Here is a 71236-nt window from a genome sequence, read left to right as displayed (position 1 = left end):
CTCAACTCATAAATTCATTGTCTCTGCTGGGCCAGCACGAGGAAGGCAAAGGCCTTGGGTGACCTTTGGAAAAGCAATTACCTCTGGCCTTAGCTGTAAATCTAGCAGACCAGGCATGTCTCCACAAGCCCTCCCTGTTTCAAAAGTCTGGATGTTTTGGGCCAGGAGCAGTGGCTCATGCCTGTAATCCCAGCGCCTTGGGAGCCTAAGGAAGGAGTGTCACCTGAGCCCAGGAGTTAGAGGCTGCAGTGAGCTATTGACCATGCCACTGCACTTCAGCATGGGCAACAGAGCAATACCCTGTCTCAAAAAAAAAAAGGTCTGAGGATTTTGGCACTTGTAATTGTATACTAGAGAATTAAATTCAACTCAATTAGTTTTCAATATGTCAAATAACAAATCCTACCACAATAGGGTTCTGCTGTAATTCAAAAAAATCAAATCTCAAAACATTAGATTATTTGTGTTTAGTTCTAGCTGAATTTTCTGCCCCCTGAAATTGTAAAGAAAGAAGAATCACGGAATTTTGATGCTATTTTTCTTAAAGAAGAGTTATTGGAAAATAAATCATAAAAATTGAAAAAAGTTTCTGTGTAAATATGGTTAGGAAATCTGCACTCTGGTTAGAATTATGTAACAATTTCCAAAGCAGCTCTGTTTCATAAAAGCAAAGATGCCCAGCTGGGTCATAATGTAAATGTGGTTTGTTGAAGCTATTTCCCCCTTGGATTGGTAAACTATCTGTAGCTTTATTTTCTTTCCTTTCCTCCTTTATGGTGTGTTTAAAAGAAGAAAGTAGTAAAATAAGATCCACTCAGTCACTAAGAAAGCAAGGACAAAGGTTCTCAAACTATAATCAAGGAAATGAAAAAATCTACATTTCTCACGGCTTTGCTGTCGTTTGAGACGTCAGCTGGCTGTGGCCGCCGAGGCTCCTGCATCAGCCCCAGTCCTACAGATGAAGCAGTGGTCTCCTGGCATTGATTTCCAGGGTGTCTCATTCCCTCACAACAAAGCCCCATTCCTGACAGAAAATCGGCATCCAGGACAATTGCGTGGGCTTGGAAGGGAACATAATCTTTGGAGGCAGTTGTGAGTTTCTGTATGCTGGCCTCATGTTTTAAAATAACTGGGCTTATTTGCTGTGTGAGAAATGTGCTCAGTAGAACTGGTCTACGTGGGCAGAGTTGCTGCAGTGGTGCCAGGCAGAGCATTCTGCACGTGGCAAATTCAACCAGCATCAGCTGAACTGAATTAACTCAATGCCACCCAATGGGCTCTGCCCTTCATCATGCCCTGATGGACTTACCCTGACTTTTTTAAAGGCAAGTCCAAAAAATTCATTTGACAGATTTATAAACATATTCAATCATTCATTCATGTACTCAACAAATGTTTACTAAGTACCAACCTAGTACCTGTGCCAGGTACTAGGCTAAGTGTTAAGAATACAAAAGACTTCACATGTTAAAACTTAACCTATATTGCCAAGTAAGAGGGCTATGCTGTTCATTCATTTTCTCATTTATACATTCATTCACCAGGCAGTGGGGGTATAAAATGAGTAAGACTCTTGAGCAGAAAGTGTCAGTCCTCAAAGAATTTCTAATGGAATAAGGAAATGGAATTGTCATGGTAAGGACAGTTACAGAGGGCTGCCTTTAATTAATGTATTTTTTATTTCTTCTCTGGAGAGCCTGGTTTTTCTAAGATGCCTATACCAGCTGTCCCTTTGGAATAGATCTATGTTCAAGTGTTGTCAAGCACTTAAAAAGAGCCAGGCACTGTGGTTCACACCTGTAATCCCAGCACTTTGGGAGGCCAAGGTGGGCTGATCACCTGAGGTCAGGAGTTTGAGACCAGCCTGGCCAACATGGTGAAACTTCATCTCTCCACTAAAAACACAAAAATTCGCTGGGCATGGTGGCGGGCGCCTATAATGCCAGCCGCTCTGGATACTGAGGCAAGAGAATCACTTGAACCAGGAGGCAGAGGTTGCAGTGAGCCGAGATCACACCATTGCACTCCAGCCTAGGTGACAAGAGCAAAACTCCATATCAAAAAAAGAATCTCATGGCTATACCCTTTCCTCCACCCTGAGTCCCAGGAGGGGTTTGTGCCCAAGGTGCCCCTTTAGTGCAAACCATACATCTCTCCCTTGCAGAGGCTTGGGAAGCAGTCATCAAAGCAAGGGGAGTCCTGAACGGGAATGAGACCCAGGGCTCCTTCTCACAGGATGCCTGCCTTCTGGGGTAGTCACCAAAGCGTTAAGGGGGTCTGATTGCAGGTGTGGTCTTTATACTTCAATAGAGTGTGGTTTTGTCTTGTTTTCACAGACTTTGTGCATTATTTATATAATCAGAAAAAGAGACAGAAGGCTGTTTACATTGTGGATTTTTTAAAAAAGGAAAAAAAGAAAAGAAGGGGAGGCGGAATGTGGTAGAGGCAGCCATGGAAACCAAGCCCCCTCTGCCTCTCACACCTCACAGGACTCTGGCTTCAATCCACCCACCACAGGCTCCCTTAAGCATTTCTTTCTTTCTTCATCATGCGAGAACATCTTTTTTCTCTAGTCTCACTCTTTTAATAAACCAGGCAACATAATGCATGTTGAAGAGCATTTGGAAGTTAAGAGCAAACAAGGGAAATGAAGTAAGACATGTTTATATCACTTTTTTAAAAAGACTGTGAAGCTTAAAGTAAACAACATTGGGAATTATTTTTAATAGGCACAAGGTGATACAGGAAATTCACAGCAGAAGAAATTGCAACAGCCAATGAAACATAAAAAGATATTCAACCTTATTGCCAACCAAAGTCTACATAAATAAAAATAACATGGTGGCTTACGCCTGTAATTTCAGCACTTTGGGAGGCCAAGGAGGGTGGATCGCCTGAGTCCAGAAGGTATACCTGGCCAACATGGCAAAAAAATTAGCCAAGCGTGGTGGCACGAGCCTGTAGTCCCAGCTACTCTGGAGGCTAAGGTGGGAGGATCACTTGGGCCCAAGAGTCTGAGGTTGCAGTGAGCTGAGATCACGCCACTGCACTCTAGCCTGGGGGACAGAGCAAGACACTGTCCCCCCCACCAAAAAAAAAAGAATTGAGGGAAGGAGACACTGCAAATGCCCCCCATCCAAAAACCACACCCTGAGGATGTTTGTCTAAAAAAATCTTAAAAAAGAAAACACACACACTAAAACTGATAATACAGCCCAGGCACGGTGGCTCACACCTGTAATCCCACCACTTTGGGAGGCCAAGGTGGGAGGATTGCCTGAGGCCAGGAGATTGAGAAAAACCCAGGCAACAAAGTAAGACCTCGTCTCTAGAGTAAAAGGAAAAAACTAGCTGGGCATGATAGTGTGCGCCTGTAGTCCCAGTTACTCAGGAACCTGGGGCCAGAGAATCACTTGAGTCCAGGAATTTGAGGCTGCAGTGAGCTATGACTGCACCACTGCATTCAGCCTAGGTGACAGACGGAGACCTTGTCTCTAAAAAATAAATAAATAAATAAATAATTGACAATACGACAATATTAAGTATCAGTTGTGGAACACTAGCTCTCATATGTTGCTCTTGAAAATGTGACTTGATACAACCATCTTGGAAAACTCTGGCGGAATCTACCAAAGCTAAACATATGCAAACCCTATGACTTGGTAATCCCACTCCCAAGTAAACATCTAACCGAAACTAACATGAAGGAGAACCAAAAGGTATATACCTTCAAGTGGATAGCAAAAAAACTTGAAATGGCCCCCAAAAAAATAAAAACAGCCCAAACCTCCATCAACAAAAGGATGGAAAGTAAACTGATATCTGGTCACCCAATGAAATAGTACATAGCGACAAGAATGAACAAACTGCACCCACTCGAAACCATGTGGGTGACCCTCACATTCATAATGTTGAGCAAAAGCAGTCAAGTACACAAGATCACATAGTGTATAATTCCACTTATAAAAAGCTCAAAATCAAAACTATAGCAATAGAAGTCAGAACTGTGGCTGGTGGGAGGTAATTGCTGGGGAAGAGCTGGAAGTGTTCTACACCCTGACCTGGCTTGTGGTCATACAGGTGAATCCATCAGTAAAAACTTCATCAGACTGTACACTCCAGGTACACACATGTCACTGTACATTATTCTTCAAAAACATCATTACAAATAAAATTAGAAAATCAATTGGACACGGTGGCTCATGCCTATAATATCAGCACTTTGAGAGGCCAAGGTGGGTGGATCACTTGAGCCAAGGAGGTCAAGACCAACTGGGCAACATGGCGAAACCCCATCTCTACAAAAAATACAAAAATTAGTCCCAGCTACTTGGGGAGCTGAGGCGGGAGGATTGCTTGAGTCCTCGAGGTCAAAGCTGCAGTGAGCCACGATGGCACTACTGCACTCCAGGCTGAGCGACAAAGTGAGAACCTGTCTCAAAAAAATAAAGTAGGCCGGGCGTAGTGGCATGCACCTGTAATTCCAGCTGCTCAGGAGGCTGAGGCAGAAGAATTGCTTGAATGTGGGAGATGGAGGTTGCAGTGAGCCGAGATCACACCGCTGCACTCCAGCCTGGGTGACAGAGTGAGATTCTGTCTAAATAAAAAGAAATAAAATAAAATAAAATAAAAGCAGAAAATCATTTACTTCTCAAAATTTAAAGGATTGTGCATTTCCCCATATGTTCACAGCTGTGGATATTATTTGTCTCACACCTATAATCCCAAATGTGTTGCTGGTGGATGTATAAATGGGTATAGCCTTTCCAAAGGGCAATTTGTCAGAATCTCTTAAGATTTTAAATGTACACACCTCATCGGCAACCCAGCTTCTAGGAATCCATCTCAAAGAAATCATAGCAAAGGTGTACAAAGAGAAATGTAGAAGGGTGAAAATGACAGCATTATTTTTCACTTTTGTGTGTGTGTGTGACAGAGTCTCGCTCTGTCACCCAGGCTGGAGTGTAGTGACATGATCTCAGCTCACTGCAACCTCCACCTCCCAGGTTCAAGCAATTCTCCTGCCTCAGCCTCTAGAGTAGTTGGGACTACAGGGATGGGCCACTATGCCTGGCTAATTTTTGTATTTTTAGTAGAGACGGGGCTTCACCATATTGGCCAGGCTGGTCTCGAACTCTTGATCTCAGGTGATCTGCCCACCTCAGCTTCCCAAAGTGCTGGAATTACAGGTGTGAGTCACTGTGCCTGGCCTATTTTTCACATTTTTTAAGACAAAAAAAAGAAAACCTAAACAACCTAATTTTTTTTAAAGCCAAGTAACTTAATGGGAAGATAGACTGAGCACATGTCATTAACACCCCTCCTGTCCCAAATCCCATGAAGTCAGTGAAGAAATATCTTAAAATAAACTAATGTATCCATAATAGTACAGGAAAAGCATACAGCAAAGTGTGTCATCAGTGCTTTTGGATCACTTCCTATTCGCCCCATTGATGGAGGAGGGATCTCCCGCCCTCAATAGGATGTGATGGCCGAAGACATGGTACCTGACACTGGACAGAAGAGGCTGGTAGCAGCTTATTGCTCAGAGTCTGGAGGAGTTGTCAAGATTGATCAGGAGTAGAACCCTGCAGGGCTACATAGGGGCTGCCATGGGGAGCAGAGTGAGCCAGCAGGGACTGTGGGAGGCAGGCTTTGTAGTGACGAGACGGTGGGGTGACCTTTGGAGCCCACATGAGGATGCCATTGGCATGTTTGAATCTTTTGCCCAGCTGGCAAAAGGTGAAATCCATTAAGTTGGGGTCTAGGTGGGTAGGGTGCAGCAGATCCAGTTGATTGGGGAACTAGCTGGTGGGGAGCCTTTCCTGCTGGGTGGGGAAATATCTAGTTAGTGCCTGGGAACTCATGTTAGGCCCTGTGAGGCCCAAAGATGGAATCACAGGCCTCCCAATCAGAAGTGGACCTATATATCAGGAAGCCCTGCAGGATGGACAGCACACAGGATTAGGTGTATGTGGGAGACTTCCAGATAGCAGCCAAGGAGGGGCCTGCTGCAGAGCCAGGAGTGAGTAAGGAAACTGCAAACCCAGGCAAGGAGGAGGGCGTCCTGGCATTTGTCAAGGTGGTGTGGGCACAGCCAGTGTGGGGATGAGGGAGGCTCTATGGCTCCAGGCTGCTACTGACCCCTGGGGAAGATGGAACTCCCACAGCCAGAGACAACCCACTGGCACCCCCACCACAGGGGCACACACCCACCCGCACCTCCCCACACGCAAAGTCACCAGACATAGCTGTGGAAAGAAAGCAGGAGATGGGTATCAACATTGTCTCAAATACACAAATGAGCAGATAAGCAAGAACTGAATGGTTGAAAACCATCAACACTGTGAAAGACACCTACAATAAACACAGTGAGCTTGGATTCAGTGTTATGGTGACTGGTGATGGCGTCCTTCCTCCCCCACACCTCATTTTCAAATAGGAGCAAGATAAATCGTATCTTGCGATAAGCGGATAAGGGAGGAGAGCATGGAGGAGAGCACATCCAGGTAGGGAAATAGCACATGACCCTCTTCAGAAGTGGGAGGAAGTGGTACGGTCCTTGTTGTCCCAAAGATTCTCCAGATCGACTCTCCCTGGAACAGGCCACAAACAGAAGAGATTCCTGAAAATACTGCTGTTCTCTGTAAGTTCCAGGAAGCCACAAGACCCCAAACTGAACCCATCAATATGTAAGCCAGCGTGGACAATTTTTACCAGGGAGTATCAAACCACAGCCATGACCAGGATGAATTTGGACCCACAGCCACATCCTGAGAACCTGCTACAGTTGGAGGCTCAGAGCAATCCTCTCACTAACCTCACAATTACACAGCCCCACATCTTACCATTTGTGTTTTGAAACAGCACATTATGGAAGGGTCTTACTATGCTAAACTCAGCAGAACTGACAAACCTGAAGATTAAAGACACATCATTAAGAGAGCAATAACTTCTAGACTATGTTGCATTCATTAAATATCAGCTCAAGATACTGGAAAGTAAAACATGTAATGGCTAAAATTTGTTAATCTAATGAAAGATGGACACAGTAGAAGCTTTCGTCAGTGACCTGAGAAACTGAGCTGAGACAGTCTCTCACTAACTTGCAAAAAGTTAGAGATAAACAGAATGCTATGAAATTGGGAGAGTATTTCTAAAACTGGAGCAAAGCAAATAGTCAAATCAATGATAGAAAAAAAAAAGTGTCCACACATCTGAAGATCTGATTTTTTGGATTGCAAGGGCCATTTAGTCCTGAGGAAGAAGAATAATGTAAGACACAACTGTGGCAGACACTGCTAGCTGTCCATGGAATTCTGTCCCTGCCTTCTTCCCAGACATAGGCTAGCCTGCACTCCCATCTTCCTTGTCTCTAGGTGTGAAATAGGAGCCCAGCTCCTCTGTGCAACTTCTGCCTCACCTGCTTAATAGGAAATCCCTGGAGTGGGGCTTTAGACATCCCCCACCACCACCACACACACACACACACACACACACACACACACCCAGCAGTCAGAATTGTGTCTCTCTTCTTTCTTTCTTTTTTTTTCTTTTTGAGACAGAGTCTTGGTCTGTCGACTAGGCTGGAGTGCAGTGGCGCAATCTCGGCTCACTGCAACCTCTGCCTCCCAGGATCAAGGCATTCTCCTGCCTCAGCTTCCTGAGTAACTAGGATTATAGGCGTGCACCACCATGTCCAGCTAATTTTTTTGTATTTTTAGTAGAGACAGGGTTTCACCATGTTGGTCAGGCTGGTCTCAAACTCCTGACCTTGTGATCTGCCCTCCTCAGCCTCCCAAAGTGCTGGGATTACAGGCGCAAGCCACCGCCTCTTCTTTCTACTCCTGATCAATCTTGACAAAATATAAAACCAAACCAAAACAAATCAACTTTGTAAAAGAAAAATAAAGTTGGAGGTCTCACACTTTCTGATTTCAAAACTTACTATGATGTGGTATTGGTATAAAGACAAACATATAGACCAATGAAACAGAATAGAGAGCCCAAAAATAAACCCTCGACATCTACAGTTAAAGATTTCAACAAGGGTGCCAAGATCATTCAGTGGGAAAAGGACAGTCTTTTCCACAGATGGTGGATCTCCACATGCAAAAGAATGAAATTGGACCCTTACCTTACACCAAATGTTTGTTGTGCATTTATTTACTTTGTGTGTGTGTGTGGAGACAGGGACATGCTATGCTGTCTAGGCTGATCTAGAACTCCTGGGCCCAAGTGATCCTCCTGCTTCCTCCTCCCAAAGTGTTGGGATTAGACGTGAGCCACTCCGCCCAACCTAAAAACTTTTTTTCTTTCTTTCTTTCTTTCTTTTTCTTTCTTTCTTTCTTTCTTTCTTTCTTTCTTTCTTTCCTTCCTTCCTTCCTTCCTTCCTTCCTTCTTTCTTTCTTTCTTTCTTTTTTCTTTCTTTCCTTTCCTTCTCTCTCTCTCTCTTTCTTTCTTTCTTTCTCTCTCTCTGTCTCTCTCCCTCCCTCCTTCCCTCACTCCCTCTCTCTCTCTCTCTTTCTTTCTTTCTTTTTTCTTTCTTTCTTTTTTCTTTCTTTCTTTCTTTGGAGAAAGACAAGCACTTGTACTGTTGCCCAGGCTGAAGTACAGTGGCTCCATTATAGCTTACTGCACCCTCAAACTCCTGGGCTCAAGTCATCCTCCTGCATCGGCCTCCCAAGTAGCTGGGACTACAGGTGTGAGCTACCACACCTGGCTAAATTTTATCTTTATTTTTTGTAGAGACGGAGTCTCACTATGTTGCCTGGATTGGTCTCAAACTCTTGGCCTCAAACAATCTCCTACCTCAGCCTCCCAAAGTGCTGGGATTATAGGCACGAGCCACCACACCTGGCTCCAAATGTTTTCTTAATACAAAAATTAACTAAAAAGTAATGAATGCAAGGGCATGTGCCTGTAGTCCCAGATACTCAGGAGGCTGAAGCAGGAGGATTGCTTGAGCCTAGGAGTTTGAGTCTACAGAGAACTATGATCGCACCTGTGGATAACCACTGCACGCCAGCCTGGGAAACATAGAGAGACCACGTCTCTCTAAAAAAATAAAAATAAACAAAAAGGAATAAGAAAAAGAAAAAGAATTAACTCAAAATGGATCAAAGTTTTAAATGTAAGAGATGGTGAATTATATGTTATGTGCATTTTACTAAAATTAAACTACATTTTTAGAAGCAACTTTTAATCTTTTATATTTTACTTCATTTCTTAATTTCAGTGATATCTGCTCTTATTTATATTATTTCTGTTCTTATACTTTCTTTGGGTTAATGCTATTGTTTCTTATAACTTCATTTTATTTTTGAGATGGAGCCTTGCTCTGTCGCCCAGGCTGGAGTGTGGTGTTGTGATCTCAGCTCACTGCAGCCTCCACCTCCCAGGTTCAAGTGATTCTCTTGCCTCAGCCTCCCCAGTAGCTGGAATTACAGGCATGCGCCACCATGCCCAGCTAATTTTTTTTATTATTATTTTTAGTAGAGATGGGATTTTGCCATGCTGGCCAGGCTGGTCTTGAACTCCTGACCTCAGGTGATCTACCTGCCTCGGCCTTTCAGTGTGCTGGGATTACACGCGTGAGCCACCTTGCCCAACCTGTTTCTTATAACTTCTTAGCTATGGACATTAGCTCGCTCATTTTGAGGCTTTCTTCTTTTCTAATGTAAGTATTTAAGACTGCTAATTGACCTTAAAGGACCAATTTTGCTGCGTCCCACAAGTTTGAAACAAAATGTTTGTTTTGTTGTTGTTCAGTTCTAGGCACTTAAGTTTTTTAAATTAGCTCTTTATGTAAAAGAAGCATCATTTTTAAAGACATCAGAGTAAAATTCACTACAATAAAATAGACAGATCTTAAGTGTTCAGTTTGGTGACTCTTAAAAACTGTAAAACCCAAGTTATCACAATCCAAAACAAGATATAGAACATTTCCATTGCCCCAAAAAGTTACCACATGCCCTTTCCTATAGAAAGTCTTTCCTTCCACCCCCAAATACTGTCTGGATTCTATCACTAGAGTCGTACAGTATTAATGTTTTATATTTGGCTGCTTTTACTCAACATAATGTTTGCAATATCTGTCCATGTTGCAGCATATAAGTAGTTCATTCCTTTCTATTGTTGAGGTGTAGTCCATTATGAGACTACACTGCAGTGTGCTTATCCATTATCCTTTTGATGAATATTTGGGTTGTTTCAAGTGTTTGGCTATCATAAATGAAATTGCTATGATTCGTTACAGTATTGTTTTTTGTTGTTGTTGTTGTTGTTGTTTCTGTTTTTGTTTTTTTTTTTGAGACAGAGTCTCACTCTGTCACCCAAGTTGGAGTGGAGTGCCGTGATCTTGGTTCACTGCAACCTCTGTTTCCTGGGTTCAAGTGATTTTCCTGTCTTAGCTTCCCAAGTAGCTGGGATTACAGGCACCTGCCACCACACCCAGGTAATTTTTGTATTTTTAGTAGAGACAGGGTTTCACCATGTTGGCCAGGATGGTCTTCATCTCCTGACCTCAAGATCCACCCACCTCAGCCTCCCAAAGTGCTGGATTACAGACATGAGCCACCTCGCCCGGCAATTTTCTCTTTATCTTTGAAATTCTTGTAATACTGTATAATGAGTCTGTGAGTGGGTTTTTCCTTTTCTTTTCTGTCTGAATTTTTTTGGCCCTTTCAACCGAAGGTCTTTCTCTTTTTAAAAAAAAAAAAAATTTCGAGAAATGTGTCTCAATTATTTCTTGAAGTATTTCCTTCTCTCCATTAATATTTTTCTCTTTTTAGTATTCCTATTATTCAGATGTTAGTATTTTTATTTCTGCCCTCAAGTGGGTAGGTAACAATGCCAATATCCAAAATAATGAGTACTGGAAAATGATTGTGGTTATGGAGAAACAGGAAGAGTTCACTGTCTTTATTTTAATAACCAAATGTTAGTCATGCATTACTTAAGTACAAGTAACTTTATTTGTAATTAAAGTACTGATGGAAAACAATAATCTTTGTCAAAAACAAACAAAAGCACCATATGCATATAAAATCTGAAGAATGCAACCAAAGCAGAAGTCTGGATAAAGAATATAGCCTTAAATACACATATTAGAAAAAAATAAATAAAAATAAGTGACAACTCAGAAATGGAGGCATAGGTGGATAATGAAATAGAACTTTCATCTTTTATTCTGTATACTTTTGTATGATCTAAATCAGCTCATCCCAAAGAAATATAATACAAAACACATATGTAATTTATAATTTTCTATTAGCCACATTTAAAAAGTAAAAAGAAATAGGTAAAATTGGCTGGGTGCAGTGGCTCATGCTTGTAATCCCAGCACTTTGGGAGGCCTAGGCAGGCAGATCACTTGAGATCAGGAGTTCAAGACCAGCTTGGCCAATATGGTGAAACCCAGTCTCTACTAAAAATATAATAATTAGCCGGGTGTGATGGCACGCGTCTGTAGACCCAGCTACTCAGGAGGCTGAGGCAAGAGAATGACTTAAACCTGGGAGCCAGAGGTTGCAGTGAGCCAAGATCATGCCACTGCACTGTAGCCTGGGCAACAGAGTGAGACTCTGTCTTGAAAGAAAGAAAGAAAGAAAGAAAGAAGAAAGAAAGAAAGGAGGAAAGGAGGAAAGGAGGAAAGGAGGAAAGGAGGAAAGGAGGAAGGAGGAAGGAGGAAAGGAGGAAAGGAGGAAGGAGGAAAGGAGGAAAGGAGGAAAGGAGGAAAGGAGGAAGGGAGGAGGGAGGAAGGGAGGAAGGGAGGAAGGGAGGAAGGAGGAAGGGAGGGAGGGAGGGAGGGAGGGAGGGAGGGAAGAGGTAAAAATAAGCTTAATAATATATTTTAATCCAGTATTTCCAAAATATTATCATTTCAACATGCAATCAATATAAACAAATTACTAATGAGATTTGTATTTCTTCTTTTCATACTAAGTTTTCAAAATCCAATGTGCATTTGACTTACAGCACATCTCCAGTCAAACTAGACACATTTCCAGTGCTCAATAGTCACATGTGGCTAGTGGCTACTGTATCAGACAACACAGATCGAAATGTATAAAAAGGATGTATTTGTATATCACTTGTGAAATATGAAAACTCAGTCTAGATGAAACAAATAGAAGTAATGTTATCATCCCTCCAAACAAACCATCAAACCAATACAAGTATGGTTCATCTATATCACGAATTGGCATGTAGTTGTTAAAAAGAATGAAGTGTCCAGTATGCTGACAGGAATAGATAGGTATCTCTGAGATGCTAAAGAAAAAAACTCAAGGTACAATATGTACACAGTGTGATCTCAAATTTTGTACATGTGCATGTGTGTGTGTAGAGAGAGAGAAGGAATCCAGCAGAAGAGAAGCCAAACTATAAACAGGGAAAAGTGATGACTTCCAGGGTATGCGGATGGGGAGGGATTGAGGGGAAGGAAAGTTTTCACTTATGCCTGTGTTCTTTAAATTTTTGTTTGTTTGTTTACTTTTATCCAAGGGAACCCACAGGAAGGTTCAGTCTCTCTATCTCTGTCTCTCTCACACATGCGCACCCCAGGACAGCAGTATTTGAGCTCAAGGAGTTCCATGAGGGCCCTCTGGGCAGGGGGGGTCCCAAGAGACAGCGAGCCTGTGAGGTCATATTTCCTTGCTCCTGTTCAGCCCCTCTTCCACCCACCATACCAGGAACTGAGGTTTCTTTTGGGGCAATAGACACTGGGAGCCACAGACAACTACAAAATTCAGAGAAAATTGAGGATGCTTGAAAAACAGGGATTTAATTAAATACACATTTTTTGAGGGTCAAGGAAATGTCAGGCATCAAGAGAAAAAAAAAAAAATGAGTAAATAGGCCAGGCGCGGTGGCTCACACCTGTAATCCCAGCACTTTGGGAGGCTGAGGCAGGCAGACCACCTAAGGTCGGGAGTTCAAGACCAGCCTGACCAACATGGAGAAACCCCGTCTCTACTAAAAATACAAAAATTAGCCAGGCGTTGTGGCGCATGCCTGTAATCTCAGCTATTCAGGAGGCTGAGGCAGGAGACTCACTTGAACCCAGGAGGCAGAGGTTGTGTTGAGCTGAGATCATACCATTACACTCCAGCCTGGGCAACAAGAGCAAAACTCCATCTCAAAAAAAAAAAAAAAAGATTGAGTAAACATGGTTTCTGCCAAGGAAGAGGGGCCAGCTCTGGATGCAGCTGACTGCAGTGCAAGGAAGTTGCCAAGGAGGCAGCCAGGCTTTCAGCCCAGAGAATGAGGAGCAGAGTAAGAGATCGACTTAGAGAGAGGCTCTGCAAACAGGGAAAGGCAGAGGCTCAGCTCTCACCCTGACTTCACTGCTGGATGGCTTTGTGCATGTCAGTGTATCTCTGCCTGTCTCCATTTTCTTAACTGAAAATGAAAACAGCTCCCAGAAAAGTTGCCCAGGCTGGTCTCAAACTCCTGGGCTCCCAGAAAAGTAACTTGAAAAGTGAAGGCACAGAGCACGGAGATTGATTCTGTCCTAGTGAGGTAGAGGAAGGACTCTACTCCAGAGGCGGGGCTTGGACACTAGACCAAGTTGAGAACTAGCTAAAACAGGGAGTGGGTGGAAGCGGCTTTCCATAGGACACATCCACCAGGGTGCCATGTCCATTTACCATCGCCATGGCAACACTGGGAAATTACTGCCCCTCTCCATAGCAATGACCTGACCACCCAGAAGTTACCACCATCTTCCTAGAAATTTCTGCATAATCTGCTCCTTAATTTGCATGTAATTAAAAGTGGATATAAATATGACTGCAGAGCTGCCTCTGAATTGCTACTATGGGCACACTGCCTAATGAGTAGCCCTCCCTCACACAAGGAGCAGTCCCTCTGCTGTTGCTGTACACTGCTGCTTCAATAAAAGTTGCTATCTCACAGCATCAGCTTGCCATTGATTTCTTTCCTGGGCAAAGCCAAAAACCCTCCCAGGCTAAGCCCCAATTTTGGCCTCGCCTGCCCTGCATCACTGAGTGGAGAGGAAGGAGAAGATAGCTGCCATGCTCTGAGACAGCACAGACCACATGGAGAGGCCACAGGCAGGTGTTTTAGTGGCAGACTCAGCTGAGGTCCTTGCCAGTTTCAACCACCAAAGGAAGCCTTTGAGATTACTCCAGCCCCAGCCACCTGTGACTGCAGCCACCTGAGACCCTGAGTAAGATACACTTCACTGAGCCTGGTCAACCCACAGAAACATGACTTCATTTGGAAGGTTTATTCTGCAGCAATAGATAACTACAGCAGGGAAGTAGCAAGAAGTTGGAGGACAGTAACCACTGACTACCCCCCTTTAAATAAGCATCCCATTTAGCTCCAACCAATTGTTGGTAAGAATGCAGAAGCCCATTGTTCCCACATTTGAAGGTTTTTCAAGTAAAAACAGAAACCTAGACTTTTAAGAGAAAAATTCTGATTTTAGAACACTGACAAATAATTCAAAAAAAAATTAAAACCTGTTCTAGACAATGCTATGGGGTGAATTTGGCCTTCAGTCCACCAGCTGTCTGTCTCTGATTATGCAAAGCAGAGTGGCTACTGTCTGGCTAGCCCCTTCTTTCTTCCATCACCCACATCCCCATCTACATGGTTGTCTTTCATGAAGCCCCATGTTCTCATATGGCTGTACCACTTGGCCGCTGTTGATTGGACCAGGTATGAGCATCTCATCCATATTGATTTCATCAGAATTCTAACCTGGAATGTCTTAAGTAAAACTGAGGGAGGAAAAAAGACCCCATCTAGTAGTCAGGAAACATTAGTGGCCTCGATCTCTGTCCTGTTTGACAGAAGCTAGTCTCCTACGAGAGAGAAAGAAGCTCCAGAAAGAAGCAGAGACAAGAAGAACAGAGTCCTAGAGGTATCTGAGTCTTGGGCCCCGTTGTCTCTATAGTCCACCTGCATTTTAGTTTAGTTATTCCCATAATTTTTTTGTCTCTTCTTTCCATTCTATGAGAGATACCCTGGTATCCTTCCAATGCATTTCCCTTTTGGTTTATCTTCTTTCAGCTAAGTTTCTATCACATATAACCATTAAGTTTATTACAGGAGTTCAATAGAGGGTTTTAAATAGAGTAGAAGTCATGATCAAATTTATTTTTAAGAAATAGAACTTTAGGTGTGGTGGCCCATGCCTGTAATCCTACAATTTTGGGAGGCTGAGGCAGGTGGATCACCTGAGGACAGGAGTTCAAGACCAGCCTGAACAACATGGTGAAAACCCGTCTCTACTAAATATACAAAAATTAGCTGGGTGTGGTGGTGCATGCCTGTAATCCCAGCTACTCGGAAGGCTGAGGCAAGAGAATCACTTGAACCTAGGCAGCAGAGGTTGCAGTAAGCCGAGATTGTACCACAGCATTCCAGCCTGGGTGACAGAGTGAGACTCCGCCCAGAAAAAAAAAAAAAAAAAAAAAGACAGAACAGAAATAGAACTTTAGCAATGGATGGGTTGGAAGAGGGAAAGAGGATGATGGTTAGATGACCGATGAGATGGTAAGGGCCATGACAGTAAGGGGAATGGTCAGGTGCCAAGGCAGCAGACAAGGTCTAATGACCAAAGTGTAAGCAATTCACCAGAACTTTCTTTTAAAAATGTATTATTCTTAAATGTAGATGGAATCTTTGGCCAGGCATGGTGGCTCATGCCTGTAGTCCCAGCACTTTGGGAGGCTGAGGCTAGCAGATCACTTGAGCCCAGGAGTTCAAGACCAGCCTGGGCAACATGGTGAAACCCTGTCTCTACAAAAAATATAAAAAATCAGCCTGGTGTGGTGGTGGGCACTTGTAGTCTCTCAGCTACTCTAGAGGATCACCTGAGCCCAGGGAGGCAGAGGCTGCAGTGAGTCATGATCAAGCCACGGCACTCCAGTCTATGTGACAAAGTGAGACCCCATCTCAAAAAAAAGGAGATAGGGTCTCAGTCTCACTGTATGGTCATCTCAAACCCAGACCCCAGACAGGTCTACAACTGCTGGCTTGAAGCTATCCTCCTGTCTCAGCCTCCCAAAGTGCTGGGATTACAGGTATGAGCCACTGCACCTGGCCACACTAAATCTTTCCAGGTTCATGTTGTTATCTGAAAACCAGGTTAAAAAATACCTACCTCAATATCTGTGAAAAGAAGTGTGGAAAGAATACCTACCTAGAGACACTGCCAAGATAAGTGAGGGCCAAATGGACACTGAGTGATTCTGTGGCTCACTGAGCAAAAATAACTAAACATGGGCAAAGGAGAGTCCAATGATCCTAGGGGCAAAATGTCATCACAGGCATTCTGCACACACTTGCCAGGATACAGGAGAAGCAACCAGACGCTTCATTCATCTTCTCAGAATGTTCACTAACATGTTCAGAAAGGTGGAAAACCTTACTTGCTAAAGAGAAGGAAATCGGAAGTATGGCCAAGAGTATTCAAGGCCCTTTATGAAAAAGAAATGAAAACTTATATCCCTCCTAAAAGAGAAGTAAACAGAAATTCAGAGATTCTAATGCACCCAAAAGGCCTCCTTTGGCCTTTAACTTTGTATTCTGAGTACTGCCCTCAAATCAAAGGAGATCCTGGTCTGTCCACTGGCAGTGATGCCAAGAACCTGGGAAGGACATGAGTGACCACACTGCAGATGGCAAGCAGCCCGAAAAGAAGGCTTCTTGACTGAAGGAAAAGTACCAAGAGCAGAATGCTGCATATCCAGTGAAAGGAAAGCTGATGTGGCAAAAATGATGTTATCAAGGCCGAAGAAAGCAAGAAGAAAAAAAAAAAAAACAGAGAAAGACAAAGAAGGTAAGGAAAATAAAAAATGAAGTCAATGATAATGACAAATAAGGTGGTTCTATGGCAGCTTTTTTTTTCTCTTGTCTATAAATCATTTAACCTACCTGGACACAGCTCACTCCTTTTAAAGAAAAAAAATTGAAATGTAAAGCCATATAAGATTTATTTGAAAACTGCATGATGGTGTTCTTTTTTCGTTTTTGTATTATTAACAAGAATTATCAAGTAATTCTTTAGACAACCCTGTCATGGTGGTATTTTCAACAGCCACCAACTTTGCCTGGTATACTATAGGGGTTATAAATCAGCATGGGAATTTCAAATTTAAGGTTCTTGTTGGTGCACAGTATAAGTTAGTTATATACAAATGTGAAGTAACATTATTAATTAAACTGTTGGGCTGTGCAAAGGGAAGGCCAACTGTGGGATTCAGTCATTCATTCAATAAATATTGATGAGTGCTTGGCACTGTTTCAGGCACTGAGGATATTGCAGCAAAACAGACACAAGTTCCTGCCCTCATGGAGCTTACATTCTGGTGAGGGATACAGAGCCACCAAAAAGAATGGCAGCAGTCCATGAGAAAGGATTAAAGTCAGGAAGTTAGAATTTGGGGATGGATTGAACATGGGACAAAAGAGAAGAGTCAAGTTGACTACAAAGAATTTGGCCTAAGTAATGCAGAGAATGGTGGGCCATTTCTTGAGATGGGAAGCACTAGGGCAGTTTTGGACATAAATGGAGATGCATATGAGCCATTCAAACCGAAATCTTGAGAAGGCAGTAGGTGATAGCTGGCTTTCCTTAGGTTCTAGGGCAGGAATTCTTAACCTTTTGTGAGTGTACCTAGGACCTTTTTGGGGGTCCATGAAGCCCTTTCCAGAAGAAATATTGTGGAGGAACCTATCTTAATGTAATAATAGCTTCTAGGTACATTATCAGGCAAACTATCCCAGAAGTTACAAAACAGAAAGCCTCACAGACCAAATTATGATGCTTGAATTGCAGGGTTTATTGAATCAGTTTAAAACCACTTACAGCAAGAACTCGATGGGGTGGATAACATACACAGGATAGGGTATAGGCAAGGCAGATGGACCACACCACCAGAACCTAGAATTAGGCAATTTTCTCCTCTCCTCTCCTCTCCTCTCCTCTCCTCTCCTCTCCTCTCCTCTCCTCGCTCTCCTCTTCTCTTCTCTTCTCTTCTGTTTTTGAGACAGAGTCTCACTCTGCTGCCCAGATTGGAGTGCAACGGCATGATCTTGGCTCACTGCAACCTTCGCCTCCCGCGTTCAAGCGATTCTCGTGCCTCAGCCTCCCAAGTAGCTGGGATTACAGGCACGCGCCACGACGCCCAGCTAATACTTGTATTCTTAGTAGAGACGGGGTTTCACCATGTTGACCAGGCTGGTCTTGAACTCCTGACCTTAGGTGATCCACCCGCCTCAGCCTCCCAAAGAGCTGGGATGATAGGTGTGAGCCACCACGCCTGGCTAATATTGACATGTTTTCCCACTCTCTGCCACATCAGCAGCACTGACAAAGTTGGACATCAGTCCCACTGACAGAGTTGAGGATGCTCAAGGTGGCTCAACAAAGGGTACTGAAGCAACTCACACTGCGCTGTTAGACACGGGTGCAAGCACACTCAGCCACAGCTGCAGCTCACCAATCAGCCTGCTGAACAGACCTGAATTTTAGCTGCATTTTTGGGGCAGAGCACATGGGTGCCAGGATGGGACCAAAATCTTATCAACAATGAGTGACCATTTAGGGATGATATACTTATTAACCCAGAGATGGCATGATCATGCCTTTTGACTTGGTCATTCTCTAAGTAAAACTCTTATTTGTTCCACCATATTTTCCACTTATTCTGTTTACCTTCAAAATATCTTTTTTTTTTTTTTTTGAGACAGGGTCACACTGTCACCCAGGCTGGAGTGCAGTGGCACTATCACGGCTCACCACAGCCTCAACCTTCAGGGCTCAGGTGATCCTCCCACCTCAGCCTCCCGAGTAGCTGGGACTATAGGCACCTGCCACCACCCCCAACTAATTTTTGTAGAGACGAGGTTTTGTAATGTTGCCCAGGATGGTCTTGAACTCCTGGGCTCAAGGGATCCACCCACCTCAGCCTCCCAAAGTGCTAGGATTATAGGTATGAGCCACTGTGCCCAGCCTACCTTCAACGTATCTTACTGATTACTAACTTTTAGGATTCAGCCTATGTCTCACAACCTTCTTACTTACTCAACATCCTTATCTCCTAAGCTACTAGCTTCTTCTCTATGGTTAACACTTTTTATGAGTTTTATTCATCTGCTTATTTTTCTTATCCTCTACACCAGAATTGAATATTTTCAAACGCAGCACACTCATGTTACAATCTTTGAAATGAAAAAAAAAAAAAATGCATAGGATTAGAAAAGAAACCAATTTTAATAAACTGTATTTTAAAGTATAGTACCATATTAAACAACATGATCTAGGCCAGGTGCAGTGGCTCATCCCTGTAATCCCAGCACTTTGGGAGGCCGAGGTGGGAGGATTGTTTGAGGCCAGGGGTTCGAGACCAGCCTGGGTAACATGGAGAGATTCCCCATCTCTTTCTTTACACACACACACACACACACACACAGAAAATATCTGGTAGCAACAGGTCTAGTCATTACCACAATTGTGAGTAGTGATGAGCTTAATAATATTTTGAGTTATCACCAAAAATAACTGTAAAGTAACATGAAAACATCTGTGATGACTATTGCCCACAAAGTCACAGGTACTTCTAATACTCCTGGGATTTGTAATCAAATTGATAATAAAGGAAATGCTAGGTTTCAGTTGGTATTTTGTCCCGATGGTGTATGGATGGCAGGTTGGAATGCCCGTCCAAGCCAGAGGGGTTGACCTAACACTGCAGGGTCCACCTAGGGCCGATCAACTGTATTCCCGAGGGGGGACCTACTCTTCCCGGACCCAGCTGCCCTCAGGGGAGAGAGGACACACTTATAAAAAGAGTTTGGGGCCGGCTTAGTAGTTCACTCCTGTGACCCCAGCACTTTAGGAGGCTGAGGCTCGAAGATCACTTGTAGCCAGGAGTTTGAGACCAGTCTAGCCAACTTGGCGAGGCTCTATCCCTAAAAAAACAATTTTTTTTAAAATTAGCCAGTTGTGGTGGTGCACGCCTATAGTCCCAGCTACTTGGGAGGCTGAGGTGGGAGGATCTCTGGGCTCAGGAGTTCCAGACTGCAGTGAGCCATGATCGCGCCGCTGCACTCCAGCGCAGTGAGACTCAGTCTCAAAAATAAAAGGTGGAGGGGTTGGGGGTATAATTAGTTATGAAAACAGGTAAGACTTCCTGGGACAGAATGATCAAAGGGGTGGCGCCGGGTCCTGGAAAGAGCTACTAGCTCAGTCCAAGCTCCGCCTCGGCCCCCAGGGTAGCGAGCCGCAGAGCTCCACCCGCAGGAGCCCGGGAAACTCCGACCCCCGGCCGGCAGGGGGCGCGAGCGCCGCAGGCCCCGCCCCGTGGACGTGAGCTCCGTGGGCGTTCCCGCGGCCAGGCATCAGCAATCTACCGGGGAACGGCAGTGGCCGGTGCGGCGTGCTCGGTGGCGGCTCTGGACGCTCAGGCGCCTGCGGCTGGGTGAGCGCACGCGGGGCGGTGAGGCGGCGAGGCGGCTGCGTGTTTCCAGGTCGTGGCGTCGGGCTCCTGGAGCTTTGGCGGCAGCTAGGGGAGATGGCGGAGTGTTCGGATAAGCTCTACCGAGTCGAGTACGCCAAGAGCGGGCGCGCCTCTTGCAAGAAATGCAGCGATAGCATCCCCAAGGACTCGCTCCGGATGGCCATCATGGTGCAGGTGCGGGCCGCTGTGCGGGCGGCGGGGTGGGTACGCGGCGCCCTGGGTTAACTGTGTCCGGGAAAGCTCGGGGAGTGCGGGCCCAGAAAGCGAGCGGACCTGGGCCCTCCGAGCGGCGCTTGGGGCCTGTGGGGCCGTGGCCGCCCCTCCTCCCCCGAGCGGCCCGGCCGACCCTTCCGGAAGGTTTTGCTGATGTTGCAGGAAAAGCCCGGGAAATACAGTCTGCAGCTGATGCTGCCTTTCGCTTTGTGTAAACGAGAAGCCGCTTCTCTCCTCCTTTCTTGGTGGTGGTGTTTTATTATTGCGGTTCGCCTCAGGGGTTGGGGGTGGGGGGGAATTGTACATGGTCTCTTTAAGCTAATCTGATTTTGACCTATCTTGTTCTGGAAGATTTTTGTCCTACGTGGATGGTGGCGACTGGCATGTGGGGATTTTTTTTTTTAAACCTATTTTTGGCCGTCATTTCAACACGTCATTTTAACGCTCACCCTCGTTTTTCATTTTAATTAGGCAAAACTATGCAGAGAGGTGTCATTTCTGTACAGTGCATTCACTTTGAGCCTAATCTGTGCTTTAAAATAACATTTTCCCCAAATTTTCCAGGTTCACAGACGCGTTCTTGATGCATTTGCAGCTGTCTAGTTTGAGTAAGAGTGGCTCCAGGGGGGTTTCTCTTGTGGGCTTTTTGATAGATTGAGGATCGATCCCCTTCTGAGGTTTCCTGAGGCTTCTGTGAGGTGGTGAGCTTGAAGGCCCCTGTCATTTCCCAGGGGCTCCTGCCTCCAGCTTCCAGTTTGCTGATATCTGCCTTTGTATTAATAATTCTGGTTCTCACCTGCCCTGTTCCTCCTCGCTTCCAACATATTACCCAAGCTTAGTGCTCATGGTCAAGGTAGCTTGATTTTCCTCCCTACCATGAGCTGTAATGTGCTTTAGGAATGACCACATAGCCCTCAGTGGATTTGCAGGACTTAAAGAGTACAAGGGAGGGCGACATTTACCGAGTGGATACCCAAGTGCCAGGTGTACTTCCGTTATCTTATTTCACAATATGTCTGTCACCTCCGTGTCCTCGGGGCATACCTAAGTCAGTACGTGGCACACAGTGCTTATTTGGTAGGCGTTTGTTAAGTTCTAAGCACTCTGTTAGGTTTTAAGGACACAGAATCCACCTTTGGGAATTTCCAGTTTGGTTAAACGGGAATTGACTGGTAAACAAACATTGCCGTACAGAGGGGATGGATGCCACCTGATGGAACTGTGCTCTAGGCATTGTGTGCCTAGGAGTCCGAGATGACCCAGCTTAGGGTGGAAGGTTGATTAGGAGTCGTTAATTCACAGAAGTGGAGCAGAAAGATGAGGATAGGGAAGTAGACGGGGCCTACAATTTGAAGAGCCGTGTTTCCCACTAAGGAACCTAGAACTTACCTTAAATATATAAGGCAGCCTGTTCTTATGGAGTTCTCACTCCTGGTGCAGGAGCTCTTAACCCCAGGGTCGGTAGGATGGTAGATAGAACGCAAGAGGTCCATGGGTTTAGATAAGAAAAAATTGATGTCTCCATCTCCACTAACCTATAGATAAAATTCATTATTTCCTCTAATCATAAATGTCAGCAGCAAAGCAAAGGCATATTAGCAGTCCCTATGATTTTTTTCACCCGTGGTAATTACAGATATTTTCACTTTACAGTTGGGAGTTTCTCAAAATATAATTTACTCTCATTGCTACAAAAATCACAGTTGTTAGAGGCAGTACTAGATCTTGTTATTTAATACTTTAAAGCTCATGGGTTACTGTACGCAAATTACCTTTCAAATGTTTTGATAATTATTTCAATGTTTCCTTTTCGAACTTTTTTGTTTGTTTTGTTTTTTGAGATGGGGTCTCACTATGTTGCCCAAGCTGGTCTCAAACTCCTGAGCTCAGGTGATCCACCTACCTCAGCCCTGTAAAGTGGTAGGATTACAGGCATGAGCCACCACGACTGACCATTTGCGAGCCTTTTTATTATGCATTTTTAAATGTTATTCCGAGAAAGGGACATCCACGGGCCGTAACAGGTGGGCAGAGTACCATGTTCTAGTGGAAAGACAGAAAACCCAAGTTCAGACAGTGTGTTGAGGCTAGAACAACACCGCTGTGGAGGAAGTTAGAGGAGGCTTAGCTGTGGGGGAGGCAGGATGGAGGAAGCTGACCCTGATCAAGTTTAATATTCTGGGGCCAGGCTTGGTGGCACACGCTTGTAATCTCAGCACTTTAGGAGGCTTGGGTGGGCAGATCACTTAAGCTCAGCAGTTCAAGACCAGCCTGGCCAACATGGTGAAACCTCGTCTCTACAAAAAAATGCAATGATTAGCGGGGCGTGGTGGTTCATGCCTTTAAGTCCCAGCTACTCTGGAGGCTGAAGCTGGAAGATTGCTTGAGCCTGGGAGGTGGAGGTTGCAGCGAGCTGAGATAGTGCCACTGCACTCTAGCCTGGGCGACAGACCCAGACCCTGTCTGAAAAAAAAAAATAGTAGTAACAACATTCTGGGCTTTCCTTTGGCATACTTGATAGTGAAAGAAACTCTTTATTATTAAAAGTAACTGATTTTTCTGTAATTGTGATTGAGGGTGGATTCAGAGTTTTAATTCAGAATTTAAAGTTGGTCTGGTAGGCTGAGCTGTTGAAGATCAAAAGGAAAGAAGCCTTTTCACTTGCTTGAATTTAAATACCTTCTTTTGCATTTATATGGGAGTATTGTTCTCTGAGTATCTGATACCTGATACTTTAGCCCTCATGCCTGGGGCATCTTGGGAGGGATGAGCTGGGCCCTCCAGCTTTTTGGTGGGAGGAGGATGGTGATTGACCTTTGAGTTGCTCTGTCCTGGGAGGGTTTGAGCACTCGGAGGCATGCAGTGAGGTTAGTTCATTCTCTCTTTGGCGTAGGTGGACAGGTAGCATGGCCTGTTCTGCACAGAAGGGAACCCAGTTCACCAGCTGCTGGTTGGGTGAGGACCCTAGTATGTTAGGTGCTCAGAAAGATTCTGCGCCTTGCCTGAGCTATGCAGCTAACAAATGGAGTCGATAGTCTCATGACCTTGATCTGATGTCTTTCTGCCACATCATTCTCAGTCCTAAGTTTTAGGGCAAAGCATTGCTTTGGTCAAGGATTCTTCTGCCCAGGCCCTTTGTCCTCTAAGCTTGTGCTGTGATTGCACCATTGGGCAGCACCTCTAGGGTATCCAGCACTGTGCTGGTGGTTGGGGGAGACAGCACCCAGACCAAAGGGCAGCAGGTCTGGGGCCCCTGGCACAGCCAGGAAGAAGTGCCATAGCCATTACCTGTGCCCTTTTATACAAGGGTAACCAGAACATTGTACAGGAAGGGTAGACAAGGGGTAGACAAGCAGGCAGAGCCAGGACGAGGCCACTGCAAATGTTCCATGATAGCCAGATGCTTAGGATCTGTATCAGCAGCCTAGTTGAGATCTGGTGGAATGTTTGAGAGCTGGAACATGAGTCTGCTCTCAGAAATGCCATTTGTTGTCTCTTCTGCAGCAGGAATTACCCCATCCTTCCCTTTTGTTTTTTTTCTATCTGACTTGAAGCCCTAAGCAAACACTGCATGCCTTCTGTGACAGATGTTGCTAGAGAATAGCAAGATAGGCATCTTGCCCCTTATGAAACAATCACCGAATGCATAGTTCTTAGTGAGGAAGGGGAGCTGTGGAAGGGGCCCTGGGGGACCTGAGGGAATGCTCTCAACAGGGCGGGGAGCATTCCAGACCCAGGGGAAAGCTGATGTTGAGGAGTCCTTGCGCTGCCATAGTCTTAGCTGTGCATTTTAATACATCACATCCAGAAAGAGGCCACTTGCAGTGGAAAGAGGGAGTGAGGCACCTTATCATTGCTTTTCCAGAGTATTTTCCCTGTCCCCACAACTCCATCCTAAAAATTCAGCACATTTACTTTTAATGCTGTTTTAATACTCTTATTGCATCTGTGTGACATTTAGCTTTATGTTCTGTAAAAGCAGATGTTTGGGACTTCCCTTGCTTTAGTCAGATCACAGTTGGTGTATTTTTAAGTAGCTCTTCCTGCCGGGCAGTGGAGTGTGGTGGGAGGAACCATGGTGTCAAATCATTTATTTGCTGCCTCTGTAACTCCCAACCCCCCAGGCAAGGATTTCCAGCCCTGCTGTCTCCACCTGTGAGTGAAAGGGCTGGTTCCCACCCAGAGGCAGATTGTGGGATTACGCAGGATGGTTTATGAAAAGCTCAGGGACACAGGCTGTGTCTTCCCCTTCTTCCCAGTCGCTGTCACCATTCACTCTGTAAAGCCAGGACTGGGTGCAGTGGCTCATGCCTGTAATCCCAGCACTTCGGGAAGCCAAGGTGGGCAGGTCACGAGGTCAGAAGTTCGAGACCAGCCTGGCCAACATGGTGAAACCCCATTGCTACTAACAATACAAAAATTAGCCAGGCGTAGGTGGCATGTGCCTGTAGTCCCAGCTACTCAGGAGGCTGAGGCAGGAGAATGGCGTGAACCCGGGAGGCGGAGCTTTCAGTGAGCCGAGATCCCACCACTACACTCCACCCTGGGCGACAGGGCAAGACTCAGTCTCAAAAAAAAAAGCCAGACAGTGCTGGAGGCCTGGGAGCAGAACTTGGCCTTGTCACAATGAAAGGCCTAGTGGGAAGCAAACCACCTGCAGAGGAGAACTGTGTTCCCTGTGGCCAGATTTCCCAGGTCCTGCACCTGGGAAACTGCCCCTGCGAAGGCCAGTGAGCAGCTGACTCCAGCTCCAGGCATGCTGTCCCGAACCGAACCAGCCACTGTCACAGTTGCCTCACAGACCTCCATTCATTCCACTCACATCTGTGTGGCTGCTGCGAACTTGACAGTTTTTTTCTGACACACTTTTTCTGCTTTACTCATTATCTGGGTCTTGTTCCTCGTTATTCTTAACTGCAGAGGCACTTAAAGAGCCCTTTTCTGGGGCACACAGGCCCTTTGAGTCCAGGCGTGCCTGGAGCAGTTGTCTGGCCATTCCCAGCAGATGCTACAGGATTGTGACTCTGCACAGGTGTCTTCTGTGCGTTTCACTAGACCATGAGGCAGCTCACCACTAAATGTAGTGGTGTGTGGTCAAAAGGGACGTGGGGCAGAGCTCAGTGGTAAAAGGCTACCTTTCTCGTGGCTGTGTTTGGTGTCCTAAGAGAATGAGCTCAAGAACAGTGGGCTACAGTCCTCTGAGCCTTGGGGAAGATTGTGAGAAGGATGCTGCAGCTCTTCATGTGAGAGCGGAGGCTGTCCTCCTTTCACAGATAGGAGAACGAAGGTTTCATGTGCTGTCCCACAGCTGGGACTGGGACTGGGGTTGAGGTCAAGTCAGCATCTAGTGGTTCTAAGCCAAAAGTTAACTGCTCACTTACCTCCCTCTGTTTGTCCTCCTTCTAGTCTCCCATGTTTGATGGAAAAGTCCCACACTGGTACCACTTCTCCTGCTTCTGGAAGGTGGGCCACTCCATCCGGCACCCTGACGTGGAGGTGGATGGGTTCTCTGAGCTTCGGTGGGATGACCAGCAGAAAGTCAAGAAGACAGCGGAAGCTGGAGGAGTGACAGGTGTGTACAAATGGGCAGCATGGGCATTCAGCCCCACCCTGAAGCTCCCAGGGGTCCTCTTCTCAGAGAGCAAAGCAAACCTCCCCCAGCTTGCCTTCTCCCACATGTGCAGATCAAGCGTATGGTGCCCATGTTATTTCAGCAACACCTCCTGGACTCAGCATCATCTGTTGCATATGATATTTGGTGTTTTATTTTTCCAGATGCTTGGAATGTAGCCTTTAAAGTTGTTTTGTTTTTAATAGACTTTATTTTTGTTCATGGCAAAAGTAAGCAAAGAACAAAGAGTTTCCAATACCCGCTCCCCCTCCTACCACACAGGCTCTTCCTTGTCAACATCTCCCACCAGAGTAGTACATTTGCTATAATTGAGGAACCTACATTGACACATCATTATTGCCCAGAGTCCAGAAACTCCTGATGCTGTACATTCTATGGGTTTGGACAGTTATGTGATGACATGCATCTGCTGTTATAGTATCATACAGAGTAATTTCAGACCTGCACCCTTCTGCAGCCACTTAAGATTAAGGAAGAATAGCTCATCTCAGAGAGGGGAATGAGGTAGGAGGTGGGGCTCAGGCACCAAACCAAACCGAGGACTAACTAAAGCAGGGACAGGGACGAAGCAGCTTTCCATAAAACACCCACCAGTGTGCCATATCAGTTTACCATTGCCATGGCAATACCCAGAAGTTAGCACCCCTTTCTGTGACAACAGTCTGATGACCTAAAAGTTACCACCCCATTTCTTAACATGTCTGCATAATCTGCCCCTTAATTTGCATATAATTAAAAGTGGGTGTAAATATGACCTCAGAACTGCCTTTGAGCTGCTGCCCTCAGCACACTGCCTGTGGGCTGGCCCTGCTCTGCAGGAGCAATCACAGAGCCATAACACTGCTGCTGCAATAAAGCTGCTTTCTTCTACCACCAGCTCGCTCTTAAATTCTGTCCAGAGCGAAGCCAAGGACCTTCCCAGGCTAAGCCCCAATTTAGGGCTGGCCTGCCCTGCATCAGTTTCACCGCTCTAAAAATCCCCTATTTATCTCTCCTAATTCCTGGCAACCACTGCTCTTTTTACTGTCTCCACAGTTTTCTCCTTTTATGTCTTCTCCCATGTCTTAGTACAGGTCATGTCAGGTGACATAGAGAGCAGAGCATAAAGCAAAGCTATTAAAAGCTTTATTAGGAGATGTAATCCTAGGGCAGCAAGAGAGAGGAAGGAAGGGGAGGCAGGAGGGCAAGCACAGTGCCCTATGTTGTCAAGCTGGCCACGGCTTCATGAGAAACAGCCAATGGCTTGGTCATGCAGGATGCCCTCACACAAGTCCTTTGCCACCAAGCTTCAGAAAAGCCCCTTGGAGCAGGAGGAAGGGAGCGGCATTATCCATTGGTTCTGTCTCTTGTTTCTTACTGGTTTTTGCTCGCCTGAGGTGCGTTCTCTGCACTTCCAGATTGTGCTGCTGGCCTCTGCACAGTTATGCTCTGCAGCCAGAGCTGCCTCTAGATCTGGAAGTGGTGGGAGCACTCAGAGTCCCTGGTTTTGAAAGAGTTGGCCTGTTGGTGACAGTGCTGTGTTTGTTACTGTGGTGGTCACTACAGGGTAGGTATGCCAGGGTGTGGCCCTTAACCCTGAGGTAGTGACAGTGCTAGGGAAAAGGCTATAGCACCAGCAGCCACTGTCAAGTAGCCCAGCCTGGGGATACAGATGAACTACGTCCAGTACGTGTAATTTTATAGTTCCTTGTTTCTTTTAACATCTAAGTGTTTACTCTATTTGGAAGTTATCCCTGTGTGTGCTGATGTGGTGTGAGGCATGACTCCAGTTTTATTTTTTTCCAAATGATGATCTAGTTTCCCTACTTTGTTTTTTTGTTGTTGTTGTTTGTTTTTGAGACGGAGTCTCTGTTGCCCAGGCTGGAGTGCTATGGCATGGTCTTGTCTCACTGCAACCTCCACCTCCCGGGTTCGAGCGATTCTCCTGCCTCAGCCTCCTGAGTAGCGTGGTGCCTGCCACCATGCCCAGCTAATTTTTTGTACTTTTTGTAGAGATGGGGGTTTCACCATGTTGGCCAGGCTGGTCTTGAACTCCTGACCTTGTGATCCGCCCGCCTCGGCCTCCCAAAGTGCTGGGATTACAGGCGTGCGCCATCGCTCCCGACCCCTACTTTGTTTATTGACTTATTCATCTCCCCCATTGATTACAGAGGTGTCTTGTATCATGTACAAAATTTCTGTATTTTGGGGTCCTTTTAGAAATTTCTGTTCCATTGTCTGTTTAACCTTTTTTTATATATAGACTTTTTTTTTTTTTTTTGAGACGGAGTCTTGCTCTGTCGCCCAGGCTGGGGTGCAGTGGTGTGATCTCAGCTCACTGCAAGCTCTGCCTCCGAAGTTCACACCATTCTCCTGTATATAGACTTTTTTCTTTTTTTTTTTTTTTTTTTTTGAGACAGAGTCTCGCTCTGTCGCTTGGGCTGGAGTGCAGTGGCCGGATCTCAGCTCGCTGCAAGCTCCACCTCCTGGGTTTACGCCATTCTCCTGCCTCAGCCTCCCGAGTAGCTGGGACTACAGGTGCCCGCCACCTCGTCTGGCTAGTTTTTTGTATTTTTTAGTAGAGACGGGGTTTCACAGTGTTAGCCAGGATGGTCTCAATCTCCTGACCTTGTGATCCGCCCGTCTCGGCCTCCCAAAGTGCTGGGATTACAGGCTTGAGCCACCGCGCCCGGCCTAGACTTTTTTCTTACAGCAGTTTTAGGTCCACAGCAAAATTGAGCAGCGTACAGAGTTTCCATATAGTCCTCCCCATCCCACACATACACAGACTTGTCCACAATCAACAACGCCACCAGAGTGGTCCATGGTTATAACTGACGAGCTACATTGACACATCGTTATCCCTTGAGGTCTGTACTTCACATGAGGCTCACTCTTGGTGTTATACATCCTTTCAGTTTTAACAAATGTACTTTGACATGCATGTACCTTTATGGTAGCCTTCAGAGTCCTTTCACTGCCTGGGAAATCCTCTGTGCTTTGCCTAGTCATTCTTCCCTCCCCTCTAACCTCTAGTAACCACTCATCTTTTTGCTTTCTCCATCGTTTTTCCTTTTCCAGAATATAATATAGTTGGAATCATACAGAAGGTAGCCTTTTCAGATTGGCTTCTCTCACTAGTAATGTGCTCTTAAGATTCCTCCATGTCGGGCCGGGCACGGTGGCTCATACCTGTAATCCCAGCACTTTGGGAGGCTGAGGCGGGTGGATTACCAGGTCAGGAGTTTGAGACCAGCCTGGCCAATATGGTGAAACCCTGTCTCTAGTAAAAATACAAAAATTAGCCGGGCGTGGTAGTGTGCGCCTGTAGTCCCAGCTACTCGGGAGGCTGAGACAGGAGAATTGCTTGACCCGGGAGGCAGAGGTTGCAGTGAGCCAGGATGGCACCACTGCACTCCAGCCTGGCAACAGAGCTAGACTCTATCTCGAAAAAAAGATTCCTCCATGTCTTGTCGTTTTATTACCGAGTAATATTCCATTGTCTGGATTACCAGTTTGTTTATTCATTGAGCTGCTGAAGGACATCTTGGTTGCTTCCAAATTTTGGCAATTATGAACAAAACTGCTAGAAACATCCATGTGCAGGCTTTTCTGGCGACGTAAGTTTCAACTCCTTTGGGTAACCAAGGAGTACAATTGCTGGATCATGTGGTGAGAGTATATTTAGTTTTGTAAGAAACTGCCAAGCTGTCTTCCAAAAAGCTGAATCATTTTGCATTCCACCAGCAATGGATGAGAATTCGTATCATTGTACATCTTTGCCAGCATTTGGTGTTGTCAGTGTTTTGGATTTTGGCCATTCTAATAGATGTATAGTATTTTATTATTGTTTTAATTTTTATTTCCCTAATACTGTGATTATCTTGAACATCTTCTCATATATTTACCATCTATATATCTTTGGTGAAATGACTTTTGTCTACCCCCGCCCTCGCTTTTTTTTCTTTAAGAGTGTCTTGCTTTGTCGCCCAGGCTAGAGTGCAGTGGTGTGATCACAGTTCACTGCAACCTTGACCTCTGTCTCCCACCTCAGCCTCTTGAATAGCTGGGACTTCAGGTGCGCACCACCATGCCTGGCTAATTTTTAAAAATTTTTTGTAGAGACAGGACCTCACCTTGTTTCCCAGACTGGTCTCAAACTCCTGGTTTTGCTCTTTTTAAAATCAGATTGTTTGTTTTCTTACTGTTGATTCCTAAGAGTTCTTGGTATATTTTGGATAACAGCTCTTTATCTTATGTCTTTTGAAAATATTTTTTCTCAGTGTGTGGCTGGTCTTCCGCAGAGCAGAAGTTTTTAATTTTATGAAGTCTAGTTAATCAGTTACTTCTTTAGTGGATTGGGCTTTTGGTGTTGTTTGTAAAAAGTCATCACCAGACCCGAAGTCATCTAGATTTTCTTCTAGAAGTTTAACAGTTTTATGTCTTACATTTAGGTCTGTGATCCATTTTGAGTTACCCTTCAGGGTGTAAGGTCTGTGTCTAGATTCTTTTTTTTTTTTTTTTCCACATGTGGATGTCCAGTTGTTACAGCTCCGCTTGTTGAAAAGACTATCTTTTCTCCCATTTTTGCCGTTACTTTTTTGTCACAAATCAGTGCACTGTGCTTGTGTGGCTCTGTTTCTGGGCTCCCTGTTCTGTCCTACTGATCTACTTATCCCTTTGCCAGTACCACACTGTGTTGACTGCTGGGGCTTCATAGTAACTCTTTAGGTTGGGTAGTGTCAGCCCTCCAGCCTTGTTACTGTCATTACTGTCATGGCAGGAGGCAAAGGAGAAGCCGGCAGTTCACATGGCTGGAGCAGGAGGAAGAGAGTGAGAGGGGAGGTGCTACACGTTTTTAAACAACCAGATCTCAGGAGAACTCACAAGTATCATGACACAGCACCAAAGCAGAAATCTGTCCCGTGATCCAGTCACCTCCCACCAGGCCCCACCTCCAACATTCGAGATTATAATTTGATAGGAGATTTGGGTGGGGACACAGATCCAAACCGTATCACTGTCTGTCCTTCTTGCAGCTGGTCCTTGTAGCTGTTGGTATGTCTGACCAGCTGCTTGCTGCAAATAGATTAGTAACGGCTCAGAATTGGGAGTTTTAAAAAGTAAATAAATTTGTAAGAAAGGGTTCAGAGGGTTTAGTATGCCAGTTTTAGCAGAAGGTAGGTCTCATTCTGTTGCCTAGGCTGGAATGTACTGGCAGTCTCTTAACTCCTGGGCTCAAGCAGTCCTCCCACTTCAGCCTCTGAAGAAGCTAGGACTACAGATGCCCAATTAATTTTTTAATTTTTTTTTTTTTTTAAGTAGAGATAGAGTCTCACCATGTTACCTAAGGGATCTTGCTAGTTCCCCAGGCTGGTCTCAAACTCCTGGCTTCAAACAATCTCACCGCTGCCTCCCAAAGCGCTGGGATTCAGGCATGAGCAAATACACCTGGCTGACGTTTTTCTTGTTCTGTGGCTGTTTTCTCTTTTGTGTTCAGGATAGGGAAAGTTGTAGGTTTAGGGGCATAGATATGTTATATCTAGTTATAATTTAAATATACCTAAGTACATAGATAGATAGATAGATCGATAGATAGATAGATAGATAGATAGATAATCTCTGTCACCCAGGCTGGAGTGCTGTGGTGCCATCTTGGCTCACTGCAACCTCTGCCTCCTGGGTTGCTGGGATTACAGGTGTGTGCCACCACACTTGGCTGGGTATTTTTAGTAGAGATGGAGTTTCGCCATATTGGCCAGGCTGACCTAAGTATAATTTTATAATATGAGAAGGCATAATAATTTTACTGAAAATGTGTCTTTTTGTGAAACTATCATAGCCATACAGTTAGGATACTACCTACTGATTGTCCAGGGACTTTTCATCCAGAGAGCCTAACTTACTATTTTTAAATATATGAAAAGTTTAATTTATCCCAAGTCCTCTAATTCACAAATGACTTATTAACATGTGGGATATCTCTTTAGAAAATACTAATTTGCTTGTGAGTGTGTGTGATTTTCTTTCCTGCAGAATTGAGATCCTACCCTAAGTATCACTTTCCTTAGTTGATTTTTTTTTTTTTTTTTTGGTGGCAAAATAGGCATAACATAAAATTTACCCTAACTTTTTTTTTTTTAAGACAGGGTCTTGCTCTGTCGCCCAAGCTGGAGTACAGTGGTGCAATCATGGCTCACAACATCCCCTGTCTCCCGGGTTCAGGCAATTCTCCTGCCTCAGCCTCCCAAGTAACTGGGATTACCGGTGTGCGCCACCACGTCTAACTAATTTTTATACTTTTGGTAGAGACAGGGTTTCACTATGTTGGCCAGGCTGGTCTTGAACTCCTGACCTCAGGTGATCCGCCCGCCTCGGCCTCCCAAAGTGCTGGGATCATAGGCATGAGCCACTGTGCCTGACCTGTCTTAACCATTTTTAAGTGTAGAGTTCAGTGGCATGAAGTAGATTCACATTGTTAGGCAAATATTACCATCATACAGCTCCAGAACTTTTTCATCTTCCCAAACTGAAACTCCCAATCCATTAAGCAGTAACTGCATGTTCTCCCTGCCCCTGGTAACCACTGTTTCTTCTGTCTCTGTGAAGCTAAAACTCTAGCACCTCATGTGCATGGAGTTAGGCAGTTATTTGTCCTTTTGTGTCTGGCTTACTTCACTCAGCATAGTTCTTCTAGGTTCATCCATGTTGCAGCATGTGTCTAAATTTCCTTCTTTTTAAAGACATAATAAACATTAATTGCATGAATATACCATATATTTCATTTACCCATTCGTATGTCTGTGGACATTTAGGCGGTTTCTGCACTTTGTTTTTTGGTTTTTTTTTTTTGAGACAGAGTCTCACTCTCACTCTATTGCCCAGGCTGGAATGCAGTGGCCTGATCTCGGCTCACTGCAGCCTCCGCCTCCCAGGTTCAGGTAAATCTCCTGCTTCAGCCTCCCGAGTAGCTGGGATTACGGGCATGCACCACCATATCCACCTAATTTTTTTATATTTTTTGGTAGAGACAAGGTTTCACCACATGGGCCAGGCTGGGATTACAGGTGTGAGCCACTGCGCCCGGCCAGGTTTCTGTATTTTGGCTATTATGAATGGTATTCATAATATTCATAATAATGATAATGAATATTAGTGCTATAATGAACATCGGTATACAAATATATGTTAGAGACTTTGCTTTCACTTCTCTGCTGTATGTACCCAGAAGTGAAATGACTGAATTATGGTAATTCCATGTGTCATTTTTTGAGGAGCCTCCATCCTGTTTTCTACAACAGCTCCTCCATTTCCACCAGCAAGACAAGGGGATTCCAATTTGTCCTCATTCTTATGAACACTTTTTTTTTTTTTTAGTATAGCCATGCTAATGTGTGTGAAGTGTAGTATCTCACTGTGGTTTTTTGATTTTCATTTCCCTGACGACTAGTGATGTTGACCTGTTAGTACTTTTACAACTTGATATTTACTCTTTTCATGTTAAAAGTTACAGATTAAAGTGCATAGTAGTGGGGTCTTGCTAAATTTCATGCAGTATTCCAAGTACTTGACATATTAATTTAATTGTGTCCTTGCAATAGGTCTTTGTCAGTTTTACAGGTGAGGACATTCAGTCACAGAGAAGTTAGGTAACTGACTGAAGGTTGTGCTGGTAGAAAATTCCTGAGCCAGGATTCAAATCCAGTCTGTCTTTTTTTCTTTTTTTTTTTTTTTGAAACACGGTCTTGCTCTGTCACCCAGGCTGGAGTGCAGTGGAATGATCACAGCCCACACTCCAGCCTTGGCCTCCTGGGCTTAAGCAGTCCTCCAGCCTGCTGAGCAGCTGGGACTCCAGGTGTGAGCTACCGCACCCAGCCGTGTCTTGCTTTTGAGACTAGAATTTTAACCTTTTAGTTATATTACAGATAGAGCTGCTGCAAACTTCTTGTACATCCCAGGCACCTGTACAGTTATTTCTTTAATTCTAAGATGTGCAGTTACTGTTCAAAGGGATGAACAATTTTAAGGCTTTCTATGTATGTGCCAAATTGCCTTCCAGAAAGGTTGCTTCAGTTGCACATGCTATACCAGCAGTATATAATATACCCATTTCTCTACTAACATACCATTCCTAAGTGTTTCCTTTTTTTGGAGACAGGGTCTCACTCTGTCACCCAAGGCTAGAGTGGAGTTGCACGATCCTAGCTCACTGTAACCTTGAACTCCTAGGCTCAAGCAATCTTCTTACTTTAGCTTCCTAAGTAGCTAGGAGTACAGGCATGCGCCACCATGCTGGGATTTGCTTTGGGGGCTGTTTTGTTTGTTTGTTTGTTTCTTCCTTAAATGGAGGAAGTCTCTATGTTGCCCAGGCTGGTCTTGAACTCCTGGGCGCAAGTGATCCTCTTGCCTCATCCTCACAAAGTGCTGGGATTACAGGTGTGAGGCACCATGCCTGGCCTTGTCTTTTTCTTAAGGAAATGTAAAAGATACTGATTCTTTGTCATAACATTTTACAAATATTTTTCCAAGTTTGACATTTTCTTTTAGTTTTGTCTATTGTATTTTTTTGCCTCATTAAAGTTTCATCTTTCATTGTTTGTATAGTCATGTCTGTCTTCTCATTTGTGATATGTCTTTGGTATTATATCTGGAATTTTTAAAATGATTTACAGTAGTAACATGCACAGATCTTACGTATACAGTTTAGTGAGTTTTGACAAATGCTTATACACATCTGGCATATACCCCATTGAGTTATAGACATTTCTGTCCCCCTGGGAAGTTCCCTTGTACTTTTGCTAGTCATTTTTCCCTGACTCAGGTAACCACTGTTCTGATTTCTATCCTCATATATTAATTTTGCCTGATTTAGAATTTCAGGAAGAAAAGGAATTGTATAGCCTCTTACACGCTTTCTTCACTCAGCGCACTGCCTGTGAGATTCATCCAGGTCACCTTGTGTGTCATTAGTTCTTTTTATTTCTGGGGAGTAGTCCTTTGTTTGGGCATATCCATTTGTTTATCCATTTTACTGTTGGTGACTTTGGGGTTGTTGCCAGTTTGGGGCTATTACAAATACAGCTGCTAGGAATTTGATAGGCATCTCACTGGATCCGTGGATCAAATTGCAGATAATTGACATCTTAACAGTCCATGAACATGATGCATTTCTTCATTTGTTTAGGTCTTCTTTGATTTCAGCAGTCTTATAGCTTTTAGTGTAGAGATCTTGCACGTCTTTTGTTAAATGTATCTGAGTGTTTTATGTATTTTAATACTGTTTAAATAACAATGCAGTTGCCTTTCCAGTATGTTTATTGCTAGCATTAGACATCTTCGTATGTTTGTATATTGATAGTGTGCCCTGCGTATTTGCTAAATTCACTTAATTTAGTAGATTTTAAAATAGATTTCTCAAGATATCTCTTAGGAATATCAAATAGAATCATTTACAAGGAGAGATGGTTTTACTTACTCTTTTCCAAACTTATACCTTTTGTTTTTTTTTTTTTATTTCCTTAATGCGCTTACTACAACCTCCAATATAATATGGAATAGAAGTGATGGGAAGATAGCTTCATCTTATTCCTCGTCTTAGGCCTCTTACTACCTGATTCAGCCTGGGAATTTATTTTTATAATAAGAAAATAATCTAGTTTTTGTCCCAAATGTCTAGCCAGTGATCCCCACAACTCTTTATTGAATAATTCAACCTTTTCCCACTAATTTGAAATGATACCTTTACCACATATTTAATTCTTACATATACTTGTGTCTGGCTCGTATCAAAATATTTCCTTTAATTCCACACTTTGGTAAATAAAAGTATAATGGAAATTAGGAGGCTTAGTGAGACGTCAGTAAGCTTCCAAGGCTTTTAAGGTAAACACCTAATAAGTGCTTTCTGAAGTGTGGGAGGGGCCTCCAGAGGAAGAGGAGGAGATGGAATGTCATACAGCTGATCACCCCCTAGTGTGCTGCTCTTTCAAGGAGAAGGGTCATTTATCTCCAGAAAAGAAGCTCTATTAGCTGACCATGGTTGTTACAGACAGATGAGATGGACCAATCGTAGTCTCCCAAGGCATAAGGTATCCTAGTGGAAGGATCCTGGGGAGGTAGAAGAGGACAGGGGGCTCCTCTAAGCTGCATTTTGGAGCTGTTGAGATGAGCATTGCCCTCTGTTTGATTCTTCAGGCAAAGGCCAGGATGGAATTGGTAGCAAGGCAGAGAAGACGCTAGGTGACTTTGCAGCAGAGTACGCCAAGTCCAACAGAAGCACATGCAAGGGGTGTATGGAGAAGATAGAAAAGGTAAGGTCTTGGGGGCTCAGATCCCTGAACTTTATGAATTGCTTGCATTGATGTCATTGTCTATCTCAAGAGAAGAGAAGAAATGGGGGCTTTAGGGTGCTAGCTCAACGCAAGTGATTAAAAATAAACTGAAGACGTTAGTGTTGACCAGATATGACAGTGACTTCCAGACAAGTCTGGTCCAGTTCTCTGGTATGTATGCATCTGGTCTTGGAAAGCATTAACAAAAGGGGTGTCTTTTGGATCCAACGATGGCTGGGGGAAAGATTGTCTGTGTTTTATGGTAGAATTAGGTGTAAGGAATGTGTTTACCCTGGTATGAGCCTCCAGCCTTTTTCTGTTTAATCAGAGGATCTTCATTAACCAGGCTTTCCCACTAGTTCTAGTCCTTGAAGGCTGATAGCCAGTCAGACAAAATGGACGGAGACATAGGTAGAAGGGAAGGCTTGTGCCCCACAGCCTTCTCACCCTTCTCTAATGTGACATGCACGTATTAATTGATTCATTCGAGGTATTAATTGAAAGTTTGTGCCTCCTGGAGGTGTTGTACAGAAAATTGAGGTGAGCCAATGGGTATTTAGAAAATGAAAACATGGAATTGCTGTATCTTCTCCAGCTACCTTCAACCACCAAAAATTTAAGGCAAACGTTAAGATTCTCTTTGCCTCAAGGGGAATGCCAGGTGGTGTGTGCTGCTGGGTTGCTGGCTTTATGTATTGTCAGGAGCCCCTCCTGCTGCATTCTCTGGGTTGAGCCTTCCAGGCCTGGAACTCTCCTGGGAATATCAGGCCTGGGGACTGGGGACCTGCGCAGGCTGGCAGGACTGAATTCTTGCCTGTGGGGTTATTACTCCTTAGAGGGTGTCATCTGTAAAGAGACTAAGGAGGCCATAGGAGGGTGGGAATGGACAGAAAATTCCTGCTAATACAAAAGTGCTGCATTGGGGGGCTGGGCGCGGTGGTGCGGTAGGCTGAGGCAGGAGTATTGCTTGAGTCCAGGAGTTCTGGACCAGCCCAGGCAACATAGTGAGACCTCATCTCTACAAAAAAATTAGTCAGGCAAGGCTGAGGTAGGAGGGTCACTTAAGCCTGGGAGGCAGAAGTTGCAGTGAGTTGAGATCAAGTCACTGCACTCCAGCCTGGGCAACAAAGCAAGACCCTGTCTCAAAAAAAAAAAAAAATGCTGCATTGGAAGCCCACGCAGGTGTGCAAGGCTCTAGCTCTGCCCAGCACACCATACCATGTGTTTTTATGCCTGCCCCAGGTCAACAGAAACATCTTAAGGGGAATGTTAGCAATTCTTCACATGTCCAGACAGGTAGGTAGGTCGCCAGCCATTTGAAATTTAAGGAACCCTGAGTCTTGAGGGTAATACACAATCCTTGATGACCTGAGAGAGCTAAACCTCTCAAAAGCCCATGAGTCCTCAAGTTGGTGGGCAGGCCTTGACTTGTTCCTGCAGCCCCTCACTGGTTGGAGCGCAGGCTGCCCGTATCATGTTCACCATCCTTCCTCGTCACTCCCTTGGTACTATATACGGTTTTTCCTGCAGGGCCAGGTGCGCCTGTCCAAGAAGATGCTAGACCCGGAGAAGCCACAGCTAGGCATGATTGACCGCTGGTACCACCCACACTGCTTTGTCAAGAACAGGGAGGAGCTGGGTTTCCGGCCCGAGTATAGTGCGAGTCAGCTCAAGGGCTTCAGCCTCCTTGCTGCAGAGGATAAAGAAGCCCTGAAGAAGCAGCTCCCAGGAGTCAAGAGCGAAGGGTAGGTGGAACGCTGTGGGGTTGCCCTGGGGGTTCAGTGAGGGGCTTGAGGGAGGCCCGACGGCTCTACAGGTTCCATACCACTCCTCTGTTTCCCTACACTGACTGTCAGTAAGCCACGGAGATGCAAACTGAGGAACAGTGACAGCAGAGATCTGGGGGCAAAGGACAGGGTAGGGAAGGACAGCCAGGGGTTCTCATGTCCTCTGTCGAGAGCCCTCTGCCCTGTGAGACCTGCTTCCTGGTGGTCTATTCCCCTTCCAACATCTGATCTCCATGGACAGGCTAACTACACTTTTCCACGACAGCCCTTTAGATACTTAAAAGACCACCCTCCTTCCCTGGGTGAGTATTTGTTTTGCCTGGGTTGATCACTTAACAATGCTGGGAGAATCGTGACCATTTTTAGTTAGGGGATGGGCAGTGGATAATTTTCCTGGCTTAGAGTTCAGGATGATAAGGGTTTTGCATGGTGTTAAAATTTAGAATGGGAAGGACCATCAGTGACTATCTTGAATACATGGACACCTCTTGCTGTCTGCAGTTTACCCTCTGCTTGTCCCTCAGCCTCAGTCTGGAGAATTGCTTGTTAACAGGCACACCAGGGGTGGTGTGGTAGAGCCTGGTATGCACCCTGTTCCTTAGACGGTGACTGGGCAACCATCAAGCAGCCATCACACATTATCTCAGTTCATAATGCCTGTTCATTGCAGCAACACATGGGGCTTTAGAATGTGCAAGAAAATTGAAAAATCAGGCAGTGGGTCAAAAAGCCCACAGGGCATTGCAGCACGTGATATAGGTGTTGGAGTCCATCAGCTCCCACGTAAGCCATGATAACTGCCAGAATGTGTGAGCACATTTCGTATGCCAGACACTGTATCGAGCCCTGTATTTGGACTGTTTGATTTGCCCGTCACCAGAGTTCTGTGAGGCAGATGGTATTCTTTTCCCTATTTTATGGCTGAGGAAAGTGAAAGGGTTTGTGCTCAGGTCTGTGAGATAGCTGAGACTGAGACCACTGTGGCTGCCCTGCCCCTGTGTTTTAGGGGCAGGTGATAGCCTCAGAGCCATGTTTGCTGAGCAAGCTGGGGCAGGCTGGTTAGCACTGCTTTGACTGTCACTTCTTGTCTAGGCTTTATGTGGCAGTACGGCCCCACCTCTGTGAGCAGCCTCTTTCCCTTGCTCTGTGTTTTAGCTCGAAAGGCCTAGCCCCCTGGACTTGGGCTTTGTCTTTCTGCAATCCCTGCCCCCTAGCTTACCTCTAGCCTAGTCCCTGCTAGAACCTTCCAGGCCAGGAGATACATAGGTGTTTTTTTTTTGTTTTTGTTTTTGTTTTTGTTTTTATCTCAGATGGGGCCTGAGCCCTGGATTCTTGTAATGGGTTGTTCTAAGTCCCTGGAACAACCCTAGCACCTCTCCCTGGCTGGGAGAGTATGTTCTGAAATGGATGGTGTCTTCTGCCATCTTGGTTGCAAATACTCCCTGAGTAGACAGTGATCGCCTAAGGGCACTGAGTGGGGCAGGGGTTAGGGAGTGACAAGTGTGAGTAGGCCCTACAGGGAGTTGATAGAATGACATTAAGATACTGTATCACCGCAAGTCACTGGGTGTCAGATTTTTAATGGCTCTGGCTCTCTCTTATATCCTGTGTCTCCTTCAGAAAGAGAAAAGGCGATGAGGTGGATGGAGTAGATGAAGTGGCCAAGAAGAAACCTAAAAAAGAAAAAGACAAAGATAGTAAGCTTGAAAAAGCTCTAAAGGTGAGTTCTCAGCTCTGTGTCTCCTTTCAACATGCTGCTGTCTGGATTCTCTTTCTCTTTCTGGGAAGACAATTCAAGGACTTGTGTCCCACTTACTAAGAACTTTAGCAAATTGATGGCTGTCATTAAATAGCATGACTTTTTCCCCAGATTATTTTCCCTCCTCCCAAGGAAACCATTTTTATTTGAAAGAGAACCCACATTAGGCTGTAGGTGTCCAACCTGCAGCCAGGCTTGAGCAAAGGCTGAGTGCTCTGTTCCCACTCACCAGCCTCTTACTGGGATGCCAGAGATTCATGCTTTGGCCAAATTATGCACTACTGTACACCCTGCACCTTTGTGGTCACTTGCAGACATTGGAAACTGAATACTTAATTAAAGGATGCCAGAGATTCTTAGCATAGACAAATGGCTTGAAGAGATCAAGTGTCTCTACATTTTTTAAATGAAGATCTCTCATTTTTAAAAAGGAACAGATGACTGATAATGATAGGAGAAAACTATGCATTAAATCAGTGGTCCTTGACCAGAAAGATTCATCCCTGTGTTGATTATGTGTGTGTTGAAGCAAAGCAAAAATTATTAATCAGAATGCTGGGTGTTTGGGAAATTGGGGGAGAACAGTTGGTCTCTCCTTGAGCAAATGATTTCCATGAACCGTCTGCTTATGTATCTTGTATGAGTATTCAGTTTTTACTAGTAGTATTAAAACTAAAAGCAATTTCTGATATAGTTCTAGTTGCTAAGTAAGAGTCACACATTTTGTTCAATTGTCTTACGGTAAAAAAGCGTCTGTCATGCACCAAAACTGGCTGCAGGAGAACCGTGGTGCCACTTCACATTGGCCATTCAGTGAGATTAGTGTCCTTCTCTCTTCCCCATTGATATCAGAGATGTATAGAGAGTCAGAAAATTAAAATGCCCCTCAGAGTTCCCACCGTGGCACATCTGTGTCTGCTGGCTCTCTACCCTTGGTCATCTAGGTGACATTGTTGTACTTCTTCCATTTAACCCTGTGCCACTAGACCTTTTCCTCATCCTCCCACGTCTCCATTCCTGGGGTCCCGGCGTATGCTGTGTGCAACGGAGAGGAGATGTCGAGAGAGCCTTTAAAAATGAAGCTGGGGGCCGGGCGCGGTGGCTCAAGCCTGTAATCCCAGCACTTTGGGAGGCCGAGACGGGCGGATCACGAGGTCAGGAGATCGAGACCATCCTGGGGAACACGGTGAAACCCCATCTCTACTAAAAATACAAAAAACTAGCCGGGCGAGGTGGCGGGCGCCTGTAGTCCCAGCTACTCGGGAGGCTGAGGCAGGAGAATGGCGGGAACCCGGGAGGTGGAGCTTGCAGTGAGCTGAGATCCGGCCACTGCACTCCAGCCTGGGCAACAGAGCGAGACTCCGTCTCAAAAAAAAAAAAAAAAAAAAATGAAGCTGGGAAACGGAGCAGACGTGTGTGCCTGCAGCTTCACCAGGGGAGTTAAAATCCTCCTTGGTACTAATAGCAACCCTATAGGATATGATAGGGCTGGTGTTTTTGTCTCCATTTTACAGAGGTGGGATCTGAGCAGAGATGGTGAATAACTTGCCCATTTTCCTGGGGAAGGAGGAGACTCACCTCAGACTTTAAAATGGAGAGGTTGATAGCTTTCTCAGCAAGCTTGATTGTTGTGAGAATAAATGAGATGAGGCCGGACACAGTGGCTCGCGCCTGTAATCCCAGCACTTTGGGAGGCTGAGGCAGGCGGATCACTTGAGGCCAGGAGTTTGAGACTAGCCTGGCCAACATGGTGAAACACCATTTCTATTAAAAATACAAAAATTAGCTGGGTGTGGTGTTGCACACCTGTAATCCCAGCTACTCAGGACACTGAGGCAGGAGAATTGCTTGAACCCAGAAGGTGGAGGTTGCAGTCAGCTGAGATCTCACCACTGCACTCCAGCCTGGGTGACAGAGTGAGACTCCATCTCAAAGACAAAGAGTAAGTGAGATGACACGTAAAAGCATCCAACCAAGAATAGGCACTTTAATAAAGATTAAAACTTCCATTTTCAGAAGAGTTTAAATACATTCCTCTGTGATACTGAATATAATATACCATCAAGGAAATTAGTGTTCGTGAATCATTCCTACTCTAAGATGGGTGGAGAACAGCCATACCCTGCCTCCTCTAGTTGCTGATAAACATGGGCCCTGGGCTCAGCCTAGCACTTCCAGGCTCTTACCTTGTGTCTCTGGGGATTGGTTTCTGAGAGTTGGTTCCAGGAGCCTTGGTGCAATCTCCCCCAAACCCTTAGGGCTTCCTCCTCACCTTCCACAGTATTCTCTGAGAGACCACACAACAGGCTTAATTTGGTGTCCACAGGAGCATGACCAGGAGTCAAATCCTGTGCTGATCACCCAGGTTTGGAGTGGCAGTTCACTGGTGCACCAGGGTATAACTGGAGGCTCAGCATGACCAGGGCTCCTCCTCCAGTTGAATTCTTCCTTTGAAAAGAGCTGGCCTCTCAGCCGCCACTGGGTCTTGTCCATAGGCTCAGAACGACCTGATCTGGAACATCAAGGATGAACTAAAGAAAGTGTGTTCGACTAATGACCTGAAGGAGCTACTCATCTTCAACAAACAGCAAGTGCCTTCTGGGGAGTCGGCGGTGAGCTGCCTTTGTGTTAAGTGGGACACGCATGTGAGGCTGACCCTGTCGTTGGGGAGTGACTGTCCCAGTGGAGTGTGGGAGGCCCTCCGTGTGAACACCTGCTGGTATTAATTGCAAGGAGTATAAATTGTGGTTGTGTTGCACGGTCATCACCACCATCGTGGTCACCATTTTTCTGGGATGGATGAGGCCGGCATTCACACACCCCACTAGACATCTTCCACATGTTAGTGCTTGTTCTAGAGTGCCAGGCCTGTGGAGTGGAGAGCCCCCTCCTGAGGGATGGCATGACGGCGTCCCATCAGTGTCCCCAACTGGCCCTTCTCTGCTGTCATTCTTGGGAGTTGACTTGGCACTGTACTTTGTGCAATGCCAGTGGATGCTCTGGGCTCTCCCTTCGTTTCTCAATCACTGAGGGATGGGGGAGCTGCAGGAACACTTGGAAATAAGGTCTCCTACATTACAAGAATCCAAGTTCCTTTGTAAACAAAGGGCGGGGTGGGGTGTTAAGAGCCCCACAGCAAGCCCACAGCAAGAAGTCTCTTTGTAGAGAGAGAAATCTGTGCAAGTTCCTCCATCCCACATTAGTAAGTGTCCTTTTCTGTAGTCCCGCATTTGCCCTCTGATGTGTTTCTCCCCTGGCTGCAGATCTTGGACCAAGTAGCCGATGGCATGGCATTCGGTGCCCTCCTTCCCTGCAAGGAATGCTCAGGTCAGCTGGTCTTCAAGAGTGATGCTTATTACTGCACTGGGGACGTCACTGCCTGGACCAAGTGTATGGTCAAGACACAGACACCCAACCGGAAGGAGTGGGTAACCCCAAAGGTAAGGGGTGGGGGAAGATCCTGGGATATGTTAGGAGAAAAACCTGGCCCCACTTTCTGCACTTGTTCATACTTCAGGTCCCTGAGATTGCAGGGCCCTGTTCCTCAGACTTCTTTACAGATGTGTCATCCTGTTAACCAGAATATAAAATTGTATGTTTGCAAACTATACAAATGTAGAACCAAAGCTCCTCTAAGTATGAAGTAGAGGTTTGTCCATTTGGTGTAAAATGTTGCTTACAAAGACCATGAATAATTTTTATTTATTGAATGCCTCCTATGTGCCAGGCACAGTTCTAGGCTTGAGGGACATATGGTGAAGAAATGGATAGTAATTCCTGCTTTCTGATACAAGTTTTTTTCAAGGACATTTCCTTGCCTAGTGCCAGCAGAAGAATTGGATCCAGAGTTCACATATCTCCTAGTATTGCACGTTCTTTTTTTAATGTAACTTTATGGAATTCTCAACACAAAATACCTCCATGGGGAGCCCCCTTTGGAGCCATGCTGGTGGGGTTCTGGCAGTATCTTTGTGGAGCTGGCTGCTCCAGGGACCTCGCCTGTGCCTGCTCAGACTCAGCAGGATCCAGGCCCAGCAGCCTGTCTAGGTGCAGAGCTCTGCCACTCACCAATCTGCTTCCCTCGCTGTTGCCTGCTCCTGGGTGGAGCACTTGGAACAGCGGCACACAGTACACCCTCAGGAATCGTTAGCCGAGTAATAGTCGACATTACTCGCTCTACACCTACATCTGAACTCCATTTCCACCAGCCCCTGACTCACTTGTTCACTGCCATGATTGCATGATCCCCCCCTAATTTTCTCTCTATGCCTTTACTTGAATGCTTCCTGTGAAATAAATCTGAGCTTAGCACTTCCCCACCCTTAAAATCTTACACTGATTCCCCGATTTTTCTGGGTATGCAAATCTTCCAGACCCTTATGTGGTATTTGTATTTCTTTTACTATCTTCGATGGGGAAATAATAAGATGGCAGTAAGCAATGTGCCATCCCTTGTATTTTATATATCAATTTTTGAGCATCTGTATACATTTTTAAAGGTTATGTGCATGTGCGAGACAAGTTTTCAGTCTGGCACTACTTGCTGCCCATGCAGTGACACTGTTGCCCCCAGGCACTTGTCCCACAGAATCAAGGCCAGCTCCGTAGCTTGTCCTCAGAGCCCTCCATGATGCGGCTTTGCTGGCCATCTGCAGCCTCTTTCTGCCACCCTTTTCCTCCTCACATACCCCTCTCCCCACCCCACCGCCAGTCTTGCTCATTCTTTTTAGGAATACCTAGCAATAGGGCACCTGGCCAGGGCACCCCACATACCACCATGTGCTACTCAGATGGCTGTGCTTAGGCAGTCCCCTGTGTTTTCAGCTCCCAGCGGGCTTAGCAGATCACTGTCTCCAGGTGCATGCTAGCGTTCCCTGTCTCACATCACCTTAGCACACCTCTGGCATAGCTTAGCTCCTGAGTTAAAGTTCACCTTCCTATAGCTGATGCTCAGTCACAAATGAGATACTTTCTCAAGGGGAGAAACTGTCTTTTTAACCAGCTATGGTTGGTAGCACATATTAGGTGGTCAGTGTGTGTTGGAAGCAATCTGTGACCTCTTGTATCCAGCTGACACCCTGAACACAGGCATAGATGGAAAGAGCAGTTTCTTGATTGGGCGAAGACCTGGGAGCACAGGGTCTTTCCCTGAGCTTCATGTATTTGATACTTACTAAGTGACCATTTAGAGCAAGGCCGCTTGTAAATCACTCAGAGTGAAGAGTGAATTGTGCTGATGGAAGAATTTATAGTGAATACCGTAGGGCTCTCTGCATTCATTTTTCCTTTTTCTAAAAAGGAAAGCGAATACTGTGATTTCCTTTTGGGTAATAATCTCCCAGTGTGTATGGTATTGAGGTCTTGAAGTTCTGGAGTAGGCATGATCCCACAGAGGCCTGTTAACTCTCGAAGGGAACAACTCAAGAATGAGGCCAGGGAGGCTATAGTCATACAGCAGTTCCAGTGGTGGTTCCTGACCAAATTGGCCACTGGTTTGTGTTTTTGTTTTTTCTGGGAAAGATTTTTCTCTTAAAGCAGCCACAATACCACCCCTATTATAAATGTAAAAGTACCAGAAATAAGTACTGTAGCAGCAATAATACTGTCTTTCATTCTGGAAGCCTCACATTTTTCTATTTTTTGTTACTCTTTATTGTAAGAAGAAAAAAAGAGATTCTTTAATTTGGACAAGCCAAATCCTTTTTGGTCTATGAGGTAGTTACTTCAAGGGAGAGCTAGCTTCTTAACTAAAACTTAATATTTTTTAGGAATTCCGAGAAATCTCTTACCTCAAGAAATTGAAGGTTAAAAAGCAGGACCGTATATTCCCCCCAGAAACCAGCGCCCCAGTGGTGGCCACGCCCCCACCCTCCACAGCCTCGGTGCCTGCTGCTGGGAACTCCTCTGCTTCAGCAGGTACAGCTCTTAGGGCCCCAGTCTTAGAACTGCTTTGCAGGAATTGTTTGCCCACTACTTGCTGGTGGTATGGAGCTGGTGAAGAAAGTATCCATCAAGGGTCTCTCTTTGCTGACCCCACCATGGGGAAGCCTTGTCCTATAGGGGATAGACCTCTTCCCTTGGCTTGTTACACCCCCAACTACAGCAAGGTGGGAGGGTATTAAGAACATAGCATCGGCTGGGAGCAGTGACTCACACCTGTAATCCCAGCACGTTGGGAGGCTGAGGCAAAAGAATTGCTGAGGCCAGGAGTTCGAGACCAGCCTGGGCAATGTAGTGAGACCCCCATCTCTACAAAAATGTTTAAAATTATCCGGGTGTAGCAGCATGTGCCTTTAGCCCTAGATACTCAGGAGGCTGAGGTGGAGGATCCCTTGAGCCTGGGAGGTCAAGGCTGCACTTAGCTATGATCACACCATTGCACTCCAGCCTGGGCGACGGAGTGATACCCTCTCTCTAAAAATAAAATAAACATTATAAAAGAACAAGTGACTCTTATTCTAGGAGGCTAGGAGAGGGGCTCCTAAGAAAGGCTAGGTTGACAGCCTTACCTGGAGTACCGCGCAAGGTCTCCTGCCTGACCTCACTGCAGAGCAGCATCAGAGGCCTTACTCTCCAGGCCGCCCTGCACCCACCAGTCATCACGACCCTGGTGTGATGCTCGAGTCTCTGTTGTATGCAGGGGGAGTTACTGATCAGCACTAGTGAGAAATGCCCCAAGCCAACCAAGACAGTGAGAGCAATGTATTTGTTGGCAGGAGAAGTGACCCGCTGCTTATTTACTCAGAGACATGTGGCATAGTCTGATGGCGAAGGTCACAGTTTGGTGGGTGGAGGATGAAGGTTCCGTCCTTGAACATAAACCTGTTATTGACCTCCTTTTCATATCCTGAGAGGGGACCAGTGGTCACTGCAGTGTGTGTGGGTGGTCATCCCTAGTCCACTGTGCTGCTGGCAGCCTGAGTCCAAGTGCCCACATGAAGGGCCAGGTGGGGCCTGGCATTCTGACCCCTCTATGGAGGGTTCCCTCCTCTGCTTTCCCCTAACTTGCAATTCAGCATAAATCAATAATTTTGTTCTCTGGAGTCCTCACCAGTTTCAGTTAAACTGTCAGTGTTTCCTAGTTGTTTGCCCTCACAGGGAAGGCAGTAAGGACTTTTCCTTGCAGCATCTCCAGTTCTGGAAACGTGTCACCAGCACTGTGTTGTTTGCTGTGAACAGAAGGCACACCCCTGTCCAGGCCTTTCTGGCCTGGGTCAGTGCACACCAGGCAGCTGCTTTTCGCCTAGAATCGGTTAGCTCAGCTCAGTGTGATTGTGCTGGCCACTCCTTTGAGGGACTATCATGGACATGTCTCATTTTAAAATGGGGTTAATTAATTAGAATTGCAGTTTGGGAGAATAACAGAAGGAATTGGGGGTTCATGTGACCTTACTCCTCTTCCCATCCTGGTCCCTCATCCGCAGATGCAGCCTTCCTAGCCTGACCATGGAGCGGACCTGGGGTAACCCCCAGCTGCCCGGCTCGTACCAGCAAGGCTGGCCTGGCCATGGAGTGGCATTTTGTGGCTTGCTCCCTGCCCAGTCCTTTCTGTGTTGAGGAACATCTGTAGGTGCTCAGATGGCAGCTTGCTGTCCCATCCTGTTTTCTCACAAGTGTATTTTCATAGTCTTTTCCCCAGGAGCTCACTGCTTGGCCCGCCTGCTCCTCCACCTCCCCTTACTGGGGAGCAGCACCGGAGTTGACCTTGCTGAATGATTCTCTCTTTTCATCCCAGATAAGCCATTATCCAACATGAAGATCCTGACTCTTGGGAAGCTGTCCCGGAACAAGGATGAAGTGAAGGCTATGATTGAGAAACTCGGGGGGAAGTTGACAGGGACAGCCAATAAGGCTTCCCTGTGCATCAGCACCAAAAGTGAGTTGAATTTGTGCAACAGGGATAATGCTCTGTATCTTATGATTGTGATGACAAGTCAGTGAGGAAGAGTCGATCACAGCACTCAAAAACTGGATCTTAACAATATCATCGCTCTGGTTCTTTATGAAGGGAAACAAGTATTTGCCCTCAATATCGCTGCTTTGTACTGTAGATTCACGTGTGTTGCATGCTCCCAACTAAAGACGGTAAGCTACTACAGGTTGAGTCTCCCTAGTCCCGAAATCCAAACCAATTGCCTCAAAAGTCAACACTTTTTGAGTGACAACATAATGCTCAAAGAAATGCTCATTGGAGCATTTCAGATTTCAGAGTTTTGGATTAGGGATGCTCAGTCAGTAAATACGAAGCAAGTATTTTAAGGTCTGAAAAGTTTCTGGTCTCAAGCATCTCTGATAAGGGAAACTGCTCAACCTGTATTCTCATCACTTCGCACTGCTCTGTAAGATGTGCGTAGATCTCTGCCAAAACAGAAGTTCATGGTTCAAGTATGTTTGGAAAAGGTAAGGTGAAACAAAAGGTAAACAGGTTTCTGTGTGGGTTTATTATACTACTACCACTGTAGGTCTTCAGGAACCAGAGAAATAGAACACAGGATTTCCCATACATATTTGACATCAGGGTGTTTTTTCCTTGGAGTGTCTGTTAACATCGTGCTGTAGAATGGCTTGGAGAAGGCTGCCCTGGCTCATCATACCTTAGAAAAGGGGGACTATGGCTGATCAAGATGATCGTTAGAATGAAAAACACTCTTGGGAGCATTAGACTTGGAACCAAAGGAGAGCTGTGGATGTTGAGGGTTTGGAATTACACAGTAAATATAACTATAGTAATTTGAGGTTTCAGTTTTGTTTTAAACTTACATTTCTTTTTTTTTTTTTTCCTTTCAATTTGAACAGAGGAGGTGGAAAAGATGAATAAGAAGATGGAGGAAGTAAAGGAAGCCAACATCCGAGTTGTGTCTGAGGACTTCCTCCAGGATGTCTCCGCCTCCACCAAGAGCCTTCAGGAGTTGTTCTTAGCGCACATCTTGTCCCCTTGGGGGGCAGAGGTGAAGGCAGAGCCTGTCGAAGTTGTCGCCCCAAAAGGGAAGTCAGGGGCTGCACTCTCCAAAAAAAGCAAGAGCCAGGTCAAAGAGGAAGGTAAGGGCCCCAAGCTGCCCCCTCCAGGGCCAAAAGCCAGGGACAGTGGTGGCCAAGTTGGCCTGCACAGAACCTGTCCCTTTGTGTCCCTGACATGGCCTGTTGAGTGCTGCAGAGCAGGAAACAGAATGGCAGGCACTTGGTGGTGGGAGGAGTGTGTATATAGATGCCGAGTTGACAGACCATGCGAATGAGAACGACTCATTTGCCTTCTACCTTCCCCTTACTTTTCAGTTACGTTTAACTTCGTGTTGACATTTTTCTGTTCCCTTCCAAGGTATCAACAAATCTGAAAAGAGAATGAAATTAACTCTTAAAGGAGGAGCAGCTGTGGATCCTGATTCTGGTAAGCAAACAGGACTGCCAGCCGAGTGGGCCTCATGCCCCACCCCCTGCCAGCTGACTAGGAGCAGACATCCGAATGCCCGCAGCACACCTGGGGCAGTGTGGTTGTGGCTTTACCCTCAGGCCTGTTTCACCAGCTCCCCCAGTCCTGAGAACACGCATTTCAGGGGAACCTCCTGAAGGTGGTGTTAGTGTATCCAAGAGGCATGAACCTCAGGCCTGCAAACCCCTTCTCCCTGAGAGCGCTAGCCCCTCAAGAGGAGAGAAAACTGTAGATGCTTTGCCTCCGGGACAGGACTGGAACACTCTGCGCATGTCCTGGAGAAAGGTGGGAAGGTCTTCAGTGCCACCCTCGGCCTGGTGGACATCGTTAAAGGAACTAACTCCTATTACAAGCTGCAGCTTCTGGAGGACGACAAGGAAAGCAGGTGAGTTCTGCAGGTGTAGCCTGGTTGTGCAGAGACATGGGGCCATCCTGCATCAGTCAGTGCTGTGCCATCAGCCATGTGAAACCCGTTAGGCCCAGTGCCTAGGGAATGAAATCTAATCACAGAGATCAAAAACGAACCATGAGGCCTTTGTTTAAAGGGGAGAAAGAAGCCACTTACTAACCAGTAGCATTGCTGTCCTTGTACAGTTGTCCCGAGGTACGGTTTCACGTATTCTCCCGCTGGCTTTTCTTTTTGTTTGGTGGGTTTTTTTGTTTGTTTGTTTGTTTTTCCAACTATTTGTTTTGTTTTTTGAAACAGTCTCACTCTGTTACCCAGGCTGGAGTGCAGTGGTGTAATCACAGCTCAGTGGAGCCTTGACCTCCCAGGCTCAAACAATCCTCCCACCTCAGCCTCCCAAGTAACTGGGACCATAGGTGCACACCACCATGCCTTATTTTTTATGGAGACAGGGGCCTCACTATGTTGCCCAGGCTGGTCTCAAACTCCTGGACTCAAGTGATCCTCCCGCCTCAGCCTCCTAAACTGCTGGGATTACAGGCATGAGCCACTGTACCCAACCCCAGCTGGCTTTTCTTTCAGCTGCTTGAATCAAGATTTTCTAATTTTACATATGTTTTAAAACTCGGAAGCAAATAAAGTTTGGCAAGCGTTGAACTTACTTTTTAATGTTCAAACTCCCTAGTAACTAAAGAGGTTTGGATTTGCCTTTTTTATTAACATGATGAGACAGGCAAGGGCGTATTCTGGATTGTGGGGTACAGCAGCTGGGAGGTGATGAGAGGGTGGGCTGGCTTTTGTCCTTATGTATCTAGGCAGAGTGGTCCTTAGCTAGTGAGTTCATTACCCTGCAGTACAGCCAACACAAAACAGGATTTATGTGTCAGTGGAAAGGCATATGGAAGGAACTCTTATTAAATTCTAACGTTGATTGTGGATGTGGACATTTTTCTGGTGGCTAAGATTTGCTGGTGTTAAGTGAAAGGGTGGTGTGGGCTGTTAGGGTCAGAAAAAATTTTCAACATAGATCAAAGTAGTGCTTCCCAAAAATTTTCACAGGAAAAACCAAGCAGAGAATGAATTGTTATACCCCTGTGCAGTAGCCCAGAGAATGGCCAGGGAGTCCCAAATTTTCTTTGAAATCTATAGTTCTGTCTTTAAAATGTACACAAATCTTGTATGTGGGTTTATGATATATCTGTATTTCTTATGAAATGAAAATTAAGTTTTGCATTACCTCTGCTTTGAGTTAATGAAAAATTAGCTCATCCAAAGCTGAGCAGCACAGCAGCTGGATATGTGTGATGTGCACCCTCAATTGAGATGGAATTTGAACATGACAGCCTGCATCTCTAGGTCACCGGACCTGAGGAGCCATTGCCACTGCCCCCCTCATTTCATCGTGTCTTAGCCTCGGATCTGAGTTGAAAGTTAATTATTTTTAGGGTACAGCTTTAAGGGTTGTCTCCTTGAACACATGACTTCCAGATAGTGCTTTGTATTTCTTTGGGGAGAGGAGTAGAATCGTTTTTATGCAAAGGTCTACAGACTCCAGGATTCACTCCTCAGGCTTGGCTGCCAGAACCAAGTTTAAACTATTATGTGGCATTTTTTTATAGTCAATATGATTTGAAAGTTTAATGAGAGGTAAGATAAAGACCCTTTATTGTTATAGCAGTTCCTTTTGTTCTGTGTTAATCACTATCCTTTTGGGGTGTGTAAAATTCTTCCACACCTGAATGTAATGGCGAGAAAGGGGAACTCCTCCTGAAATGGGACAGCTGACCCACACTTGTGTATCTGACACCCTTCTTCCCACCACAGGTATTGGATATTCAGGTCCTGGGGCCGTGTGGGGACGGTGATCGGTAGCAACAAACTGGAACAGATGCCGTCCAAGGAGGATGCCATTGAGCACTTCATGAAATTATATGAAGAAAAAACCGGGAACGCTTGGCACTCCAAAAATTTCACAAAGTATCCCAAAAAGTTCTACCCCCTGGAGATTGACTACGGCCAGGTAACCATGTAATGCCCTTACACTGTCTGCTTCTAGGAGTAGGAAGGGACACCTTATTCTAGAAAATCCACATTGTGGATCAGATGGCATCATAGTAAACATACTACCAAATGGTGAAAGGAGAATACTAGTCCTTCACAAATTCTCCCCCAAAAATAGAAGAAAATACCTCCCAACTCATTGCATGAAGGCCAGTACCACCCTGATACCAGAGCCAAAGCAGCACAGGAGAACTACAGAGCAATTTCCTGTGAATAGACATGCAGAAACCCTATGAATAGAGATACAAAATCCTAACAAACCGAATCCAGCAGCATAGGAGGATCTATATACCACTCCCAAGTGGGATTTATCCCAGGAATGTAAGGTTGATTCAACATTTAAAAATCAATGTAATATATGAGTAGAGTGAAGGACAAAAACCACATGATCATCTCAGTAGATGGCAGAAAAACCAGTCAGCACCTTGAAGTATGAGATAGAGCTTAAATGAGAATTGTGGTAGCATCTTTGAGCTATCAAGGAGGAACAGTCTTTTCAGTATTCCTGAAACAGTAGGGCATAATTCACAGATTCCAGATAAGGCTTTTCATCCAAACCCATGGTGACCCTCCATCCTGTGACCTGGTCTATAGACAGAATTATAGTAACTTGACCTGCTCTGCTAGGTCACACTTTATTAGTCCCAAATAATTTCCTAGTGCTGTCTGTATCTGTAGTTTTGAGCGTCTCCTTGTATCTGTTAGCACACAGCATTCATTTGTCTGTTGGTTGACATTTTTAACTTTTCTGTTTTGTCTTTTTTCTTTGCAAAATGCTTGCCTTTTTGAAAATGAGAATTTATCACTTTTTTAATCAGGGAAATGAAAATACATTTATTTACAAAAAGAGAGACCTGTAGGTGGGTAGAGATTTTAATTCGAAATCTTTGAGGCCTAGCATGTCTGAAAGGGGGAATTTTTTAGTTTACAGAGGACCTCATGAACTCTCTATATTAAAAATAGGATTTACATCTTGCTTATACAATGATGAGGCTCAGACAGCAGACTTTCAGGACAGATTTGGCCTGACTCGGTAGCGCCCGTTACTGAGTTAAATATTTGTTTTAAAATGTTTTGAGAATTTACTAAGGCACAAAAAATTAAGATTGCCCGGAATTAACCACAGTTAAAATAATGGTAGATATCTCTTCCAGTCAGCTTTCACTGCATATGTACCTTTTCCACCACCATATGTACCATGTTGCAACCATCTGCTTTTTGCCCTAATGTACCAGGAGCATTTCCTTATGTATTCTAGAGCAGTGCTGTCCAATAGAATTATAATTCAAGCCATTTCAATACATTTAAAGTTTTTTATAGCCACATTTTAAAAAGCAAGAAGCCAATGAAATTAATCTTGGTATTATTTAACCCCTTATATCCAAAATATTCTAATTTTAACACCTGATCAGTACCAGCAATTATTAATGAGAAAATTTCCCTTTTGGTTTTTTCTCTACTAAGTGTTTGAAATCTGGTGTGTATTTTGCACCTACAGCACACCTCAGTTTGGCCAGTGGCTACTGTAGTGGCCACTGGCTGCACCAATCCAGAGCATTATTTAAGGCTGTATTGAATCCCATCCTGTGTGTGGCTAGAATTCATCATTAATCAGAACAACTTCCTGCCTCCTGTTAGTCATTTAGATTGATTCTGGGCATTTGCTGTAATGATGCTGATATACATATAAATATTTGTGTGCCTCTGTGATTGTTGTCATTGCAAGTAGTTACTGGGTCATAAGGTATATGCACTTAAATAAGGGTTTTGCACACATAGATACTTTGCCCTCCAATGAAGTTATACCCAGAAGATAGCAGAGTACATTTAAGATGGTATTTCAACACTGAGAGTAGGTCTACTATGAAGGTGACAGCAGCAGCCATGAACACTAACAACACAAGTTAGCTCTCTGCTGCTTGGGTAAGCCAGTCTGATTCCAGGTTCAAAGCCCAATGTCAGTTCCTTTCACTCCAAATACCAAACTCCGTTTTAGTTGCTAGGGACACTGTGCTGGACAGAGCACAGTCTATGCCCTCATACAGTTCAAGTCTAAAGAGTTAAAGCAGTTTCAGTACAGTGTGATCTTGACATAACCTGGGTTCTTCAGACAGTGGGGGTGGAGCCTCAATAGTTTATTAGGCAATGTAGGAGGAGGACGTGACAAGTTAATGCTATGATGTGCTTTAACACTGTCGGGCTGGCTGGCAGCGCATGGGACTGGTTACTTGGTCCTTTGGGAATTTAGAGAAGGCTATGTAAACTTAGTCTTGCACCTGGCCCTTGTGTGAGGAAGTGTAAGAAAAAAAGAGAAATAATTTGTCCTTCAGTTTCATATCCTATTGCTCCAAGGTTTGCCTCTACAGTTGCCCAGCACTTCCAGGTTGGGCATGAGTGGGCACTAGGCAGGTTCCCAGGCAGGGACCAGCAACCCCAGGGTGGGTCAGCCCATGCAGATGCTGCAGTGGCAACAAGAATAAGAATCTGGAGCAGCCAAGAAAACTTCGGGGGCGGGCACAGGAAGAGTCTGACCCGTGTACAGCATCAGGCACATTCATCCTGGCTGCTGTTTCCACACCTTTTTGATTAATACTCAGCTTTTTTTGCTGGTCCTTTGTCTGCAGCCCAGCCCCACAGACTCAGATACCTTGGTTGAGTTGTTGATTTGGGTCTCTTAGTAATGTGCTTTTTTCCTGAAGGATGAAGAGGCAGTGAAGAAGCTGACAGTAAATCCTGGCACCAAGTCCAAGCTCCCTAAGCCAGTTCAGGACCTCATCAAACTGATCTTTGATGTGGAAAGTATGAAGAAAGCCATGGTGGAGTATGAGGTTATTGCGCTTTATCATTTTATCTGTGAGCATTTGCTGTGGATGATGATTTGCTGAGCTAGTGAAGAGCTCTGCCTGTTCTTGTTTCTGTTTCAAAAACAGAATACGTTGGCTGTCAGCTTCTCGTACCTGTCCTTCAATCTTAAATTGTGTGAGTGCTGGGGCCTGGAGTGGTGGCACTTTTGCAGAGAGTTGTTTGATTTGCAGTGAAGCATGTGGTGTGTTGGAGAGAGCTGTTCCCTGGTCCCTAGTCCCCTTTGTACTCTTTTTTTTTTTTTTTTTTTTTTTTGAGATGGAATCTCACCATGTTGTTGCCCAAGCAGCTGGTCTCCAACTGCTGAGCTCAAGTGATCCACCCACCTCGGTCTCCCTAAATGCAGTATGAGCCACTGTGACCAGCCCACCCTTTGTATTTTTCCTCTTCTTCATGCTGCGGCAGGGTGCATTAGTCATGCTTCCTTTGTGGCCCAACCAAACCAACCAACTGGAGTTACCATGGGAAGTGCAAGACAGCCCACTTAGAGTAAAAGAAAATTGCTGTGACATTTATTCATAAGATAAAATTCATACCAGTTTCTACAAGGTTGGCAGTGGGGTGGGGGTGATGGTTATTGGATTAGTCATGCTTCTGTCCAGGGCAGAATGGCAGAGACTGCAGCCAAAGACTGTGTTTCCTGTCTGTTCTCCTTCTCATCTCCGCTCTCCCTCTGGGAGATGAGTGCAAAAGGGTGGACCCCTTGTTCTTGCTGCTCCTAGCATCAGAGGTCTTAAGTACTGACCCTGGGGGCCTTCAGAGCAGAGATGGTCCCACCTGGCCAACAAACACCCTCTCCTCTTCCCTAGCCGATAAACCCAGAAGCTTCAGGCTGCTCTGAAAAACAAGCAGCTGCGATGCATGTGGTTATTCCCTTTGTCCTGGGCTCCTAGGAACCAGTGGAGGTTGAGAGTCTTAAATCAGCCTTAAAGCATTCCACCCGTCTCCATGGGGTTTCTCCCTTCACGCTCACGTTCTGCTGTCTTCCCAAGTCCTTCCTCGAAGAGCCTCCTGGCCTGCCTTAGAGCTGGGAGGACAGGGGGTCAAAACTGGGCAGTATAAGCCCCATGGACATCAGGGCCAACCCAGTATCTCCCAGCCAAGAGCTCAGCCTGGCAGGAATGCTCACGCCTGTGCTGTTGTAGAGTGGAGTGTTGAGTTACATCCTCTAACGGGTTTAAAAAATGGCCAGGGCTTGTTCACTGTGCTCGTTGAAATCGCTGTGTCATCTGACTTGTTTATGAGGTCTACTAGTGTGAACAGCTTATGGATGGGCTCACTGAGAATGAGGGACGGGGAGGGAAAGGTTGAGAGGTGCTACGGTAAGGGAGAAGAGGGGCTCATTTCATTCACGTTTTGAAGTCCTGCACGTCATTTCCAGTCTCCCACACCTTGGTCTATCTGTGATTCTTAGAAGTTCTCAGCTATTTTCAAACCCAAGTCCTTTCCTGTGAAATGTTGTTTTTGTTGTTGTTTTGTGTTTGGTTTGGTTTGGTTTGAGATGGAGTTTCACTCTTTTTGCCCAGGCTGGAGTGCAATGGCACGATCTCAGCTCACTGTAACCTCCACCTCCTGGGTTCAAGCAATTCTCCAGCCTCAGCCTCTCGAGTAGCTGGGACTATAGGCATGCACCACTATGCCCGGCTAATTTTTTTTTTATTTTTAGTAGAGATGGGGTTTCACCATTTTGGCCAGGTTGGTCTTGAACTCCTGACCTCAGGTGATCCACCTGCCTCAGCCTCCCAAAGTGCTGGAATTACAGGCATGAGCCATAGCACCCAGCCTGAAATGACATTTTAATGTTTTTCACTGGACAGGTAACTAGTTTAGCAGGAAGAAAAGGGACAGGGGCACTGCTTGCTGAAACAAGCTAGAAGGCAGCTAGCTGGAAGTGTGTGGAAAGCAGGATGCCTGCTCCTGACCTCAGCGGGGTCCACGTGGGATTGGAGTAACCATGTAGAGAAGGAGACGCAGTGGCTCTCAGGGCTTCATCCTTAGCACCAGGGGAACCTGACTCTCCCTGTGAGGAGGGCACATCCTGAGTCCAGAAGGGAATGGGCTCCAGGTAGTCAGGACACACAGCGGGGGGCAGGGTTCCAGGCTGCAGCCCTAGGAGTCCCCTTCTGGCTGCAGCCGGGACTTGTGGGTCCCCAGTGCCAAGTTGTTTCTCCCACTTTTCTCTTTCTCTCTAAACTGGGCAGCTGTGGAGCCACTGCTCCCAGCCCACCATCCAGCACTGTGCCTGAGTTTCTTTTCCAGTAGTGAGGGCAGCCTGTGTGGATGGAGCCCACCTCTTATTTTTAGTCTGTGCGTATGTTTTGAGGGGCGTACAATTAGGGAAACTAGGTATTTTCTTTTTTTTACATAAACACCAGAATTATACAGGTTGGAAAATGTCATGCCCTTCAAACCTCTGCCCTCGCTCTGGCCATGCTGTGCCATCAGAACTTCTTTTGGGAATCCTTCTTGAGAATTGCTTTCAGAGCTGATTGACAGTCCATACCAAAGTCACTCTGTTCTTTTATTGTACCTTGTTCTTGGCTTGAAATAGATTATCCACCTTCTTCCCCAGATGTGGCTCTGGCTACTTAATTCTTGCCAGTAATCAGATCTTCCCTTAGGATGGAGTTTGCAGTATTGAGTGTACAGGGAAGCCCATGTCAGGGCTTGTGGATTTTATTAGAAGCTGTTGCTGCTGGCTTTTGGTCAGTGCCTGATGAGCTGTGAGCACTTTTCAATCCTTTTATTTAATTTTATCACCATAGCAGTTCCATTTCTAAGATTCTTGTTCAGTTCTTTGTTCCAAGCACTGCAGGAAGTGCTGGACATGCAGAAATGGAAAGGCGCAGTCACAGACCCTGGGGATCTCGGAAGGGTCTATTGGCAAAGCCCCAGAAACGATGTCTCAGGATACAGTGGGGACCCATTGGTACACAGGTGTCTCCACGCAGGGGCTGAGCCAAATAGGCAGGGCTGCTCGCAAAAGGGAGTGAGTGCCTTTTAAGGAAATGGCCCCACTTAACAAATGGAAAATGAAGGCTGCAGATCTCATGCTTCTTCCACTGCAGCTTCTCTTGATGGCAGGCAGTTCCCAAGATATGAGCAGTAGCAATATTTGTTGGAGGTGACTGATCTGAAAGGAACAGCATTGATTTGAATGTAAGTCCATAAGTTCAGGAGTGTGTCCTTTTTAAAAATAGTGTTCAACACTTGAAAACTCTTGGTTCTTTTCCAGCTGGGAACCCAGGGAGGGGTGCACTTAACTGCCTTGGCTCTGGGACCCCAGGGAAGGCCATGGGTGGCGGGCGGGGTGGTCAGCATGACTTAAGGCTTGGCTAAGCCCAGCCGTAAAGGAAGTGAGCAAGAATCTTCAGACACACTACCATCTCTCATTGGTGGAGTGGGGCTACAAACTCTGGATTTGGGTCACTGGTGTCCTCAGGAAGTCCCAGCAGGCTCCTGACTGCTTCTGTTGGGGGCCTGAGGGTGGGCTGCTCGGTCCAGTTCTCCTGCTATCACACTGCGCAGTCCCCAGCTTTCAGAGTGAAGTCCCCTGTCTCCTCAGATCGACCTTCAGAAGATGCCCTTGGGTAAGCTGAGCAAAAGGCAGATCCAGGCCGCATACTCCATCCTCAGTGAGGTACAGCAGGTAAGCACGGGGCCACCAGGGGCCTCCTGGAACCCTCCCCTGGCTGACTTAGGGGGCGAAACCTGGGGGTGGCATGGGTAACATTTACTCAAGGTTAAGAAACTGGAAGTACTGAACTGCATTTCACCAGGGTTTAGATTTTTTTTAGTTCAATAAATGGCAAGTGCCTGCTACTTACAAAAGTTTATCATAAAACTAATGAATGGCAACATTTTCAGTTGTCAGATACATAGTAAACTGCCTATAAACTTGAAGACATTGGTTACCCTCTCTCTTAAAAGTAAAGGTATCCCTCTGTATCCTCGAGGATTGGTTCCAGAACTGCCTTGTGGTCACTAAAATTCACTCATGCTCAAGTCCTACAGTCCCCCCTGCAGAACCCATGGAGAAGAAAAGTTGGCCCTGCACATCTGTGGGTCTCGCATCCTGAGATTTTTTTGTGGGAGGGGGGATTTTTCTTTTCTTTTTCTTTTTTGAGACGGGGTCTCGCTGTGTCCCCCAGGCTGGAGTGCAGTGGCACAATCTCAGCTCACTGCAACCTCCGCCCCCAGCTTCAAGCGATTCTCGTGCCGAGTAGCTGAGTTTATAAGCATGCGCCACCACGCCCAGCTAATGTTTTGTGTTTTTAGTAGAGGTGGGGTTTCACTATGTTAGCCAGACTGGTCTCGAACTCCTGGGTTCAAGTGATCCGCCCACCTCAGCCTCCCAAAGGGCTGGGATTACAGGCATGAGCCACCGCACCTGGCCTGAGAATAATATATTTTTGATCTGAGTTTGGTTGAATTCTCAACTGCAGAGCCCACAGGTGTAGAGAGCTAACTGTATTTATTGAAAACATCTGTGTATGAGTGAACCTGCACACTTCAAATCGATTGTTCAAGGGTCACCTGCGTTGTGGTTTTTATTTTATGTGTCCTTAAGAGTTAGGCAGAGTTTATTTTGCAGTTACTAGGAATTCATCAGATGGAAACCTCTTTCATTCATGTTATTTCAACATTCTTCGAGCATCTTTCAAGGTCTCCCATTCCTGGAACCTTCCAGCTACATCCCGGAGAAGCTGGAGGGTTCCGCTTATGTTTGTGGGTGGGTGCAGGCTTGGCCTATAGAAAGAAGGAAAGCACACGGGAAACAGAAGTGGGCCCAGGCAGCAGGCTTTCTGGCTGGTGCTGGAGAAAAGGCCCTGAACCGGATCTGTCAACTCCAGTTACAGCCGGCTCTGAGCAGTGAACGTCTCTCCTTGTTCCTCACTGACTGAGAACTTGAAAGGCTTTCCTCAGCCCCTGCTTCTTCCCATGCCATAGTCTTCAGGTAGAAGAGTTGGAATAGCATCCTTACCCATTTCCAGAGCCACCTGGGCAGCACAGATGGAAGCTGTACGACTTGGTGAAGTCCACGTTACAGCAAAAAGCAGCCGTGGGGCTTCAGACCTGCTGGGTGCCACTTGATATCCCCTTGACCTTCTTGTGGTCACCTAGGCTGTTTGCCAAATTCCTGGAATCCCAATGGCCCCACTCTTATCTCTGTGCATTTTTTGCACACCCTTTACATATAGAGCACCAAGTAACACTGGCAGTAACTGTAAGGGTTGCTTAGCCTTTCTGTGCCTGGCCACTTCAACCTCCAGGTATGGTAAAAACTAATTCCAGCCGGGCGCGGTGGCTCAAGCCTGTAATCCCAGCACTTTGGGAGGCCGAGACGGGCGGATCACGAGGTCAGGAGATCGAGACCATCCTGGCTAACACGGTGAAACCCCGTCTCTACTAAAAATACAAAAAAAAAACTAGCCGGGCGAGGTGGCGGGCGCCTGTAGTCCCAGCTACTCGGGAGGCTGAGGCAGGAGAATGGCGTAAACCTGGGAGGCGGAGCTTGCAGTGAGCTGAGATCTGGCCACTGCACTCCAGTCCCAGCGACAGAGCGAGACTCCGCCTCAAAAAAAAAAAAAAAAAAAAAAAACTAATTCCAATGAAGGTCAGTGGAGACAGGGAGCCTGACTGAATTTAATAGCGATGGGCAACTTCCTCCCAACATTTTATTATGAAAATGTTTCAAACATACAAAAAGTTGAAGGAATTTTACAGCAGTAGTCATGAGCCCACCACCTAGATTTTACAGTTAACATTTTGCATAGTTGTGGCAGGGTTTCAGATGTCTGTAACTGCACGGTTCTTTGTACAAATGAAACTTCATGGGAGAAGCCCATCGTGTTGAGCAGTGCTTTTAGAGGATGGGGGTCCTGTGCTGCTCAGTGGTGTAACTTTAACAGGAAGGTGGTCTTGTGGTCGTTTCCCATGCATCCTGGCATGTGCACATACCACGCTACTTCTGGACCTGCTGCAGCACCCACCTGCTAGAAGAGAAAGCCTGGCCAGGGGCTCAGAGCTGCTTCCTCAGTCTTGTGTTCCTTCTGTCCCCTCGTCTCCAGGCAGTGTCTCAGGGCAGCAGCGACTCTCAGATCCTGGATCTCTCAAATCGCTTTTACACCCTGATCCCCCACGATTTTGGGATGAAGAAGCCTCCGCTCCTGAACAGTGCAGACAGTGTGCAGGTACGCAAGGGTCCAGAAGGGACTACAGGTCTGCTGGGTGAGGGTGTGACTCCCTTGCAACCGTCCCTCCCCGTCATGATCCCTGAGGGCAGCGCCGATGCTGGGAGGGCCACCTCCTTGCCCTTGTTTTGAAGTTGGGTTTCTACCCACATTGATGGAGGCAGAGCCATTTTTCCTGCCTCTGTTCTACCAAATCCATTGGGGAAAGAGCTGTTGGAGAGGGAGAGCCTCTCCCTCATAATAGCGTCTTCCTCCCCATTTTCCCTCCCTGCCTTTTAAGAGAGTTCCTGGCTCAGGAAACATTTGTCTGAAGTACCTTCATTATAGGTCCCAAATGTCAGCTTGTATGAGAGGAAAGACAGTTCTTCCACCTCTCAACTCCCCCAGGCCGCAAGGCCTTTTAGCATTCCAGGAAGTCCTTAGGAGAGCTCACTGTGTGCAGCAGGTAACAAGCTGGCCCTGACCAGCAGGAAGGTTTGCCCTTCACTGTGTTGAATGTTCTCTGCATGTAGGTTTTCTCTGCCACCTGGGTGAGTCTGTCTCACTCAACCATGATACCTAAGTCAGGGGCTTTCTTTTGCTCCTCCAGGCCAAGGTGGAAATGCTTGACAATCTGCTGGACATTGAGGTGGCCTACAGTCTGCTCAGGGGAGGGTCTGATGATAGCAGCAAGGACCCCATCGATGTCAACTATGAGAAGCTCAAAACTGACATTAAGGTAACAGGGTCAGACCTTCCTCAAACATCTTAACCTCATCCTGAGAGCAGCGGTCCCATACTTGCATGTGTGTTAGGATCTCCTGGGAAGCTTGTTAAAACACAGATGGCTGGTGCCCAGTAATTTACTTTTCTAACAAGTTCCTGGACGTTGCTGCTGGTGGTCCTTTGAGAACCTCTGGGCATTTCACATGTAGATAATGCACCTTGTTTGCAAGGCAGCCTTCCAAGCCAGCACCTCAGCTTGGCATACAAATTGATTTTTGAGGGTCTTACCAGAAGTTTTTTTTTTCCCCCCTCCTGAATCTAGAGAAGAGCTCTGTTTTTCTAAACCCTTGTGGTGTGAACTTTTAGAAGGCTTATTACCGATGTCCGTTTCAGAAGTGGAAATGCTTGATGGCAGCTCTAATAAAAACACAGTGCTTGGGTTCATTTTTCTCTGGAGCTAAAGTGGCCTGTGTTGGCACACACAGTCTCTGAACACCCTGCTTAGACCAACAGAGGAGGGATTTTTGCCTCAGCGTCTAGATGGCCCTGTCCTTGAGCCTATCTCCACACTCGTGTGCCCCATTGTCCTCAGCCCATTCCCTGCAGTGTTGCAGGGGTTCAGGTGGGCTAGAGTATGTTGAGTCTGGTACCAGGTGTTTACATCACAAAAGAAAGAGCCTTTGCTCCTTTCCTAGGACAAAGTGTAGATCTGTGAGTCCAAGCAGGTAAGACACCACATGTCACTTGTTTTGCCCCTGGAGCACCTTCCTGATGGGAAAACTGTGGGAGTGGTTCTTTGTGAAGGGATTCTTACTCTCTGTTTACAATTCTGAAGACTTTTAATTAAAAGACAGTGAGGTAGACCAGCATTCCTAGGTTTTCTGAACTTTGAATATAAATATGAAAATAAAACATAACTAGTCTCATCTATAATACTCAGGTTTACTTAGCATAGATTACATCAGCTATTTGACAGCTGCTTGTTAGGCTTGTGCACTGAGCCAGGGATAATTTTAATTGCACATCATAGCTGTGACTTCCTCTGGCCCATTGTGTTTTAACTCATGCTGAGCTGGACTCTCTTCCAGGAGCCAGTTGCTTGTTCTGGAAATGCCCTGTTCACTGATAGTGAGCCCCATGTTCTAGCTTCCCTGATATCCCAAAACATAGAATTTTAAGACAAAAAGGAACCCTGAGCCCAAGTAGATGAAGAGGTGGAGGCTCAGGAAAGTGGAGCCACTGGCCCAGGATCTGCCCAACCCACGGGCCTGGGACACAGGCTCTCGGTCATGCCTGGCTTTGAGGAGTGTGGTGTTGAGCTGTGCATCGACTGAGCCTGAGCATTCCTCTGTAGCTCTCCTGGGGTCTCCTTTGTGCTAATCCCAAGATTCTGTTTACCCAGGTGGTTGGCAGAGATTCTGAAGAAGCCGAGATCATCAGGAAGTATGTTAAGAACACTCATGCAACCACACACAATGCGTATGACTTGGAAGTCATCGATGTAAGAATCCCTTCTTCCCCCACTTTCTTCTGTGTCCTGCCAGCTTTTCCCTGCCCACTCCTCCAACCTAGGCCTGGGTAGAAAAGAGCAGTTTACTTACTTTAAATAATCCAAAGAAGTGACTCATTTGTTCAGCAGAAAAATTAGTAGTCTTTTTTTTTTTTTTTTTTGGCATGGAGTCTCACTCTGTCACCCAGGCTGGAGTGCAGTGGTGCAATCCCAGCCCACTGCAACCTTTGCCTCCTGGGTTCAAGTGATTCTCCTGTCTCAGCCTCCAGAGTAGCTGGGATTACAGGCATGCGCCGCCACACCCAACTAATTTTTGTATTTTTAGTAGAGGCAGGGATTCACCATGTTGGCCATGCTGGTCTTGAACTCCTGACCTCAGGTGATCTGCCTGCCTCGGCCTCCCAAAGTGCTGAGATTATAAAATTAGCATCTTACACAGTAGTTTGGGGATGGCTTTTTATTATGTTTTAAAGGACATTTCCCGTCCCCAAACCTGGTCTCAGAACATACAATTATCAGAGGTCCAAGATAAAGTTCCTCAAGTGCACATCTGCTGCACAGTAATACTAACTAGCAATGGCTAGGCTCTGCTGGGCTGGACCTTGACCTTCCATCCCAGCCTTGTGGAAAACATTTTCTGCATTGCAGCAGACCTTAAGTCTTCTAGCCTTAGGGACAGCCAGTCATTTCTCCTGTATCCAGTCCTATCTTTCAGTCAACCAGAGTAACAAATGGCTTCTTTTGTCCCTCCCTTTGTTTACTACTCCAACCAGATCTTTAAGATAGAGCGTGAAGGTGAATGCCAGCGCTACAAGCCCTTTAAGCAGCTTCATAACCGAAGGTTGCTGTGGCACGGGTCCAGGACCACCAACTTTGCCGGGATCCTGTCCCAGGGTCTTCGGATAGCCCCGCCTGAAGCACCTGTGGTATGTGCCTGGCCTGGTGAGGGGTGGGCAATACCTGTCTCTGCAGGTGTCTCCATAAAGAACTTTGAGTAAGAGGCCTAGTTGGCTTAGGGGGATTCTGCCAGACATCCTTTCTTTAGGCCTTCACGCTTTTATCCTCCTGACCCTGATCGTGTCAGGAGTTTCAAACACAGTTTCTGGAACAAAGGAGATAGAGCATCCAGGCCAGGGCCTGCTGCAAATGTTGATCGGGTGTGTTGACAAGCAAAGAACAGACACATGGCTACAGGCCAAGCTGAGTCCAGGCCTACCTCTACCACTTCCCAGCCAGGCCACCTCTTGAGTGTCAGTGTCTTCAGCAGGAAAACGTAGTGATAAATAAGTAAGGCTTTACCTAGACACGAGGGGTCGTGATGCCACCTGCTGGATTCTAGATGGGTCCAGCTGGACAAGGCCTTCCAAGCCTCTAGTTTCACAGTTGTAGAATGAGGAGGAGAGTGGTTTAAATGATTCTCTCTGGTGCTGTGCAGTAGTGTATAACGGGCAAATGGCCTACCCTTTGTGAACCTCGTGTTTTACTTGCAAAAGGGAATAAAAATACCAGCCTGCGTTCCTTGGATGTTGACAGGCACTAGTTTAAGTAACATTGATGAGCTCATTCCATCCTCACAGCAGCACCATGAGATTATGTTCCCCACTTAAAAGAGGCAAGTAGAGTCCAGAAAGGTTACGTAGCTTCTTGTAGCTCCTTGGCACCTGGCAGAGCTAGGATCTGAGCAGCCTGGCTTGTGAGCTGAAACTTTGGTGTTTCCTCAGCATGGGCATTGTGAGAATTAGAAGTGATGGATTGCAACACTTAGCTGGGTGGCTTGCTCATGTTGGCACTCAGTGAACAGCTGCTCCTAATTTCCCATCAGAAGATTCTCAGCTGTCCCTTTTCCAACCTTCCAGACAGGCTACATGTTTGGTAAAGGGATCTATTTCGCTGACATGGTCTCCAAGAGTGCCAACTACTGCCATACATCTCAGGGAGACCCAATAGGCTTAATCGTGTTGGGAGAAGTTGCCCTTGGAAACATGTGAGTAAACCTGGCTCTGGGACCGATGGCATTTCATGGGGACAGATGGAATGGGCTACAGGCAGAACTCCCCTTGGCTGGGAGAGTAGAAATTCCCCACTACAGTTACTGGACCCACCAATTGGGATTCTTTTCTTGCAAATAACAGAATCCAATTCAAGTTAAGGGAACAAGGGAGATACAAGGATACTTCAGGAAATGCAAGGGCAGGAACGCAACCAGGCCTCCAGAGCTGGCAGTGTCTTCTCTCCATGTACTGGGAAGCAGAGAGATTGAGTTGCACAAAGGATGATCCCCCATGGCCTCCTCCTCCACTCAATAGTGTTTCAGTTTTCTTAGACCAACCTAAATGGAACTGGAATCTTAATCCCACTTCCAGATTCTCCACAGAGAAAGATCTGATTAGTCCAGCTTGATCTGGACATCCACCCTAGTCCTGTGAACTGTAACCAAAAGCACAGGGTCATGTAAACAGCCAGGGGTCTGGGGACTGTGGAATGTGGACGGAAACCCAGAGCTGCCGATCACCGCTCCACATAGGGCCTTTCCTTGAAAATGGCCCCATAGCAGTGATCGCTGGGCACAGACTATGTTCAGCCGCAACCGCAGCTTCAGGTTCTGGAGCAGTTCCAGAAACTCGGGAGGAAGCCTGAGCAGTTAAGATGGTCTGGGTTTTGTGGGCTTTTATCTCATCTCTATATCTGATCTTATTCTCCTAATCAAACTGTTGGTTTTGAGAGCACAGTGTGAAAGCCTCTTCTGAGCCCGTCCTCTTCTGAATAGGTATGAACTGAAGCACGCTTCACATATCAGCAAGTTACCCAAGGGCAAGCACAGTGTCAAAGGTAAAGTGTTTCCAAAGCTGCTGCTACAGCCCAAGGCACCCTGGACAGCACAGAACGGGGGGCTTGCTGTCCTGAGAAGGCTGCCTTGTGGCTGGCTGTCAGACAGCTGGAGATTAATTTTATCCTTTTGGGGTGTGTGTGTGGGGTTGTTGTTGTTTGGGGGGTGGTAGTGGTGGTTAATATGCTGCAGCTGACCGTGATTGGAGGTTCGTTTTATTTATTTTTGTAAAAAAAAAAAGGCCAAGCTCTATAGCAGGAGGTTCATTTTTAAAAACAGTTCTCTCTCTCTCTGGCTGCAGCTGGTATCACAGATGCCCCAGGAGAATCTTGGTGCAGGCACCAGTAACCAGGTGCATGGGTTTGGGCTTTAACCTAACTTGTAGCTACAGCATCTTGTAGCCTAGAGCATCTTGCATTACTAGAATTTGCAGCATATGATTTAGAACTTCCCACTGCCTGGTTGAAGTGGCTGCTTTGGAATTCTGTTAAGCCAAAATGTGACCCTGTATGGAGGGTACCGCCACTGTTTTCATGAAACTCAGTGAAGGTTGATGCCCTGGAAACCTTGATTTATTGCCTTAGTTTTATATCTGAAGAAAGAGCAGAGCATGTCTTTAAAATGAGCACAAGACTGGGTGCGGTGGATCACCTGAGGTCAGGAGTTCGAGACCATCCTGGCCAACATAGTGAAACCCTGTCTCTACTAAAATACAAAAAATTAGCTAGGTATGGTGGCAGGTGCCTGTAATCCCAGCTACTCGGGAGGCTGAGGCACGAGAATTGCTTGAATCCGGGAGGCGGAGGTTGCAGTGAGCTGAGATCATGCCGTTGCACTCCAGCCTGGGCGACAGAGACTCCATCTCAAAAAGGGAAAAAAAAAAGGCCACATGGACTCAACATCAAAAAGAGCTCATCTCCCTGGAACCTTTGCCACATCTGCTCTCACAGCTCATGTCACTTGTGACTTCTGTGTTTCAGGTTTGGGCAAAACTACCCCTGACCCTTCAGCTAGTATTAGTCTGGATGGTGTAGAGGTTCCTCTTGGGACCGGGATTTCATCTGGTGTGAATGACACCTGTCTACTATATAACGAGTATCCTTTCTTGAGTATGCTGTGTGAGCACAAAGGGATGGTCTTGAGCTACAGAGTCACTTACATGCTGTCAGATTACCCGGGGCAGACAAGGATTAGAGGCTGTCCTGTAGTGTGTCCCATGGCGACTGTCTCCCTTCCGTGGTCCCTCCCTGTGCATAGCCTGGCTTAACAAGGTGTGAGCCTTCCCCCAGTTTCCAGAGGATGATCTCCTCTCCTCAGTCTGCCTGAAGAAGACTTAGAGTCACTTTCAGGCTGGCATTGAGTGTCCTGCCAGCCTGGGGGAGATAAGGCAACCCAGCCCCGTGAAGAGGCCTTAGAGTGACTTTCAGGCTGGCACTGAGCGTCCTGCCAGCCTGGGGGAGATGAGGCACATGTACCCTCTGTTGTTTGGCCGTTGGCTCCTTAACAAGCTTCCCCTCAGGTACATTGTCTATGATATTGCTCAGGTAAATCTGAAGTATCTGCTGAAACTGAAATTCAATTTTAAGACCTCCCTGTGGTAATTGGGAGAGGTGGCCGAGTCACACCCGGTGGCTCTGGTATGAATTCACCTGAAACGCTTCTGCACCAACTCACCTGGCCGACTAAGTTGCGCATGGGTAGTGCCTGTACTAAACCACCTCAGAAAGGATTTTACAGAAACACGTTAAAGGTTTTCTCCAACTTTTCAAGTCCCTTGTTTTGTGTTGTGTTTGTGGGGAGGGGTTGTTTTGGGGTTGTTTTTGTTTTTTATTGCCAGGTAGATAAAACTGACATAGAGAAAAGGCTGGAGAGAGATTCTGTTTGCATAGACTAGTCCTGCAGAAAAAACCAAGCTTCGTTAGAACGTCTGCCTTACTAGTTTCCCCAGGGAAGGAAAAATACGTTTCCACCCTTTTTTCTAAGTGTTTGTCTTTAGTTTCGATTTTGGAAAGATGTTAAGCATTTTATTTTTAGTTAAAAATAAAAACTAATTTCATACTATTTAGATTTTCTTTTTTATCTTGCACTTATTGTCCGCTTTTTATTTTGTTTGCCTCTTTGTGAGGGGTGTGGGAAGACCAAAGGAAGGAATGCTAACAATTTCTCATACTTAGAAACAAAAAGAGCTGCCCTTCTCTAGGAATACTTGAACATGGGAGCTCTTGAAATACGTAGTATTAAAAGTTGCATTTGAAATTCTTGACTTTCTTATGGGCACTTTTGTCTTCCAAATTAAAACTCTACTGCCAATATACTTACCCAGGGGCTAATAGTAATACTCGATTAAAAATGCAGATGCCTTCTCTATTTGTGTATTGCGTGTCTGGTCTCATTCTGACTACAGATATGGTTAATCTTCACAGTGCAAGGTCCCAAGAGACTTTGGGGGGATTGTTTCTACTCATATCTGTGAAACCCCAGAACGTGCCAGGCAGCAAACAGCATTGCTCAATGGGAATGCCCCACCTAAGGGGCAGAAAAACAAGCACCAGGTATAGGAAGACACTTTTTTTTTTTTTTTTTCAACTTATCAGATGCATTGTGGTGATCAACTCATCCTGCTCTCCGGAGGACTGCCTTTCATACACCACATTGCCTCATACAACTACTCTACATTTGAGAATCATACTTAAAGGTTTACATTTCAATTGCCTGAAAGCCAGGGCCAGTGTCTTATGTCACTTCTGACCTTTTACAGAAGGGGACAAGTGAGGTAGTAGCTCACACCTGTAATCCCAGTGCTTTGGGAGATCATTTGAGGCCAGGAGTTCAAGACCAGCACCTTTGACCTGGAGACCCTCTCTCCTGATTATCCAGCAGTCCAGGCTCTTGGGCTCCTGGGCTCCTGAGTATTCTGTACTCTACCTTTTTTTTTTTTTTTTATCAGCACAGAGAAAGGCAATTACCCTCACAGTACCTGATTAAACAAAGTATTTTTAGGTTGGAGTGATTACTTAATGGGTTCCCTGTAATCAAAACTGGTTTCTTTTTTTAAGGAAGATTCACATTTCTCAATCTATTTTCCTTCCAAAAGAGAGAAATTGGCATTTTATGTTTTAGTTTACACATTCTGCTTTTCTCTGTTCACTTTAAAAAGATTCAAGTCCTGGCCAGGTACAGTGGCTCATGCCTGTAATCCCAACACTTTGGGAGGCCAAGGTGGGCGGATCACAAGGTCAGGAGATGGAGACCGTCTTGGCCAACATGATGAAATTCCATCTCCACTAAAAATACAAAAATTAGCTGGACATAGTGTCCACCTGTAATCCCAGCTACACGGGAGGCTGAGACAGGAGAATCGTTTGAACCCAGGAGTCAGAGGTTGCGGTGAGCTGAGATCACGTGTGGCGACAGAGCAAGACTCCAACTCAAAAAAAAAAAAAAAGAAAAAATTCAAGTCCTATCTCAGGGTAGCAGCTAAAATGTGAGAATTTAATTTAAAAATTAAAGCCAACCTTGCATAGAAACTCAGGGTGCTCCATGAGAGAAGAGAGAGGAACTGCCCTCTGCCCCTCCTGGTGAGCTGCCCTCCTCCTGCCTTTGTGCCTGGAAGTGCCCTTGGCCAGCAGTAGTTGCCCAAGGCATTACTGGCCTGACATTTCAGAGCACACTGTTCCATGGCGGTGCATGCATACATCTGTAAAAGATGCACTACGTACACAGTAGTGTTTTAGCCAACGTGCTAGCCAATGAATTCTGCATCGGTGGTTATCTCTTGCTACACAAGAGATGAAGAACCATTCCTTCAGCATCCCAGAGCACTAAGGCAAAGCTGCTATAGAATGATTTGCCTGGAACTTTGCCTTAGGGCAAACCTCAAGTGCTGCTTTTAGGAATGAAATCTAATGGTAGCCTTGCCCCTGGTACGTGCATAGTATGTACTCGGCTTAACTGTTCACACCAAAAGCCTGGAAGTTCTGCATTGTCCTTTGGCCTTCAGAAACCTTGTATCTTTTTTTTTTTTTTTTTTTGAGACGGAGTCTCGCTCTACCGCCCAGGCTGGAGTGCAGTGGCCGGATCTAAGCTCACTGCAAGCTCCGCCTCCCAGGTTTACGCCATTCTCCTGCCTCAGCCTCCCGAGTAGCTGGGACTACAGGCGCCCGCCACCTTGCCCGGCTAGTTTTTTGTATTTTTTAGTAGAGACGGGGTTTCACGGTGTTAGCCAGGATGGTCTCGATCTCCTGACCTCGTGATTCGCCCGTCTAGAAACCTTGTATCTTAACTGTTAAGATCTGCACATTGGGAATCATTCACCTCTGACCTGTTGGGCTGGTTTTATTCCATGCTATAAAATACACCCAGGTGCCTTAGGAGTTCACATTTCTCAATAGTGTCATTACCTTTCCTTTAAATTCTGTTTTGACTCCTCAGAGATTGGTGGTTGCTTTTTTGAGGCATAGTGTTTCCACCATTTCATAAGGCAGGGCCTTCCAAATTGAGTCTAATTTGGGGCCACGGGGCTTCAGGGAGGTCTGGTACAGTGCTTAGCAGCATCCCACTGCCCCTCACATCTGCCATTCAGCCTCGGCGTGGAAGGTTAGACGGCAGCTTCCCTTTGGCATGTGCCAAATATGCCCATTTGTGCGGTTTAAGAGGTCAGTGTTGGTTTTCTCATTTCTCTTTACTGTTCCCTAGAGTAGGTCATCTAGGTTATAAGAAGATATATTTTGGAGACTTCAAAAGTAAAGAAAATGTGACCTGTAAACATCTTCCTCCTCAGTGAAATTAACCCATATGTGAAGAATGTTGCCCGCTGGACTAGGGAACAGTGCTGGTGATAGGGACAGCTGGTGTGTGTCCTATGGGTCATGTGGACTCACAGCACTCAGTGCCACCCACCACTGTGGCATTCTGTATAGCTCTGCTTCTGATCAGCGACCTCATTCTGCAGCAGAGTTCAGCGTCAGGCTTGTACTTCGGAATTAACTGGTTTTGCCACGTCCCATCACCCAGAAATGGCCTAAATGAAGAGTAGAATGGCT

The 71236-nt window shown here is 45.8% G+C and overlaps 1 protein-coding gene across 1 annotated transcript; it reads left to right on the top strand.

Moving 5' to 3' along the window:
- Nucleotides 1-20361: 20361 nt before the first annotated feature.
- On the top strand, nt 20362-68559 carry PARP1 (poly(ADP-ribose) polymerase 1). Its single transcript, XM_033200479.1, has 23 exons — nt 20362-20675; nt 26121-26286; nt 36520-36635; nt 38187-38401; nt 40064-40163; nt 42698-42814; nt 43466-43642; nt 45971-46118; nt 47938-48078; nt 48999-49241; nt 49519-49587; nt 49882-50014; nt 51860-52055; nt 54796-54924; nt 58524-58607; nt 61030-61152; nt 61742-61870; nt 63260-63358; nt 64141-64293; nt 65224-65351; nt 66135-66196; nt 67175-67289; nt 67714-68559. Exons 1-23 carry the CDS (start codon nt 20556-20558, stop codon nt 67793-67795), a joined length of 3045 nt encoding a protein of 1014 aa, XP_033056370.1. The 5' UTR covers nt 20362-20555; the 3' UTR covers nt 67796-68559.
- The last annotated feature ends 2677 nt before the right edge of the window (nt 68560-71236 follow it).

The sequence above is a fragment of the Trachypithecus francoisi genome, unplaced genomic scaffold, assembly GCF_009764315.1.
Source record: "Trachypithecus francoisi isolate TF-2019V2 unplaced genomic scaffold, Tfra_2.0 Lachesis_group5, whole genome shotgun sequence".
Taxonomy (NCBI): Eukaryota; Metazoa; Chordata; class Mammalia; order Primates; family Cercopithecidae; genus Trachypithecus; species Trachypithecus francoisi.
Note: the sequence above shows the minus strand (reverse complement) of the source record. Positions and strands in the feature narration are given on the sequence as shown.

What these genes read in the sequence shown, in the direction of transcription:
- PARP1 (XM_033200479.1), top strand. Translation starts at nt 20,556, where the DNA reads ATGGCGGAGTGTTCGGATAAGCTCTACCGAGTCGAGTACGCCAAGAGC. An exon ending in CCAGGAGTCAAGAGCGAAGG is followed by an intron (nt 38,402 to 40,063) that starts GTAGGTGGAACG and finishes TGTCTCCTTCAG; the next exon opens with AAAGAGAAAAGGCGATGAGG. An exon ending in AGGAGTGGGTAACCCCAAAG is followed by an intron (nt 43,643 to 45,970) that starts GTAAGGGGTGGG and finishes AATATTTTTTAG; the next exon opens with GAATTCCGAGAAATCTCTTA.